Here is a 72,089-nt window from a genome sequence, read left to right on the forward strand (position 1 = left end):
TAAGGAGATGACTGAGGCAGAGCAGGTGACAGATTTTGATGACATGGATTTGGGTGGTGGAGGTGGACTGGCATGGATAGATTTGAGACATATTTTGCAAATGGAGATGGTAAGACTTGTTGATGGACTGGATGAGGGAGCTGAAGGAAAGGAAAAATAAGGAAAATTCTAAGTTGTTGGCTGGTGGAATGAGATCCTGGTGTTATTTATTGAGCTGTGGAAGACTCGGGGTGAAGAATAATTAGAAGAGGAGGCAGAGTCAAATAATTCTGGGGGACATGATACTTTTGAGATGTGTTTAGCCAATTCAAATGAAGATGGGAAGTAGAATGTTGGATATATGAGGGGAGAAGACACATTTGGGACTTAGAGAACATGAATGGTAATTTTATTCATGGACTAGGTGATGATAATCTAAGGAGAACAAAGAAGATAAATAACAGGAGTGGGGAGTCTTGGATAGAGCTGAGGACATACCAGCATTTTTGGTAGCAAGTGACAGAAGCCAAGTCAAAGCAATTGAAGCACACAGGGAAAAAAAAAATTTACTAGAAGGATTCTGGGGTGTTTTTTTTTTGTTTTCTTTTTTTATTTTATTGAGACCGAGTCTCACTCTGTTACCAGGCTTGAGTGCAATGGCACGATCTCAGCTTACTGCAACCTCTGCCTCCAGGGTTCAAGCGATTCTCCTGCCTCAGTCTCCTAAGTAGCCGGGACTACAAGTGCATGCCACCACGCCCAGCTAATTTTTTTGTATTTTTAGTAGAGACGGGGTTTCAACATGTTGGCCAGGATGGTCTTGATCTCCTGACCTCGTGATCTGCCTGCCTCGGCCTCCCAAAGTGCTGGGATTACAGGCGTGAGCCTCCGCACCCAGCCCGATTCTGGGGTATTTCAAGCAACTTATGCAAGAACTGGAAAGAAATTCCCATGAACTCTAGGCATCCCTGTCTTCTTTCCAGCTGCTGCTTTGCTGGGTTCATTTCCTTTATTCGTTACACCCTGAGAGCAGCTTTTTCTTGCTTCTCTCTGTGCATGACATCACATAGTTTTTACTTTTCATCTCTATTCAGGAGGACAGCCTAGACTGATTAGTATGTTTTCATACCAATTCCAGATTCACCAGAGAGGATCTGATTGGGCCAGCGTGGGTCACATGGGCACCATGGTCTGATAAACTATGCTCAGGAGAATCATGGGATAGAAAAATGGCTGCTGGGAGCTTAATTCTGCAGGTGAATACTGCTTCTTAGAAAAAGGGGGTTTTATGTGAGCTGGGCATTTACTGCCATCGTCACGTGGGCCACACCTTCTTCCCTGTCTCAGCTTTGCACACTTGTCAAATGCAGTTCTGATATCTCGGTCATACTCTGCTGATCCATGTTTCCATGCCTTTCCTTCACTGGTTTCCTCTGCCAGAAATGCTGGGTCCATCTTACTTTGCTTATATGTTTTAGTCCATTCGGGCTGCCATAGCAAAATGCCACAGATAGGGTGGCTTGAATAACAGACATCTATTTCTCACATTTCTGAATCCTGGAAGTTCAAGATCAGGGAAGTAGCATAGTTAATTTCTGGTAAGGGCCCTCTTTCTGGCTTGCAGATGGCCACCTTTCTGCTGTGGCCTCACATGGTAAAAGGAGAGAGGGAAAGCAAGCTCTCTCATATCTGTTTTTATTTATTTATTTATTTTTTTTTTCCATTTGTATTTTCTTTATGCTGCAGATTGACTTAACACGTTTTATTTTTAAAGGCACATGAAAATTCCTAAGGATTTGCCTTAGTGAACTTTCTTTTTTTTTAAATTTATTTATTTATTTTTATTATTGTACTTTAAGTTTTAGGGTACATGTGCACAACGTGCATGTTTGTTACATATGTATCCATGTGCCATGCTGGTGTGCTGCACCCATTAACTCGTCATTTAGCATTAGGTATATCTCCTAATGCTATCCCTCACCCCTCCCCCCATCCCACAACAGTCCCCGGTGTGTGATGTTCCCCTTCCTGTGTCCATGTGTTCTCATTGTTCAGTTCCCACCTATGAGTCAGAACATGCGGTGTTTGGTTTTTTGTCCTTGCGATAGTTTACTGAGAATAACGATTTCCAGTTTCATCCATGTCCCTACAAAGGACATGAACTCATTTTTTGTGGCTGCATAGTATTCCATGGTGTATATGTGCCACATTTTCTTAATCCAGTCTATCGTTGTTGGACATTTGGGTTGGTTCCAAGTCTTTGCTATTGTGAATAGTGCCGCAGTAAACATACGTGTGCATGTGTCTTTATAGCAGCATGATTTATAGTCCTTTGGGTATATATACCCAGTAATGGGATGGCTGGGTCAAATGGTATTTCTAGTTCTAGATCCCTGAGGAATTGCCACACTGACTTCCACAATGGTTGAACTAGTTTACAGACCCACCAACAGTGTAAAAGTGTTCCTATTTCTCCACATCCTCTCCAGCACCTGTTGTTTCCTGACTTTTTAATGATGGCCATTCTAACTGGTGTGAGATGGTATCTCACTGTGGTTTTGATTTCCATTTCTCTGATGGCCAGTGATGATGAGCATTTTATCATGTGTTTTTTGGCTGCATAAATGTCTTCTTTTGAGAAGTGTCTGTTCATGTCCTCTGCCCACTTTTTGATGGGGTTGTTTTTTTCTTGTAAATTTGTTTGAGTTCGTTGTAGATTCTGGATATTAGCCCTTTGTCAGATGAGTAGGTTGTGAAAATTTTCTCCCATTTTGTAGGTTGCCTGTTCACTCTGATGGTAGTTTCTTTTGCTGTGCAGAAGCACTTTAGTTTAATTAGATCCCATTTGTCAATTTTGGCTTTTGTTGCCATTGCTTTTGGTGTTTTAGACATGAAGTCCTTGCCCATGCCTATGTCCTGAATGGTAATGTCTAGGTTGTCTTCTAGGGTTTTTATGGTTTTAGGTCTAACATATAAGTCTTTAATCCATCTTGAATTAATTTTTGTATAAGGTGTCCAGTTTCAGCTTTCTACATATGGCTAGCCAGTTTTCCCAGCACCATTTATTAAATAGGGAATCATTTCCCCATTTCTTGTTTTTGTCAGGTTTGTCAAAGATCAGATAGTTGTAGATAGGTGGCATTATTTCTGAGGGCTCTGTTCTGTTCCATTGATCTATATCTCTGTTTTGGTACCAGTACCATGCTGTTTTGGTTACTGTAGCCTTGTAGTATAGTTTGAAGTCAGGTAGCATGATGCCTCCAGCTTTGTTCTTTTGGGTTCAGATTGGCTTGGCGATGCGGGCTCTTTTTTGGTTCCATATGAACTTTAATGTAGTTTTTTCCAATTCTGTGAAGAAAGTCATTGGTAGCTTGATGGGGATGGCATTGAATCTATAAATTACCTTGGGCAATATGGCCATTTTCACGATATTGATTCCTCTAACCCATGAGCATGGAATGTTCTTCCATTTGTTTTTATCCTCTTTTATTTCATTGAGCAGTGGTTTGTAGTTCTCCTTGAAGAGATCCTTCACATCCCTTGTAAGTTGGATTCCTAGGTATTTTATTCTCTTTGAAGCAATTGTGAATGGGAGTTCACTCATGATTTGGCTCTCTGTTTGTCTGTTATTGGTGTATAAGAATGCTTGTGATTTTTGTAGATTGATTTTGTATCCTGAGACTTTGCTGAAGTTGCTTATCAGCTTAAGGAGATTTTGGGCTGAGACAATAGGGTTTTCTAGATGTACAATCATGTCATCTGCAAACAGGGACAATTTGACTTCCTCTTTTCCTAATTGAATACCCTTTATTTCCTTCTCCTGCGTGATTGCCCTGGCCAGAACTTCCAACACTATGTTGAATAGGAGTGGCAAGAGAGGGCATCTCTGTCTTGTGCCAGTTTTCAAAGGGAATGCTTCCAGTTTTTGCCCATTCAGGATGATATTGGCTGTGGGTTTGTCATAGATAGCTCTTATTATTTTGAGATACGTCCCATCAATACCTAATCTATTGAGAGTTTTTAGCATGAAGGGTTGTGGAATTTTGTCAAAGGCCTTTTCTGTATCTATTGAGATAATCATGTGGTTTTTGTCTGTTTATATGCTGGATTACATTTATTGATTTGCGTATGTTGAACCAGCCTTGCATCCCAGGGATGAAGCCCACTTGATTATGGTGGATAAGCTTTTTGATGTGCTGCTGGATTCGGTTTGCCAGTAGTTTATTGAGGATTTTTGCATCAATGTTCATCGAGGATATTGGTCTAAAATTCTCTTTTTTGGTTGTGTCTCTGCCCAGCTTTGGTATCAGGATGATGCTGGCTTCATAAAATGAGTTAGGGAGGATTCCCTCTTTTTCCATTGATTGGAATAGTTTCAGAAGGAATGGTACCAGTTCCTCCTTGTACGTCTGGTAGAATTCGGCTGTGAATCCATCTGGTCCTGGACTCTTTTTGGTTGGTAAGCTATTGATTATTGCCATAATTTCAGAGCCTGTTATTGGTCTATTCAGAGATTCAACTTCTTCCTGGTTTAGTCTTTGGAGGGTGTATGTGTCGAGGAATTTATCCATTTCTTCTAGATTTTCTAGTTTATTTGCATAGAGGTGTTTGTAGTATTCTCTGATGGTAGTTTGTATTTCTGTGGGATCGGTGTTGATATCCCCTTTATCATTTTTTATTGCATCTATTTGATTCTTCTCTCTTTTCTTCTTTATTAGTCTTGCTAGTGGTCTATCAATTTTGTTGATCTTTTCAAAAAACCAGCTCCTGGATTCATTAATTTTTTGAAGGGTTTTTTATGTCTCTATTTCCTTCAGTCCTGCTCTGATTTTAGTTATTTCTTGCCTTCTGCTAGCTTTTGAATGTGTTTGCTCTTGCTTTTCTAATTCTTTTAATTGTGATGTTAGGGTGTCAATTTTGGATCTTTCCTGCTTTCTCTTGTGGGCATTTAGTGCTATAAATTTCCCTCTACACACTGCTTTGAATGTGTCCCAGAGATTCTGGTATGTTGTGTCTTTGTTCTCGTTGGTTTCAAAGAACATATTTATTTCCGCCTTCATTTCTTTATGTACCTTGTAGTCATTCAGGAGCAGGTTGTTCAGTTTCCATGTGGTTGAGCGGTTTTGAGTGAGTTTCTTAATCCTGAGTTCTAGTTTGATTGCACTGTGGTCTGAGAGACAGTTTGTTATAATTTCTGTTCTTTTACATTTGCTGAGGAGAGCTTTACTTCCAACTATGTGGTCAATTTTGGAATAGGTGTGGTGTGGTGCTGAAAAAAATGTATATTCTGTTGATTTGGGGTGGAGAGTTCTGTAGATGTCTATTAGGTCTGCTTGGTGCACAGCTGAGTTCAATTCCTGGGTATCCTTGTTAACTTTCTGTCTCGTTGATCTGTCTAATGTTGACAATGGGGTGTTAAAGTCTCCAATTATTATTGTGTGGGAGTCTAAGTCTCTTTGTAGGTCACTCAGGACTTGCTTTATGAATCTGGGTGCTTCTGTATTGGGTGCATATATATTTAGGAGAGTTAGGTCTTCTTGTTGAATTGATCCCTTTACCATTATGTAATGGCCTTCTTTGTCTCTTTTGATCTTTGTTGGTTTAAAGTCTATTTTATCAGAGACGAGGATTGCAACCCCTGCCTTTTTTTGTTTTCCATTTGCTTGGTAGATATTCCTCCATCCTTTTATTTTGAGTATATGTGTGTCTCTGCACATGAGATGGGTTTCCTGAATACAGCACACTGATGGGTCTTGACTCTTTATCCAATTTGCCAGTCTGTGTCTTTTAATTGGAGCATTTAGTCCATTTACATTTAAAGTTACTATTGTTAGGTGTGAATTTGATCCCGTCATTATGATGTTAGCTGGTTATTTTGCTCATTAGTTGATGCAGTTTCTTCCTAGCCTCGATGGTCTTTACAATTTGTCATGATTTTGCAGTGGCTGGTACCGGTTGTTCCTTTCCATGTTTAGTGCTTCCTTCAGGAGCTCTTTTAGGGCAGGCCTGGTGGTGACAAAATCTCTCAGCATTTGCTTGTCTGTAAAGTATTTTATTTCTCCTTCACTTATGAAGCTTAGTTTGGCTGGATTTGAAATTCTGGGTTGAAAATTCTTTTCTTTAAGAATGTTGAATATTGGCCCCTACTCTCTTCTGGCTTGTAGAGTTTCTGCTGAGAGATCCGCTGTTAGTCTGATGGGCTTCCCTTTGCGGGTAATCCGACCTTTCTCTCTGGCTGCTCTTAACATTTTTTCCTTCATTTCAACTTTGGTGAATCTGACAATTATGTGTCTTGGAGTTGCTCTTCTTGAGGAGTATCTTTGTGGCGTTCTCTGTATTTCCTGAATCTGAATGTTGGCCTGCCTTGCTAGATTGGGGAAGTTCTCCTGGATAATATCCTGCAGAGTGTTTTCCAACTTGTTTCCATTCTCCCTGTCACTTTCAGGTACACCAATCAGACGTAGATTTGGTCTTTTCACATAGTCCCATATTTCTTGGAGACTTTGCTCGTTTCTTTTTATTCTTTTTTCTCTAGACTTCCCTTCTCGCTTCATTTCATTCATTTCATCTTCTATCGCTGATACCCTTTCTTCCCGTTGATCGCGTTGGCTCTTGAGGCTTCTGCATTCTTCATGTAGTTCTTGAGCCTTGGCTTTCAGCTCCATCAGCTCCTTTAAGCACTTCTCTGTATTGGTTATTCTAGTTATACATTCCTCTAATTCTTTTTCAAAGTTTTTAACTTCTTTGCCTTTGGCTTGAATTTCCTTCTGTAGCTCAGAGTAGTTTGATTGTCTGAAGCCTTCTTCTCTCAACTCGTCAAAGTCTTTCTCTGTCCAGCTTTGTTCCGTTGCTGGTGAGGAACTGCGTTCCTTTGGAGGAGGAGAGGCACTCTGCTTTTTAGAGTTTCCAGTTTTTCTGCTCTGTTTTTTCCCCATCTTTGTGATTTTATCTACTTTTGGTCTTTGATGATGGTGATGTACAGATAGGTTTTTGGTGTGGATGTCCTTTCTGTTTGTTAGTTTTCCGTCTGACAGACAGGACCCTCAGCTGCAGGTCTGTTGGAGTTTGCTAGAGGTCCACTCCAGACCCTGTTTGCCTGGGTGTCAGCAGCGGTGGCTGCAGAACAGTGGATTTTCGTGAACTGCGAATGCTGCTGTCTGATCATTCCTCTGGAGGTTTTGTCTCAGAGGCATACCCGGCCGTGTGAGGTGTCAGTCTGCCCCTACTGTGGGGTGCCTCCCGGTTAGCCTGCTTGGGGGTCAGGGACCCACTTGAGGAGGTAGTCTGCCCGTTCTCAGATCTCCAGCTGCGTGCTGGGAGAACCACTACTCTCTTCAAAGCTGTCAGACAGGGACATTTAAGTCTGTAGAGGTTACTGCTGTCTGTTTGTCTATGCCCTGCCCCCAGAGGTGGAGCCTACAGAGGAGGCAGGCCTCCTTAAGCTGTGGTGGGCTCCAGCCAGTTCGAGCTTCCCGGCTGCTTTGTTTACCTAATCAAGCCTGGGCAATGGCGGGCGCCCCTCCCTCAGCCTGCTGCCGCCTTGCAGTTTAATCTCAGACTACTATGCTAGCAATCAGCAAGACTCCGTCGGCGTAGGACCCTCCGAGCTGGATGTGGGATATAATCTCCTGGTGTGCCATTTTTTAAGCCCGTTGGAAAAGCGCAGTATTAGGGTGGGAGTGACCCAACTTTCTAGGTGCCGTCTGTCACCCCTTTCTTTCACTAGGAAAGGGAACTCCCTGACCCCTTGTGCTTCCCGAGGGAGGCAATGCCTCGCCCTGCTTTGGCTCGCACACGGTGCACTGTACCCACTGTCCTGTGCCCACTGTCTGGCACTCCCTAGGGAGATGAACCCGGTACCTCAGATGGAAATGCAGAAATCACCCGTCTTCTGCGTTGCTCACACTGGGAGCTGTAGACCGGAGCTGTTCCTATTCGGCCATCTTGGCTCCATCCCCCGTATCTGTTTTTATAATGACGCTAATCTTATCATGAGGGCCTTACCCTCATGACGTCATCTAAACCTGATTACTTCCCAAAGGCCCCATTTCCAAATACCATCACATTGTCGATTAGGGATTCAACATACGGATCTGGGGAAACACAATTCACTCCATAACACCATCTAACTTTCCCATCTTTCAGGGTTCAGTCCTTTCTGTTGTTTTGGCCAGCAAGTCTTTCCAGATTCTCCAGGGGCCTAAGTGCTCAGCTACTGCCCTTTCACATTGAGAGCTACTGGGATACACATGGACGGGAGCATTTACCACATTAGTTCAAGCTACTTGTTTACAGCCTGCCTCTCCTCCAGGGCAGGGTCTGTGTTAAATTCATTGCTGTATTCCTAGCTTCATGCAGTATGCTCTCAAAATATGCTGGATGAGCTCAAGTAACTACTGGTCAAGATGACAATACCTGTGAATAGACTGTAATACAGTCTGATTAGTGCAATGATAGAAGCAATTTCAAGTTGCAGAGGGAAGTGATTATTAATTCCATCACCTAGGGAGAGGAAAGATACTTCCCCAGGGACTGAGGCTTCTGAGCTGAGTTTTGGAGGGTGTTTAGAAACTGGTTCATCAGACTGTGTGTGTGTGTGTGTGTGTGTGTGTGTGCACGCACGCATGTGTGTGGGGAAGGAAGAGGAGGTAAGGATGGGGTAACTATTGTAGTTTTTTGTATGGTATTGGGAACATAAAGAGGGATATGTCACAAGCTCTGCCTTTTGGAGGTGGATTTTATTTTATTTTTTATTTTTTTATTTGATTTATGTTTTTGAGATGGAGTCTCACTCTGTCACCCAGGCTGGAGTACAGTGGCACAATCTCGGCTTACTGCAACCTCCATCTCCCAGGTTCAAGCCATTCTTCCTCCTCAGCCTCCTGAGTAGCTGGGATTACAGGCACACACCACCACGCCTGGCTAATTTTTGTTTTTTTAGTAGACACAGGGTTTCACCATGTTGGCCAGACTGGTCTCAAACTCCTGACCTCAGGTGATCCACCTGCCTTGGCCTCTCAAAGTGCTGAAATTAAGGTGTGAGCCACTGTGCCTGGCCTGGGAGATGCATTTTAATTGGGTAGACAGGAGTCAGCTGAATGAGAAAGCAGGACTGCCTAAGCTAAGTACAGAATTATTTGCTATTGGCTGATAAGAGAGTCAGTCAGTAATGTGACAGTGGTTTGTAACAGAGAAATAAATCTATCTGCACAATGATTAGTAGGAGGGATTACACAACCTCTTCCCCTATCTGCATAAAGAAGCCTAGAAAGGCCTAGCCAGAGAAAGACATGGGCCAGCCAGAGAAGACTGAAAGGAATAGAATCTATGGACAGGAAGTGTCCATTCTTAGAACACATACTACGTTTTGCCATTGGGTGTCATTCAGTCCTAGTACTTTATTTGTAAAATACTGGTGGTAATAACATCCTCATCATCCATCATTGTAATCAGGCTTATTATTTGCATCATAGGTGATGTAAAGCACATTACAAATATTTTCTCACTTAATCCTCAAAGCAACTATATGCAGGAAATACCTAGGGAAAATTCTCATTTTCTATTTGAGGAAATTGAGGCTCCACTAAGGTTCAAAGACTTGGAATTCCCTTTCCCCACATTCCTGGTGGGCACCTGCTCATCACTCAGGACTCTGCTTAAATGTGATTCCTCAGAGAAGCCTGTGCTCACCACTTAGTCTCAAGCAGTCTTCCTCTGGGATCTCTCTTAGCAGCCTGTTCTTGGGCTTCCTATTAGTTATCTATTATAATGTAACAAATTGCCCACAAACTTGCTTAAAGCAACACATATTTATTACCTCATAGTTTCTGTGGGTTAGGAGGTTGAGCATGGCTTTTTGGGGTCCTCTACTCAGTCTCTCACAAGGTTATAATCAAGGTGTTGGCTGGGGTGAAGTCTTATCTGAAGGCTTGATAGGAGAAGGACCTGCTTCTGAGCTCCCATGCTTTTTGGTGGGCTTCAGTTAATTGTGGGTTGTTGGACTAAGAACTTCAGTTCCTTGCTAGATGTTGGCCAGAGACTGCCCTCAATTTCTTGTCATGTGGATCTCTCCAACATGGCAGCTTGATTCATCAAAGATTGCAAGGCACAGTCTTCCAGCAAGGTACAATCACAATCTTAGGTAACCTAATCATGGAAATAACACGCCATAACCTTTGCCATATTCTGTTGGTAGAAGCAAGTAGCTAGGTTCAGCTCACACTTAAGCAGAGAAGATTACACAAAAATGTGAATACCAAGAGGCAGGGTTGTTGGGGGCTGTCTTACAGTCTGTTGGCCACATGCTCACAGTATTTAACCCAAATTCCATTAGGTTTGCTTGACTCTCGTCTGGCTCCTTACATAGACAGCTCTGAGGACAGGGTTTGAGTACAGTTCTAGCCACAGGATGGAACATGGAGCCTGGTACTTAGCGGGTGCTCAGTAACCTTGTGTTGAATAAATGAAAGACTTGTTCAGGATCACACCGTGCCCAAGGCCTTGGGAGCCCCCCCCTTGCATCAGTGTGGCCTGGATGTGAGACATGGAGTCAAAGGAGATTAATTTGGAGCTTTAAGATTTAATGACTGCCCTGCTGGGTTTCGGACTTGCATGGGGCCTGTAACCCTTTGTTTTGGCTGATTTCTCCTTTTTGAAATGGATATATTTACCCAATGCCTGTATTCCCATTGTATGTTGGAAGTAATTAACTTGCTTTTGATTTTACAGGCTCATAGGTGGAAGGGACTTGCCTGTCTCAGATGAGACTTTGGACTACGGACATTTTTAGTTAATGCTGAAATGAATTAAGACTTAGGGGACTACTAGAAGGGACGATTGTATTTTGCAATGTGAGAAGGACATGAGATCTGGGAGGGGCCAGGGGCAGAATGATATGGTTTGGATTTGTGTCCCTGCCCAAATCTCATGTCAAATTGTAATCCCCAGTGTTGGAGGACGGGCGTGGTGGGAGGTGATTGGATCATGGGGGTGGATTTTCCGCTTGCTATTCTCGTGATTGTGAGTGTGTTCTCACAAGATCTGATCGTTTAAAAGTGTGTAGCATCTATTTCATCACTCTCTCTTCCTCCTTCTCTGGCCATGTAAGATGTGCTGGCTTCCCCTTTGCCTTCTGCCATGATTATAAGTTTCCTGAGGCCTCCCCAGCCATGCTTCATGTACAGCTTGTGGAATTGTGAGTCAATTAAGCCTCTTTTCTTTATAAATTACCCAGTCCCAAGTAGTTCTTGATAGCAGTGTGAGAATGGACTAATACACACTGCGTGGCGCCAGCAGCATTGCGATAAGTCAGGTCTGTCTGTCAGCAAAACTCTGATCTTTTTACTTGAGTCACTCCCTCCCATGAGCATAAGAGGGAAATGGGTAAAGTATCATTTTGGAAGAAACCATCATGCTGCCTGATGAATGCCATTGGAGGCCCTGTTCTTTCCAAGATTGTTAAGTTACAATGTGAGTTACTTGGTAGAACTTCACTTCCTGGATCATGGAAAATTGACTTTGATGTCCACTAATTGATGTAATAAATTCTCCTTAGTTTTATTTTCTATTTATTATGATAATAATTGAAAGGGCTCAAACATCTCCTACAATTTGAAAAAAACATAGGGAAAATTCTATTGTTTTTAACCTTTCATAACTTTTTAGCCTTGGAAGATACAAAGTCCAGTTAGGATTTAATAAGGAAAATACCTATCATGGTATAGTGGAAAATGTCAGATAGAATAAGTTTGAGCCCTAGTTTCAACTGTAGCTTTGTGACCCATAGAAAATTTCTTAACCTCTCTGGACCACAATCCCCATATAAAAATGCTTTTTACACTTCAGTGTTGTGGAGACTTTTAAGATACAAAGTCCAGTTAGGATTTAATAAGGAAAATACCTATCATGGTATAGTGGATAATATCAGAGGGAATACATTTGAATCCTAGTTCCAACTGTAGCTTTGTGACCTGTAGGAAATTTCGTAACCTCTCTGGACCATAATCCCCATTTAAAAATGCTTTTTACACCTCAGCGTTGTGGAGACTTTTAAGAGAGATTATGGGTGTGAAGCTACTGATGTTTACTAGGCTTTCAAAGAATGGCAGTTTCTTCATGCCTCATCAGAGACTATAGAAGGTAAAATAACTTTAAAATAATGAGAAAATGAAATGTGCAAAGAAGGAAGGATTTTTAACTACCACTTCCTAGTCCAAGATTAAGGAGAAATATACACTAGCACTCTAATTTGAGAAGGAAGACAGATTCCCGTAAGGATCAAACAATCTGGAAAACAACTTCCAAACACTGGGGAGTGGAGGTTGACCATCCTGTCTGTGCTGTGACTGAAGCAGTCCTCAACTTAGCTGAGTTTTATTCTGCTATTTTTTTTTTCTTCTGAGACAGAGTCTTGCTCTGTTGCCCAGGCTGGAGTGCATTGCCATGATCTCAGCTCACTGTAACCTCTGCCTCCTAGATTCAAGTGATTCTCCTGCCTCAGCCTCGCGAGTAGCTGGAATCACAGGTGCCCACCACCACACCCGGCTAATTTTTGTATTTTTAGTAGGGTTTTACCATGTTGGCCAGGCTGGTCCCTAACTCCTGACCTCAAATGATTGGCCTGCCTCAGCCTCCCAAAGTGCTGGGATTACAGGCATGAGCCACTGCACCTGGCCTTCATTTTGCTATTTTTTGAGGAATCCCAGAAACAAATGGGGAGAGTGCACTTTTTCAGAAACCATCAGATCACCGGAGATGGAAAGAGGATGCCACATTTTTACTATTTCTGCTGTATGTGGCAGGATAAAGTTTGAAACATGACTAGTGTTTTGTTCTCCTTGTTTTTCCTATTTCGAGAAGGTAATTGGGACTTCAGCTTCTATTGCTTCTAGGGAAATGTGTTTCAAAGTTGATCAAAGGCAGGCTGTTATTTTGGCCTTTGTCTTGGGTAGCCTGCCCTCCTAGTGTGAAACTGGAGCAAGAAATGAACACCTGTGGGAGCAGGGAGGTCAAAGCTCTAGTGGGGAGGGGAAACAGATCCAGGACTAGAAAGGGACAGAGGCTGGTGATTTTGTAAGTAGTAGGACCCATGTCCTCTCCTTCACAGTGCTTGAGACAGAAGGTGACAGGACCCTAGAGGGGAGAGGATGTGCAAGGCATAAGAGTTAGGTTTCAGGCTTCCAACTTGAGGCCCAGCTAAGGCTTGCACATCCAAGCCTGGTATGAAGTGGATTCTGTGGGTGTTCTGTCTACATCTCTAGATCCCACTCCTTCTGTGTGTTTCTGTGGACTTCTAACTGCCAGTAGGTGCATCTCATTGCCTTAGGTGTCTCTCTAAAGCTTTGGAAAGCTGCTCTGCTGGTTTTTAGTGCAGGCCAATAGAGCCACAGAATTAACACTGCTGGGAGCAACCCTCTACCAATGACTCCAGGGAGCTGGAGTATAAAGACCCCAGTTCCCTTGCCCTTTAGTTGGTATACTTCCAAAGAGGGGGCTTTGCAATGTTTCCCATAATTTTCCTATGAGATTAAGTTGTGGTTACTCAATCCTTTAATTACTGTCTTTCCATTTCTGCCTCACTTTCTTGAGAAACCTCCCCTACCAGTGGTGCCTTCACCTTCTAAATAAACTACCTCTCTGCTCTCAAATCCTTATCTCAGGGTCTGCTTTTGGGACCTAAAATAAAGCATCAGGAAAGCAACAGAGGACCTTTCCTTCCATAGAACCATGGCAAGGACGTGGAACAATTAGCAGTGACCAGTGTAGAACAATGACTGGAGGACCCTTCCTGAATTTTTGTTGTGACATAGATCTCTGTGCCTTCACGTATCTCAGGTGTGTGCAGAGTGTAGCAGACGGCATAAGGATTCCATCTAAGTGACTGTCAGAAACAACTGAGAGAGACCAAAGTGGACAAAGAAAAGATAATGAAGTGTTCTGTCTAAACACACCTTTTCTGCTTATCTCTGCCTTTTACTGTCTTTGAGCTATAGAAAACTGATGCTAGTGAAAAGGATTTTCATCTGTAGAAATGCAAATTAGCTATGTCAGGTGGGAGGTGATTGATTATTTGCCCTATGGACAGGCCAATTTGGCATCTATTTGCAAATTCACTTTGCATTTCTTACCAGAATAAATAGGTGTGGTTCTTTGAACTCCTCTTCAGACTGGTTCCAACTAGTCTGAACTCGAACTAATAAGGGAAGCCCTTATTAGTTCCCTCATTATTTAATGAGTTAAATACAATTTGGGGCCCATGTTCGTTTTATATTTGTGTGAAAGTCATGATTACACCTTTTAAAAATATGTATCCTTTAACATGACTTAAGATTAAATTCTCTCTAGCTTGGTACAATGGGCACAGAGTTAGATTTAAGGAGCCCTCTGGAGGGATACACAGCAATTTGGTAACTTTGATTGTTGCTTTCAGGAAGGGAAACTTGGTGGCTGGGGACAGAGGTGGAAGGAGCAATTTTTTTTTTTGAGACGAAGTTTCAGTCACCCTGGCTGGAGTGCAGTGGCGTGATCTCAGCTCACTGCAACCTCCGCCTCCCGGGTTCAGGCAATTATCCTACCTCAGCCTCCCAAGTAGCTGGGATTGCAGATGTGCGTGCCACCACACCTGCCTAATTTTCGTGTTTTTAGTAGAGACGGGGTTTCACCATGTTAGGCTGGTCTCGAACCCCTAACCTCGTGATCCGCCTGCCTCGACCTACCAAGGAAGGGGAAATTTTTATGTGTATTCTTTTTCTCTTGAATTTGGAATCATTATCCAACCAAATTATTAAAATTATCAAAGATTAAATAAATTAAAAGTAATTTAAAAGAAAATTAATAAAGAAAAATAGTAATTTTAAAATGTAGTAAAACATTTTAGTATCTTTAGTGACCCTTTTCCCATGAATATGGAGTAGAAAGAGGGTGGACAAATTTTTACTTAGACTATTAGGATTTTTTGGTGGAAACTTTTTGGAAATGTTACACACAGATTTGGAAGATTGAGAGAGATTAATACACATATTTTGGACAAGGATAATCTTTGCAGCTATACACATGTGTAGCAAATATGAATTCTCCACAAATTCAGATGTGCAAAACATAGTTGTTAGTTTCTCCTTATCATTTTTTCTGTCTTATGGCTTTTAAAAAGTTAATTTGTTCTAAAAGGTAATACATTAAAATGGTGCAAAATTCAAAAGCCATACAAATATAAAGTGGATAGGAAGGCATTTAAGTAGATGACAGTTTTTTGTTTCAAAATTTTATGCTATTTTATGTTATAGCATAACTATGCTTGTTTTAGAATAAACATGTTTATCTTCATCATTAGAAAAATTGATGCTCTAGGGGGTCAGTTGTATCTATCTCATCTGCTCATACCACCCAGCACAGAGCCAGGCAATTCAGGAGTCTCTCTGCACCTCTGTTTGATGAGGCATGGCCACTTCTTCATTGAGTGTTTATTATTTTACCTTTGTTAGACACTAAGTGAATTAGTGAAAGTCATGCCGGCCATGTTAGTTGATTGGAAGGGGAAAACAGTTGTTTAATTTTATTGCAGGGAGTTTAAACAATTAACAATAAATCTTTTTGGTCAAGGTTTAATAGTTGAATAACCTATTCAGTACTAGGTTTTCTTCCGCACTGTGACAATAAAAACAAATCTAATTCTAGGTTCCACTAATTACTTGTTGAGTGCTTTAAAAATGTAATGTGTTTATATAAATGCTTAACAACTATTATGTGCTGTTGTTTGGTTTTGTTTTCTTATAGGTAGGAATTCCAATTTTCCTTTTGGCTAGCTGGGTGAAATAAAGTAATAACTTTGATTTTTATTATAGGATGCTAACTACCTGACAAAAAGGCTTGATACTTAAACTGAAATGGTATATATAGGTTGAAATTTTCCCCAGTTGTTATTGATGTTTAAAGACAATTAAAGTGTTTAACAGATTCTGGGGCTGAGTTTTAATCTAGAATACCAATAATTCACCTTCATTTCAAGTTTTTATCCGAATAGCTTCACCTTAAATCACATAGGTCTCTTTAATTGCATCTTATAGTTCTTTCCTCTAGATAATAACATTAGTTTTAAGTGTGTTTGAAAAAGGATTTATTCATCAACACAGGTAACTAGGGTTTTATACTTCTAGCTAGAGCAAGCTGCACACATACACATATATGAATTTAGTTTAAGTTTGTAGAAGTACTCACATATTCATAAATCCTAACAAACTTCGAAGTTTCTAAATACAGTTTATCTGTAAAATTGAGGTATCAGTGATGACCTCATAGATTTGTTGAAAGAATGGAATGACATATCTATGTAACATACTTAGAATACTTCCTGGCAAATATATGTGTTTATTACTATTATTATTAGTAGTAGTATAATTTGCGTTGTATTGGTGAAGGATCATGATAATAGAAGACTTTCAGAAGGAGGTGATATTTAAGCTGAATTTTGAAGTTTGGAGAAAGAAGAGAAAGGATTAGTGAAGTGGAGAAAGACAGAGAGTGAGCACAGCCTAAGGCACCGACAGTATATGCAGGGAAGTTCTGGGGTGAGGGGGAGACTAAAGTGGGCTATGCTAATTCATTTGGAATTTATCCTAAATATCAAGCAGGAGCCAATAAAGACCTCTCCATTATAAATGAGATAATCAAATACTTGTTTATCTTAAATACACATTTATCCTAAAGAAATAGCTAAGCAGGTGCCCAAAGATGTATATTCAAGAATGCTCATAAAATATTGTCTCTAGTATCAAAAATTTGGAAACAGCCTAAATATTTAGCCATAGAAAATTCATTAAATAATTTATACTGAAGTCATTATGATGTTTACATGCTCTTATGTATTAACATGAAAAGTTGTGCAAGATTTCCTGTTGAGTGAAAAAAACACAACAGCCAGGTTTTAAAATAGTTATAGTATTGTTTTGCAAATATATATACATGTTTATATGCATTGGTGTGCTGGGAAAATTCTGGAAGGATTACATTAAGGAGTTAGCAGTAGTTATTTTTTGGTTGTGGAATTCACAGTGATTTTAATTTAATAATTTTTATTTTTGTTATCTATATTTACCAGTCATTTTATAATAAATATGAATTAGTGATTTGATTAAAATAACAAAATTAAATGAAAGTAGTTATATTCTGCGGCATTAATGTTCATCAATGAAGGGGGAAAACTCTTTTGTGCTGGAGGGAACAATCTTAGTAGAATGTGTGTGGAGCCATGGGTGGAGGTAGGATTTTGAGAAGGTGCGTAGGAGGAGGCCTTATAAGCCTAACTCCTACTGCATTTACCCCTCCCAAAAACCCCATTTATCTTCTCCCTTTCTTGGCACATCTTCCTATTGAGACAAAGATTCTCAGCTGGCTTGCTGCTAGCATCTTGTCAACCTTCTCAGGTACACTGCTAAATTTTGATCGAAGTGTAAAAATGCATTTTTGCATATACCACGGCAAGGTCTATAGTGTTGTGAGGGACATGATGTTCTATCTAAATGAATCCCAGTTCCATGTTACTTCTGAAATTTTTATACTTATGGAACAGCATTACACACACTAGCCTTGAATGATGGAGAGATGGGTTCTGTTTGTGTCATTTATTACTCTTGTTATAATTTTGGGCAAATCCTTGAACTGGTAGAAATACCAGTTTCACAAACTTTAAAATGAGTGACTATAAGTAAAAAATGCCTATTGCGAAGGATAATTTGAGGTTTAAAAACCGTATGTGTGTGAAGATGCTTAGGAAACTCCAACTGTAGCAAATGTTCATGGAGTGCCTCGTATGTGTTGGGTAGAGTTAGGTAATGTGCGAGGTGCTAAAATTGAAGTGACCCACAGATGCAATGATCCTACACAGTCCTCTGGGTACCTGGTAATAGTCCCAACTGGTGTCTCTCCATGTCACATTAGATGATAACCTTGTGCACTGTGGCTTGTGTCTATTTGTGTGTTTTGAAGTTGAAGTCATTGACTTGTTGAGACAGGTCACATTTATAGATTGATTAGACATTGAGTCCCAGGAACTGATTCAGTGAGGGTTTGGGGGTGAATTTCACAGTGATTTTTCAGAAATTGTGAGAGTTGTTATCATGAACATATGTTTGTTTGTTTTTTTTTTTTTGTGACCTGGACTTTTGTTTGTCTGCCTCCAAGAGGGGACAGTAGAGAAGGATGATCTGCGAATTGGTTGTGATGGTCGAAGGGTTTATGTTAAAAAAGTGCTTCGTATGCTTGAAAATGTTGTTCAGTTATTGCACGTGGTTCCAGTAATCATCACTATCCTCAGTGTATTGTCCATTCTCACACTGCTATGAAGAACTCCCTGAGACTGGGTTATTTATGAAGAAAAGAGGTTTAATTGACTCACAGTTCCACAGGCTTAACAGGAAGCATGACTGGGAGGCCTCAGAAAACTTACAATCATGGTGGAAGGTGAAGGGGAAGCAAGCACCTTCTCATGGCAGTGGGAGAAAGAGAGAGAGAAGGGGGAAGTGCCACACACTTCCAAACCATCAGATCTCATGAGAACTCACTCACTATCATGAGAACAGCAAGGGGCAAATCTGCCTTCATGATCCAATCACCTCCCACCAGGCCCCTCCAAATCCAAACCATATCATTCAGGAAATGACCATCTTCTCTAGTTGAATTAAAGTTGATGCTTTGGGATGGCAGAAAGCAGAGTGGGACCCTACAGGACTTCAACAACATTCCTTTAAGTTTCAGGAACTATAGATGCTGCAGTTCTGACTTGGTGATTGGGCAGGGGGTATTTTGAAGTAGTCAAAAGCAAACTTCCAGGCTCTCATTGTTTGAAAATTCACAGAAAGCTTTTGGGTGAGACTCATTCCACAGAGGCATCTTAGAGTGACAGTTCTGGCTTTTAAAATGCTTTCCCATAATGATGGCTACCACTTACATGAGCACTAACTCCTAACTCATAATGGCAAACACTTTTAAATGCTTTGCACATATTAGAGCACTTAATCCTCACAACAACCTTATGACATAGGATCTTTGCTTTTCCCTGCGTTACAAATAAGGAATCTGAAGCACAGATAAGTTAAATGAATGAATGCATAGCTTCCCAAAGTTATACAGCTAGTAGGTATTGGAGATGGGATTTGAACCCAGGCTGTCTAACTCTGGATCTGACCTCTTAACCATGAGGCTGATCTGCCTCCCAAATTTAATCTCCACAATGGCTCTTGAAAGAGTCAGGATAGATGTTATTATTGTCATGTTTTTGGATAGAAATTCGAGTCTTGGTGAACTTAAATGACTCAACTCAGCTAAGACCAGTGTTCCAGGGCCTGCCAAACCTAGTGCAAATCTTTCTTCTCTGCATTAGATCTTAATTATTTTGATGGCCATGGGACAGAGGCTGATCAAAGGGCTTTATGCAGACAACATTGGACGATATCTAGTTATTACCTCCTGCTTGAGGTGGGATATCATCTTCCCATCTCAATTGATCTGGAGCCTTAGTTTTTTCCATGGTTTAGGATTGGGGAGGGGGGCATCAGTGGGATCTTGACTAAAACTTATAGCCAGGACCTTGAAGTGTCCTACAAAGGGAAGGGATGTCTGTCCTACAAAGGAAGGGGATGTACAGCTGCCTTTCAAAAATTTCCCTAGGATCATGAATTTTGAACCCATGACCACTGATTGGAACTTAAAATTTGCTTTTCTGAGGATATATGTAAGCAAGCTGAATTTCCAAACAAAGGGGATTTTTAGGCAGGAAATTTGCAGATGTTATTTATTTTTCTCTCTCACCACAGATGTGTAGCCTATCTTTCAGGAAGGGACACAGGGACACTGGCATTCTTTGCTTTCTGTTTTTTTTTTTTTTTTGAGACAGGGTTTCACTATATTACCCAGAGTGGAGTGCAGTGGCACGATCTTGGCTCACTGCAACCTCTGCCTCCTGGGTTCAAGTGATTCTTGTGCCTCAGCCTCCCAAGTTGCTGTGATTATAGGTGTGTGCCACAACACCTGGTTCAATTTTTTTTTTTTTTTTTTTTTTAGTAGAGACAGGGTTTGATCTTACTGGCCAGACTGGTCTCCAACTCCTGACCTCAAATGGTCTGCCCACCTTGGCCTCCCAAAGTGCTGGGATTACAGGCATGAGCCACCACATCCGGCCTATTCTTTGCTTTCAAGATCAGTGGTAACTGTCTAGCAAACCCGTCTATTCCAAAGAGGAGGAAAACCATACAGTCTTATATGCTGTTTGGGCCTGTGGAGGGCACCCCACGACAATCACAAAACTAGGAATTGATGGAGATGGACAGGAGCCCAGGCTTTGGACTTCTCATCTATTGCTATTTTCATGACTTCACAGTATCTCTTAGGAACTTTTGAAAATGAGTTTACATGTAGTTGCTAAAAGTTGTCCCTTTGCAGTAGAGCCACCTCAGCCGTTTATCCAGCATGTAGCTTTTCAGTGTTTGGCTTTGCCATTTTTGACTTCATTTCCCCCTAAGTTTACTCTGTAAATTGAAACCTATTTCATGGGGTTGCTCCTAAGATTAAAGAGTTACCATATATAAAGCACAGACTAAGTGCTCAGTAAATACCAGCTCTTACTATCGTTAGAATAGGAAGGAAACCGGCATTGTTGTGGTTAATTGTACCAACTTGACTGAGCCAAAGGATGCCCAGATAGCTGATTAAACTTTATTCTGGGTGTGTCAGGTTGAGGGTATTTCTGGGAGAGATTACCATGTAAATTCATGGACTCAGTAAAGTAAATGGCCCACCCCAATGTGAGTGGGCAAGATCCAATCCATTGAGAGCATGAATAGAACAAAAAGGTAGAGGAAGGTTAAGTTTTTTCTCTGCCTGACTAGTTAAGTTTGGACATTGATTTTCTTCTGCCCTTGGTTCTCCTGGTTCTCAGGCCTTTGGACCTGGACTGGAATCTGCACCACGGACTCTCTGGCTCTCAGGTGTTTGAATGACACCACCAGCCTTCCTGAGTTTTCAGCTTACCAGTGGCAGGTTGTAAGACTTCTCAGCCTCCATAATCATGTGGGATAATAGCATCTAACCCATCTCTTTTTTTTCCTCTTCTTTTGTCTGATTGATTCTGTTTCTCTGGAGAACCGTGACTAATAATCTTTCCAGTACCTATTGCTGCATGCAGTAGATACTGTATTTATTACATTGTTTACTAAAGGCAGCCTTTTGAGTTTGGCACAATTGCTGTTATTTAATTAGAGCTGAAGGATCTCAAGTTTAGAGAGATGCTGGGTACTTAAAAAGGTCACATAGTCTCTGGTCTTTCCATTCCTCCATGCCATCCTTCAAGGTACTGGGTGGAGGTAGCAAGAAGAAGGGTTTAGTCTAATGCAGGAACAGAAAACCAAACACTGTATGTTCTCACTTATAAGTAGGAGCTGAACAATGAGAGCACATGGACACAGGGAGGGGAAAAACACACACTGGGGCCTGTCAGCGGTGGGAAGTGGGGGATGGGAGAGCATCAGAATAAATAGCTAATGCATGTGGGGCTTAATACCTAAGGTGATGGGTTGATAGTTGCCGCAAACCACCATGGGACACGTTTATCTGTTACAAACCTGCACGTCCTACACATGTATCCTGGAACTTAAAATTAAATTAAAAAATAAAAAAAGAAAGGCTTAGTAGGAATCTAGATGTTGACCCAGTTCCAAAAACCTTGCATTTAAAAAAATAGTGTAAGAGTTTGGAGTCAGATAATAATTCTGAAGAGATGGGAGATGATATACACATTAATATGCTGTATAATAAAAAAGGGTATTGTGGAATTTAGAAATGCTTTGTAAAGGCCAATTTAGGATTGAAAGTGTTTTGAATTACGATGTGTTGAGGTTCAACAACCAAGAAAGGATGTAATTAAAGGGCATAATAGGGGCAATAGGTTTAAAGATGGCGTGAAACAAAGTAGTTGAGTAGACGGTCCAAGGTGAGATGGCTATAAAATGCCCTCCCTTGGGCTTCACTGGATTGTCACACCTTCTTGCATTTCAGGGCTGCAAACATTCTTGGCCACAAAAGCCCTGTTCTTTGTCATGGATCTGCCGTAACATGTGGATGAAACTTTGGTGTGAGCCCCTGCAAATCTAGTGGATCCACAGAAAAGAAAAGACTAGAAGTCAGCTCCTCAAGGGATGCTTACTGAATTGCCTGGGATAGATTAGGCTGAAACCAGTACATCTGGACAAGTAAGACTGAGGATGGTCCCAGGGCTGGGGCCCCCAGGGATTTTCCACAGCCAGCAGCATCAGTACACCCCCCACCAAAGAAATACCATCTCCCCGGTCTCTGTTTCCTGGGATAGTTCTCTGGAAAAGCTCATTTAGTTGCTACACCCCATTTCTCTTACTCGCAGAGCCCTGAATTCTCAGGTTCTCTTAAGTGTGAGCTTTTGTGGGCCCAGTTTCAATTCATACTGCCTCATTTTTTCAAGTACCCTAGTGAATAAAAGAAGGCTGGGCATGGTGGCTCACGCCTGTAATTCCAGCACTTTGGGAGGCCAAGGCGGGAGGATCACCTGAGGTCAGGAGTTCGAGACCACCTGGCCAACATGGCAAAACCCTGTCTCTGCTAAAAATACAAAAATTAGCCAGGCATGGTGGCATGTGCCTGTAATCTCAGCTATCTGGGAGGCTGAGGCACGAGAATCGCTTGAACCCAGGAGGTGGAGGTTGCAGTGAGCCGAGATCGCACCACTGCACCCCAGCCTGGACAACAGAGTAAGACTCTGTTTCAAAAAAATATATATCATTCTGTATAAAATAGATGGCATGGTTTTACTCATTTCCTCACTGATTTCCTCTAGGACAACATATTTGAACACCTTTTGTATGCCTGGCCCTATCCTAGGCACTAGGAACTCTCACATTGCTCACGGGGAAGCTGACAGCAACCCGAAATGCAATATTAACATTGTAGGAATGAAGAGTATGGATGATAGAATATTACTGTAAAGGAGGGAAAGATTAGATTGGCTTGCAAAGAGCAAGTGAAAGATCATGGAGGTATTTGGACTGGGGCCTCTGAGATTTACCAAGGGATTCAGGCAGAGGGAGTGGAATAAGGAGGCAAGGGCGCTAAAAGTCATTGCTTCCCAAAGGCTGGCTCGTGCAGGATCAAATTGTTGAATGATAAGTTTACTTAAAATTCAATTCGCTTTCCCCATTCTCCCCAACTTTTTATTTTGAAAAATTTCCACATTGTCTCACTCTCTCACACTCACAGTTTTTCTTTTAGCTGAACATTTGTAAATTGCAGATGTGATGATACCTCAGCCCAATATTCCAGCAAAGGTCTCCTATGAACAAGGACAATCTACCCCATAACCACAATACCATCAGTACACCTTTGTGTGTGTGTGTGTGTGTTTGCACACTTTTCAGGGGCTTATTATTGTTTAGTCTTTTCAGGATTTTAAAAACAATAAAACAAATTAAACAAGTAGGTTACATTATAACAAAATGCAAAGGCAAAGTGACCGAAGTGTTCAAGAGTAAATAAAACAGATGGCTATAGGCATAATGAACAACAAGAAAACCCCTTCATTTATGAAATGCTGAAAATTGGCTCTGAGTGAAATGAGCCAGAAACACAAATTACTTTGATGTGGTTTGAGTTCAGGTGTCTCTTGCTGCCAGAGAGCGTGTGAGGCTGATGTGACTCAGAGAGACTGGGTCTCGGGGTTCAGATTTTATCCCCAAGGCAAAGGTGAGAGGAAAGTTGTAAACACGAGAGTGACATCATCAGCTATGTGAGAGGTGGCTCTGTATCTCTAGGCGGATGGACAGAGAGGCTGTGGGAAGTGGTAGGCTGGACAGGCGTGAGGCTTTGGCAGTCGCAGGAGGGAAGATAAAAATGGCCTGAACCGGGACTCGGGGCCTGGCCAGGAAGGACGTCACTGTGGTGAATCAGAGGAAGCCCACCATCTGCTTCAGGCCCTCTGACCTTCTGGAAAACTACTGAGTTGTGTCAAAATTACAAAAATAAACTATGGAGTTCTCAATGGTGCCTTTCCCTGCATCATGGAGAAAACTAATCATGTTGCTAATTGGCATGCCTCTTATTTTGCATAGACATATTCCTAATAATAAAAACACCTGCAGTGTCCCAGGAATGTGGAATGCCTTCATTTGGTTTGCTTTCACTGAAAAAATCTAATAATTTTTTTCGGGGTAGAGATGGGTGGTAGTTGACTTAAAGAGTAAGAATATTACCTACCTCAGCACAATTAGCAAATCAATTATGGTGGGATTAGATATTGACTTTTGCTTTAACTAGGTGTCAGGAAAGATACCATTCCTGGAGGCCACCCTATTTTCATTTTTATTCGGATAGCTCTCAAGTGTCTGATGAAGTAAGAAAATGTCTTGAGGAGCAATGGGTTTGTTAAAGATAACGTGTGATTTTGAACCTGCAAATGTGTGGTAGATAGTCAAGAAAAGGTCCTCCTTCTTTAATTACTACTTCTCGAAATTAACAACACCATCATTATCAGTGTATTGACTGTGCAGGAAAATGTGTTTACTCATGACACTCTCACAGATGCTCTGTGCTGGGAGTTGGGCTGTGATGAGGACCTACTTGGGAGGGCAGTGAGATCAGGACTGGGGCTGGGGGTATCCTGGAACTTGCAAGAGTTGCTCCTGGGGTTGGATGTGGAAGAAAGGAGGAACTTGCAGGTCGAGAGGACTGGGAGTGAAGGAACAGGTGTCACAGATGCAGAGGCTACACAAAGTCATGGAATCCAGCTGGACTCCACGCTGGGGAGTGGGATGTAACAGATAAGGGGAAAGTGGGAGAAACAGGGCAGCCAAGTCAAGAGCATGAGCTGGCTTAGTCCAGTAGAATGCTGACTAGACCACATTGGGTGATTTACCCCACTGGGGGTGAGGCTGGGAAGGGGGCACTTACATGGGGGGTGGTGGTGAAGCAGCTTAGACATTTAAGGGAATTTCCAAAAGGAAACCAAATCATAAACGCAAAATACTTTTACTCAAGTATATAGATATCATATGTGTGTTCATATCACACTTCACAGTGATCCCCTTATTTGTGTTTCCCAGAGCTGCTGTAACTGATTACCGCAAGCATGGTGGCTGAAAACAAGAGAAATTTATTATCTTACAATTCTGGGGATCAGAAATCTGAAAGCAAGAAGTCAGCAGGGGTGGTCCCCCAGGCGGTTCCGGGGAAGAGTCCGTCCTTGCCTCTCTCTTAGCTTCCGGCGGCTCTGACCATCCTTAGTGTTCCTTGGCTTGTGGACGAATCGCTCCAGTCTCAGCCTCTGTCTGCACAAGGCTTTATCCCTGTGTGTCTGTCTGTGTCTGTGTGTCTGAAAGATCCCTGTTCCTTTCTCTCACCATCCTTGAATTTAGAGCCTATTGTAAATCCAGCATGATCATATGCTGAGATCCTTAATTTAATTACATCTGCAAAGATCCTATTTCCAAATAAGGTCACATTCACAGATACTGAATGGGGGGTGGGGTGGGTGAAGGTGGGGAGGCTTAGGACTTGGACATAGCTTTTTGAGGCCTCTGTTCACCCCTGTTACCAAGTGTATTAGTCTGTTCTCACATTGCTATAAAGAACTATCTGAGACTGGGTAATTTATAAAGAAAAGAGGTTTAATTGACTCACAGTTACACAGGCTGTACAAGAAGCAAGGCCAGGGAGGCCTCAGGAAACTTATAATCATGGTGGAAAGCAAAGGGTAAGCCAGCACATCCTACATGGCTGGAGTGGGAGGAAGAGAAGAGAATGGGGAGGTACTACATACTTGCAACCAACCAGATCTCATGAGAACTTACTCACAAGACAGCACTGGGGGATGGTGCTAAACCACTAGAAACCACCCTTGTGATCCAGTCATCTCCCACCAGGCCCCACCTCCAATACTTGGGATCACAATTCAACATGAGATTTGGTTGGGAACACAGAACCAAGCCCTATTGCCAGGAGTAAGAATAAGATACTGTATTACTTATCCATCTTGTGCTCTAGACTCTGCAAGGAGAAAACTGAAAAGGATGAAAAAGACACAGAATGTGCCCACAAGTTGCTCATAGTCTAGTGGCAGGGAGGCAGGCAGGCCCTACAGTCCAGTGTGGCCAGGGGCAGGAAAAAATGAGTAAAATTGGAATGAGAGAGCTCAAGTCAGGAGGATACCAATCTTAGCCTGGGGTCAGGCTGGGCTGGGCTGGAAAGTGTTCCTGGAGGAGATGCAGGCAGTAAAGAAGGGCACAAGGTGTGAAAGGTGAGGAGAGGCTTTCCAGATGGAAGATACAGCCTGTGCACAGGTGCGGTCTGAATGGAAAGCAGAGTCTGAGGCAGGGTGGAGGGAAATGGGGCAATGAGGTAGGGAGGGCTCCAGGTACCAAGAACCCAGCATATCAAGGCAGGAATTGGGACCTTGCCTTTAGAGCAGTGAGAAATCATGGAAGTGCCTTGAAAACTACCAGTTGTTCTAGAAATGAGAATAAATGTGACTAACACTTTTTGCTGTATGCTGGACATTTGTACTTAGTAAAAGAAATTATTTGCAAGAAATATAATTTTGGCACTAGAAGTAAAATATGAACGCTTTGGTATTGCTGAAATTACTTTTTTGAGCCAGCCCGACATTAAATTTGGAAAGAAAAATATTTAAGAAGAATGACTGAAAATGAGCCCCATCTCCTGGTAGGAGAGAAAATGCAGGAAGGCTGACTAGCAGAATGGCAGTTGTGGTTCTGTTCAAATAGGACAGGGGCACCAGGACAGTGACTATCCCCAGGAGATCTCCAAGGAGATCAAAGCCAGGAGTAAGGTACGGCCCCAGCCTGGAGAAGCACAGGGCCCTAGACAGGGCAATTGGCCAGTTATGAAGAGAGATTCAAGCTCAAGCCTCATAGTTGGGCTGGATCAAGGTGCCAGGCTGGGGCTGCTGGTCCCCAGTGATTCCTTAGTCTCCTCTATGCAGATAGCAAGGCTTCCATTGTTTATGGACATGACTGTTCACCCACTTAGCCGGACTAGGGCAGTAGAAGTGAAGCGTTACTAAAACCTTCTCCCTTCTCTCTCACACCCTACCTCTTGTTGCTTGCTAAGTTTTGTTGATTTTACTTCTGTTCACTCATCCCCCTTCCCTACTGCACTGTGTGGTTCGGCACCTTTGGCTCTCATGTGGGCATAGTTCTCTTCTCCTAGCTGGACCTCACTCCCCCAGTCACTCTATGGCTCCAATACTTCCTCCATGTAGCAGCCAAAATGCCCTTTCTAAAACACCAGGAGTCTGTCTCTCCAGTTTATTCTTCACTCCATGGCTTCTGCCCTCTCTCTACTCCCAGCTCCCACCAGTACTCCCAGTATAGCCTGTGACACAGACACCACAGCCCACCTCATTCCCTGAGAGTCGTGCTCCTTTACACACCTGTGCCCATTACCCATTCTGTCACCTCCACCAAGACCCTCAACTCATCTTCAGGACTGGCTGTAATGTCTCCTTTTGCAAGAATTCTGTGCTCCATCAAAGCCACAGTCTATTTATGGGCCATTGCTCCCACTGGACAGTGGGTTACCAGGAGGGCAGGGGTCCCTTCATGACATTATCCTTAGCGTCCAGCCAAGCGCCTGACCTATGATGATGATGACTCAGTGAACAATGGATGAATAAAGGGTGTATATTTACTTTCTAACAGGGGCCTTTACAGTCCCAGCTTTAACATATGACTATGGTAGGATGTCAAGGTCTAAAGCACACTAGGGGGAGATCTCCCTCCACTCTCCTGGCATCATGCTTTCTAAATTGATTCTTCAGTGCTAGTGTACAGAACTGTGCTGTCCACTCTAGAAGCCACTGGCAGCATGTGGCTATGAAACCCTTGAAACATAGCCACTCTGAAATGTAGCTGATGCTTTAAGTGTAAGATGTACCTCACTTTTTTTTTTATTTTTTTTTTGAGATGGAGTCTTGCTGTGTCTCCCAGGCTGGAGTGTAATGGCCTGATCTCAGCTCACTGCAACTTCCACCTCCAGGGTTCCAGTGATTCTTGTGCCTCAGCCTTTTGAGTAGCTGGGATTACAGGCGTGCACCACCACGCCTGGCAAATTTTTGTATTTTTAGTAGAGACGGAGTTTCGCCACATTGGCCAGGCTAGTCTTGAACTTCTGACCTCAAGTGATCTGCCTGCCTCAACCTCCCAAAGTGCTGGGATTACAGGTGTGAGCTACCGCGCCCAGCCAGGATGTACCTCACATTTTAAAGACTTAGTACAAAAGAAACAATGAAAATATCTCATGAATAATTTTTATATTGAGCTCACATTCAAATGATAATATTTTGGTATATTGGGTTAAATAAAACACATTATTAAAATTAACTTCACCCGTTTCTTTAGACTTTAAAAAGTATGACTGCTAGACAATTTAAAATTACCTGCGTGGCTTGCATTCTTCTATTCCTGTGGGACATCACTGTTATAGAGACAAGAGCAAATATTTAAATGGTTACAGTAACATTTTTTCCCACTTGTTATAAATGTTTTTGTTCATTGTAAAGCATTTTGAAAGTGTAATGATCAAAAATAGAAATCTTCAGTGGTGACATCTCTCTGAGATAGGCAGATTCGCATTTTGGGGATATTTTCTTTCATTATCCTTTCATATAGAAAACAAAACTGAAATCGCACTACATAGCCTCTTGAGCACGAAGCTTTTTTCACTTGCAATTGTATTGTAAATATTTCACCATGTTATTAAATATTGTTAGACGAATGATTTTGATGGGTACAGAGCATTCTGGTAGCGGTTCAGTTTCAGGATACCAAATGTCGTTCCTCTTCTCTGAGTTTTTGACCAGTGGAGTATACACCTAGATATCAACAGCCAATGATGAATGAAGACTTGCTTTATTAAGTGATATTTGGGCAGGCTCCCAACAACCCATCTTTCATCACCCGGTGTAACATGCATTGGAGAACATAGCTTAGACCTGAATCTGAATCTTGAGACCTTCATGGTGTGTGTGTGTGTGTGTGTGTGTGTGAGAGAGAGAGAGAGAAAGAAAGCGAGAGATGGAGAGTGAGTGAGAGCACACTATTTCCTAACTGGCCACATTAATGGGCACCATAGTTAAGGCCCCAGTGGGAAAAACCAACGTGATAGATGAGCCTCTGCCTTCAGCAGCCATGTCTTCCCAGGTGTGTCTACCACATGGCAGCTGCAAAGCTCAAGCAAGTCTTTTGTATCCAAGGAAGGAAGTAAAAGAAGACGTGGAAAGAGAACAAGAGTGCGTGTCAAGAATATCCACTAACCATTATCACAGTGCAATGTGACCCAGTGAATGTCCACACTCTGGCCATGTTCAGCTGCTTCCATATTAGGGAAAAGTGAGTAGAAAGATGGAGGTGGAGAAAGGGCAGAAATGCCTTCCCCAGAACTTCCTTATACAAGGAGAGAAGGTAAAATGCTTTTCCCTGTGGGCTGCAGTGTGGGTAGAGGACATTATACTCTCCCAATGATTTCCAGATAGTATAAATTCAAGCTGAGCTGTTGCTTGCTGTCCTAGCCAATATGGTGGTTTGGAATTGTCATGTTGTCTTGGTGGATATTGATTGCCTCCAAAGATTAGAGGTAGATGAAAACCGTGGCTGCTTCTCTCCCCCGGGGTGTTGCTATCAGCTGATATGTTACCATGAAGTTTAATGAATTCTGCTGCCCAAGTGCCAACATTTATCAGCAAGCAGAACCCATAGCAGTCCTAGGTCTGATCTTGTATTAGTGAAGCCCTAGCTCTCTGCCTCTTGGCTCTCTTTTATTTTTATTTTTTTTGAGACAAGAGTCTCGCTCTGTTGCCTAGGCTGGAGTGCAGTGGCGTGATCTTGGCTCACTGCAACCTCTGCCTCCTGGGTTCAAGCAATTCTCCTGCCTCAGCCTCCCAACTAGCTAGGATTACAGGTGTCCACCTCCACGCCTGGCTAATTTTTGTATTTTTAGTAGTGACAGGGTTTCGCCATGTTGACCAGGCTGGTCTTGAACTCCTGACCTCAGGTAATCCACCCTCCTCAGGTTCCCAAAGTGCTGGGATTACAGACATGAGTCACCAGGCCCGGCCTGCCCTTTGGCACTCTTAAAAGCACCTTGCAGGAAAGGCTTACTGAAGGCAGGTGTCGCAATGTTCCATTTAGAGGTAGAATTAGTCAGCTTTCCAGTTGGATCAGGAAATAGAATCATCTGTCAAGTGGTGTAATATAGTATCAAAATGAGACCTAGGCTAGGGCGTCCCACTGAAGTAGACTATTGGGCTCCTGAGATTCTTATCCTCCATTTACACTCTAGTGGAGATAGATGCGTGTGTGATATTTCTAACCAACCCATGTGTTTGATCACTACTCCTTTCAACAGTGAGAAATTATTTCAAATATCCATAACATGAAATTAATAAATCCCATAGTATAGATTAAGAATTTGCTATTTGAAGTGATTGTCATAGAGTTTCTGGAGATGGAACTTCTGATAAGTATCATTCAAATGTTAACTAACACTCCTAAGGTGTATATTTTCTGATTAGCATTCTTCAAAGGCTAACTAACCTACCCTATAAGGTAGATTAAAACTAATTTAGACACACACACACACACACACACACACACACACTACACTTCCTATTCTGATGTACTTTAAAATAAATTACTGACATTTATTTTAAATGAAAAGTCTAAAAAAAATCTAGGGAATGGTACAATCCCAAACTTACTTTTCAAAGCCTTCAAAGTGAAAAAATTAGTCTAGAAACATTGTAAAAACGGATTTATTCATGAGTTTCTTGCTTCAAACTGTGGGTTTGTTAAAACAAAAGAAGTTGAGCCAGAATAGGTTTGATGCATGAAATATTTTCTAGTTCTTCTTTTCCCAGCCCATTTTAGTATTTCCTTTTTCAGTGTCAGATATTTGGGGGAGAGGGTGCAAACTGTTAAAAAATTACATTAGAAACACAAAATACGACAAAACATCCCCACAAACCAGAACTGAACCAGCAATAGTAGGAATATGAAAAATTAGGTCCGTAGTTTCTTTTTGGCGGTGAATTGACTTTGCTGTTTACAGCTGCTGTTGCTCAGATTTTATATGTCTTTTTGAGTCAGCAGAGCTGACTGCTGTTTGTTTTTGCTAACACAGCTCGATCTGGAGTTCCTAGGGTTAGAGTGGATGTATTCTTTTATGAGCTGAGTAATTAGTCCATCTGGTGATATTCTCAGAAAGGTGCTGGGACAGGAGAATTAACCTCAATCCTATTTCACATGGCTGTTATAGGAGTTAAGAGATAAAGTTTATGAAAGTGCTTTGTAAACTGTAAAGAGCTATTTATTTACCATTACTGTGATTACCAGTAACTTCATAAACCCTTTCTCTACACAACCTGGATGCTTGTGTGCATTTTATTAACAGGTAATATGTATATATAGAGACCCTTACATTTTCAGAGCTTATGTTTCAGTCAGTGAATAAATATGTACTGAACACCTACTAGCAGCAGTGTGCCTGGTACAAGCACAGGCTCTGGCTTTCGCCCTTGAGGTCCATCAATACCATGAGAGAAATGAAATAGACACAGACACAGCTAGAGAAGAAGGCACCTTTTCCTTAAGTACCACATTTGCTACTTGCTTCACAAAATTAGAGAAGGTAAATTCTGGGTGCCAGATTAGTGGAGGATATATCCCAATGGATTCATTTTCATTTTAAGTATTTTTTCCATTTGCATTCCCATTTCTTGGGAGTCAGAAGTGGACATCTGGGATGTATTTGGGGTGAGCTCAATTTTCATTTTCTTGAGTTCTCTCTCAAAATTTTCCACGGGCACAAGAGCAATTGGGTATTTGCTGTTTCCTTGATTTATGTCTCTTCCCTCCCTTCCCCCCAACACCACCTTAGGTCATTTGATTTCCTGTTCAAACAGCAATTCCTCAGGACAGAACCTTTTGCCTTAATTTTTTACAATCAACTTCCAACCATTTTCCTCTGTTGTTTGATGCTTGATGAATCTTTTGGTAGTTTAGTGTCTGCTTTCGGCCCAGTTGAAATTCCTATTTATGTCCGGAAAGAAGAACTCTAAGTTATAGAGGGGTTGGAAAATTTTCTGAATGGCTGCTCAGGCAATGCCATAGCTTATCTGGGAAGGAAAGATGAGTGTGAGTGAGTGACTCTGTGTGCCTGTGTGTGTGTGTGTCTGTGTGTGTTTTGCAGAGTGCTGTTGAGAAGACAGACTGAGTTGGAGGTTTTCTCTTCTCTTTGGATCTCCCCTGCCCTCTGTCTTAGGTTGTACTTTTCATTCTGCTTCCAGGACTTTCTGATCCTAAGGTATTTGCTGAGGAAAATTAACAAAGATAAAGTCATTATGGCTCCAAGTGATTTTAAATCTTTTATTATTCTTTTGAAAAAACAAAAACAAAACCTAACAGCAATCCACATAAGAGAGAAGCAACAGGGCCCCTACAACCCACTTAAGAGTCTAATTTTTAGAAGAGTTGTTTGAGTCTCAAAAATACCATGACAACCCTCCTTCAATCTCTCTCCTAACCAACATCACTGGACAGGGAGTGGAGGTAATGTTATGAGGAGAACGGGAGCCAGCTGGCCACGGCTTATGTGCACATGTCTGTGTTTAGAAGCCTCCTGCAACTGTCTTCTTGAGAGGTCTTGGCATCTTCTAGCATTCACCACCGGTGCACGAGACCTGAAGAAGTTGAGCTTTTCTAAACACCTTGGCATCAAGGTACCTCCTGGACGTTCCCTCGTGGTTTTACTGTCGCAGATCTGAAGAATAACTGTCTCAGGCAGCCACTGAGTCACTCTGAGAACAGCACTTAGCAGAGTTGATATTCTCCTCATTTGCGTGATTATTATTTTTTGCCCATGCCAGAATGCCAGTTCTCAGAGGGTGGTGGCCTTGTCTCATATATTCTTCCAGAAGAGGTCCTGGCACATGGTGGATGCTCAATCAATACTAGTTGAATGAAGTATGAATTCCATAGACCCTGCCTTTCAACCAAGGGGAGAAGAAAAATCTTCTAAGACATTTGAGGAATGTGGATTTTTCATGGGGTTGCTTTATTTAAGGGTAAATAATTCAGAAGAGGTACCAGCCTCCAGACAAATGTGACTCTGGAAGGTCCCTTGGAGGGCCACATCATTGGCTGTCACGAATGTGGATCTCTTGGATCCACAAGCAGAAAGGAGAAGCAGAGATGAGGTGGGCAGAGCAGGGGGCGTGGAGATGGAGCACGCTGGGGAGAGAGAGGAGGTAGGGAGATGTAGACTGAGAATATATGTCAGCCTCCTGGGCGACAGAGTTCTTGTCTTTAAAAAGTTAATATCTTCAAAGTTAATAAAATATTTTTAAAAGAGACCACCCCAATTTATTTTATTTTCAGATTATAAATTAATGCAAGCTCATCATAAAACTAAAGCAGAAGTCAAGTAGAGAAGAAAATCAGCATGAATCTCAGCACTCAGTTCACTTTGTGAACATTTTGCTAGGTTTCTTCTTTTTGTTTCTCTACACACTCATACTTCTCTTGTTTTGGTTTGAAATATTTGATTCTATAATGTGTACCAGTTTTGCACCATCTATTTTCACTAAATGCCATTAAAAGTTTTTTGTTCACTTAGTATTACCAAAAATGCTTTAAAATATCATTTTTAATGGCTATGTAATCTTCCATTTTATGGCTACATCATAAACCCTGTTGCACAGTTTGTTTTCAGGTTTTCTTTTTTTTTATATTATAGGCGAGTTAGTGACAAACATCTTTGTGAATGAATTACTGCCCTCGCTGTTTGATTATTTCATTCAGGTGAGTTGCCAGAAGTGAAATTACAGGGCCCAAGCATAGGAATTTTTTACAGACCTTGAAGCATGGTGCCGGATTGCTTTTCAGAGGCTTTGTACCAATTTACATGGAGTATTTCTATTTTGGGGACTCTCTCCTGGAACAGGGAAAGATTTTCTAGCTCTAGAGAGAGAATGACCTGTAATCAGAATTTCATGCTTTGTAAATCATTGATTTTAGGTTTCTCCCACTTTCTGTGTTTATTTACCTTCTATTCTCTTGCAGTAATTTTAGAAATGGCACTGGGAAAATTCCAGACTGTTTCCATGGTGCTCAGAGCAGACAGCAAAGGGAGTTTGGTCCATGCTTTGGACAGAGCTGCCAAGAGTGGGGGACTGTGTCCTGTGATGGGGTGGGGTGGGGAGGGGGTCCAACCTATGATGGCAAAAGGAGACCAAATGAGACGCTTCGTGGGAAAGGTGACACATGGGGTTGTAGTGATGGTGGTGAGGAGTGGAGATTTGAGCTGATCCTAAATTTTGGAGGTTCTCATTTTTGTTTTAGTAAGAGTAGAATTTCTTGATAGCAGGCTGGACTGGATCAGTGATTTTGAAATTTTCCTTCCTCCTCTCAGAACTTTTGGATTCTATGGCGGTGCTTGAGTTAAGCAAATGATTTTAAGGTCATCTGCACCTAATTTAAAACTGTGTTAGTAGTGGTAATAAATATCAACACATACACATATAAATGTATATAGAATGTCATATTTTAACACCACATGGACCTGAGGGTAGACACGCACTAACTGGTTTTAGAGCAGACTTTGAATGAAGCATTTCTCTCTTGAATTGAGGAGGGCTCTGAGGCTGGAAGGGCAGTGTGATTTGAACAGCTGCAGCGGCAGTAACATTGTCCATCAAACCAAGATAGACTTCTATCTTGGGGAAAGTGAACCAGAAACTCTATGTTACAGAGTAAACAAAACAGAATAGAGCCCGGATACTCAAGCAGATCGAAAACTGCAAATGCCCTGTTTAACTCTTAGCTTTAATCTGGTCACAACAGCACCCATGTTCTCTTTGCTAGACTTTATTATATATGCAGATAGACACCAATCATTTTTGACTGTTATATGTACAGCGGGTCCATTTTCATTTGAAAGAGAGTTCCTCTGAGGACCCTTTTTAACACTAACATTTTCTGATCAACAGGCCGACTTTATTATCCCATTTGATGGATGGATAAGTTGCGGCATTAAGTAAAGTCTGGCAGAGAGCTGGCTTTGCAGTTTAGTCTCTGTCAGATTTTGAGCAAGTTGGTTTAGTTCCCTGAGCCTCAGTATTCTCATTTCTAAAATGGGAATAATAGTGTCCACTCTGCAGTGCCGTTATGAGGGTGGAAATCAAACCCAATCTTTTCCTTTGCTCAGTGACTAGGCTTTGGTGAGCATCTAATTTACATTTGCCAAATGCCGACCCCTCCCTCTTGTCCATGCTGGCCTCATTCTTGCCGTGACTCTATTTAATGTACTCTGGTAAGTTTTAGGCGTAGAAGAGGTAAGAAATATATGTATTGCCTACATACCTATTGGAACTTGGGATCCTTTAAAACATGCAGTCTTATTACAGTGATTCTTCTGTAATAGCAGTATTTATTTTCTGGTCTGGGGAACAAAAGCCTTCTTTTCCTTTCTTCGATTAAGAAATTAAAATCCAGTAGCATATAATCTCTTAAAATCATTTCTTGTATTGCTTCCTAACTTGACCTGAACATTCTGTGTGACCTTTGGAGCCCCTTTTTACCTCTCTCAACCTCTGCTTCCTGTAAAATGAGGTGGTTGGGTCAGGTGACATTAACGGCCCTTAGAGCTTTTCAGTTTTTAAATTCTAAGAAGACTTAGGAGTAAAACCTTGAAGGGTTACGTTTCTTTTCTGCAGCGGGGAGAAAATTACTGTTCTTTTAAATTGGCCACGTGGGGTCGCTAGTGATCTAAGAGACTGGTTCGCGAAGGTGGTACTGTAAATGTGTGGTGCTTCAGCGAACAGATTCTGGGGGTGGTTTATGAAATTTTCTTTTTGTCCCTCCCTTCAGCTCCAAAATTCACTCGAAGACTTGATCGCATCATTAGTGTTGAGAGAACCATAAGCAGCTGCCAGAGACTGTTCAGAGCCAGACCATGGTATCTCATGTCTACCTCAAAAGAAAAGAAACAGGAAAAAAAGCATGGTAATCCTGGGGTGCAACTGGCTCTTCTTTTAGACTCTAACTCAAGCTGCTACATAATGTGGCCTTGCAATTCCTTGACTTGAGAAGTAGGTCCTGCAAAGTTAAACTGGGTGGCATAAAACATGCCTTAGTGATGGAGTCAACCTTTGTCTCGAAGAATCTGGAGTTACCAAAGGCAGAAGCATGGCAAAATTCTCACTGAAGAGCTGATGAGTGTCTCTCTTGGCAATTTTCCTGGTGGGCCTTGCTGATGGTTGAGGTGGGGTGGGGTGAGTGGCAGCAGGCTTGAATGACTGTAGAAATCAGGGAGGGTTCATTAAACAAAAGGTAAATAAAATAAAAATCTGGAAAGCTCAGTATCTTCCCACGCCAGGGACAGGGTACCCACAGCACGCTCGGCACAGACCAGACCCTTTATGGAAAGTCAGCTGAACCTTGCCCTCGGCATGCAAGGAAAAAAAAATGTCTTTTCTGCCAGAAGTGTTGTATAAACATCCTTTTCCTACGATCCTGGATCCTGGATCCAGATCCTGTAGCTCCAGGACCCAGAGGAGCGTGGGGAAAGTATCTTAATGGAGACAGATTTTGAACTCCCGCTGTCCGTTTTCAGATCATAAATTACTGTTAATGCTGTTTATACTCTTCCCCCTTCCTCTCTTAATAGTTTTAGAAACAGTAATTGACAACAAAATAGAGCCGCAAAGGGTGTAAGGGAGCCCTGCTTGGCTGGCTGAGAAGCAGCCAATTAAGTGTCTGTTCATCATGTACGTCTCTGTAACAAAAGTAAAAGATTTACCCATACAGGTGCCCTTCCTTGCTTTCCTTTCGTCCTTTTGCTGTGATGGAGCAGGGTACGTCTCAATTTCAATTAACTGGAAAGAGAAAAGTCGTGTGTGTTTGTTTGCTTGCTTTTTGTCCACCCTGCTCCCTGTATGGGAGGCTGCACAAAGCTGGTGTGAGCTGTGGAGCCTGGGGAGGAAGCTGCTCAGAAGTGAAACCCAGGATCTCTGTGGTTCTCTCTGCCCGGGTGTTGTGTTGTTTTGTGGTGCACGGTCCTCAGAAGCAGTTTCCTAAGACAATTCCAGCATGAGGAATATGCCCAGGCTTGAAGTTGGTGAGAGCTGGATTTAAATCCTAGATCAACCCACTTATTTAGCTGTCAACTTAACCTCTTAGAGTCTCAGTGTTCTCCTCTGTAAAATGGGGATAATACAGGTTGAATACCCCTCATCCAAAAATCCAAAACCCGAAATGCTCCAAAATGGAAAACTTTTGGATTTCTCATCCAAACTTTTGTCATTGAGTGCTGACACGATGTTCAAAGGAAATACTCATTGGAACATTTCAGATTTTGGATTCTTAGGGTAAAGATGCTGAACTCCTAAGTATAATGCAAGTATTCCAAAATTAGAAAAAAAAATCTGAAATCCAAAATACTTCTCGTCCCAAGCATTTTGGATAAGGGATACTCAACCTGTAACAATATTCCCCTAAGGGAGTGGTTTGGAAGATTAAATAAATAAAGCTGTGTTTATAGAAAAAGTGACTGAGGCCTAGCAAGACGTCCATGAATACCTGTTCTTTTTTCCCTCTTGACTTGTGCTGTCCAAGATGGTAGTCACATGGGACTATTGAGCACTTGAAGTCTGGCTACTTGGAACTGACAAGTTCTGTAAGTAGAGAATACACACCAGATATCAAAGACTTAGTACAGAAAAAAAAAAAGCAAAACGTCTCATTAATAATGTAATAATGTTTTATACTGATTACATACTGAAGTTTTAATATGTTGCAAATATTGGATAAAATATATTCTAAAAGTTAATTTTATCTTTTTTAACTTTAAAAAATGTGGCTACTAGAAAATTCAGAATTAGATATGTAGCTTGTATATGTGGCTCACGTTATGTTTCTCTTGGGCTGTGCTTCTGTAGTTTCTCTTTTACTCACCCTCTATTCAAATTCTTTCCTTCTCGTAAGGCCTAGCTCAAGCTTTGCTGTCTTTTTGGGTCCTTTGGGTTGATCGCTCCCTTCCCTAAAATCTTCTAGGGGTTTTGTCATGGAGACAGTCACATAATGTGTATTTGTGGGCTGAATTTAAGCAGGAAAAGCATATAAAGTGTTTAGCCCAGTGTCTGGCACATCACAAACAAAATATTATGTTTTTTTTTTTTTTTGAGATTAGTATCGGAGTCTGGCTACTTAGTTCAGAGCTGGTTTTTTGCTGCCTTGCACCCTTCTTATGTGTTTAGTCTCTCTTGCTTGTGTGTTTAGTCTTGTTGAATACGCCTGTGAGGATAGAGAACCTGTCTATTTTCCCTGGGTTTGTTCTTAACCCACGAGGCAGCTCTAGCACAATGGATTCTCCCCATGATTATTCACCGACAAAGCCAGCGCCTGTTGACTGAGCTGTCATCTTGGAGTCATTTGCCATTCTTGCATTCTTTCCTTCATTCCACAGGTACTTGTTCTTCTTTGGATGCTTTTTCACCACTCTTTCTTCATCGAGCTAACTCTTTTGCATCCTGAAAACAGTAATCGAGGTCAACATGTATAGCACTCACTATATATTCACCCTATTCTAAGTAGTTTATGTATATGAATAAGGTTCATCCTCACAACTGCCCTGTAGGGTGAGTATTATCATTTAACTCATCCTTCAGATGAGGAACCTGAAACACAGAAATTAAGTAACTCATTCAAGGCCACACAACTAGTGAGGGGTGGGGGCTGGATTCAAATCCAGTTCCACAGTCCCAGAAACCACAGTACTCTGGTTCACCAGGCTTCAAGTCATCATCACCAGAAGCCCTTCTGGAACACTGCTCCTAAATTTTCAACATACCACTTGGCCCTTCCATCACACCCAGCCCCATGTGAGTATCTGTCATAGGCCTTATCCCATATGATTGCAATCCCTGGTTTCCTCTTCAGTTCCCCTGATTGCCCTGTGATCTCCCTGAGGATCTCGGTGAATCCCGGTGAAAGAGGGAACATGGCTTTAGGCTGCAGGGTACAGATTCTCCCAGGATCCAAAGACATGAGACTTAAAGAAGGTCTTCCTCTTTCATGTCATCAAACTGTTCATTTTTTTCCATACCTCTTTTAGCCATCTGTAACCATCTTGTTTTCATTTAATTGATTAAAAAAAAAACAAAAAAAAAAAAAACCTTTCCTTCCCCCAAGAATGAAGGCAGAGAATTTATCTGTCTTGTTTGCTGCTTTACTTCAGTGCCCGGCACAGAATGTATATTCAGTAAATATGTGTCAGGTGAGTAAATGAATGAATGAATTTATTGTGTTTCTGTTATGGGCCAGGCACTGTGTAGACACCATGGTTCTTGCCTTCACAAGGTTAACAAGTTTATGGAGGGTGATGGGGAAGACAGGCCAAGAGGCAGTAACTATATAGAAATGGAGAAAGAACAGGGAACTTGGCTTCTCATTGAGCTCCTTTCTGTCCATTGGTGGCAGTTGATGGATTTGCATGAGAAGAAGAGAGAATTCACAGAACTAGCATTATTTTACTTTCTGTCTTTACAGAGGTATATTTGGCTGTTTTGTGAGACATTCTGGGAAGAAAAAACAAAAAGAACAGGGAGTTTGGAGACCCAAAGAGAAGAAGGATTTACCATTGGGTGAGGGGAAGTCCAGAAAGGGTTTCTGCAGAAAGTGACAACTAAGAGACCTGAAACATAGTTGGGAGATGACCAAGCAGAAGACAAAGGAAAGAGCTGAGTAAGGAAGGAGAAGAGAGATGTTTCAGGTAGTGGGAAGGAGAGGTAGGAAAGGCCTGGCAATCTGATTATTTTCAGGCCTGTTGGGTGCAAATGGTAGAAGGGAGGAGCTTCATGAATTTTGGGCACCTTGATGTCCAAGCCATGGCAGAATTGGACTTCCCTTCATGTATTCCTTTTTCCACCCCCCACCAGCTGTGTTTGTTGCCTTCATTGTTCCCAAAGCCTCCTTTTCATCCTTGTTTCTTCCTGGCTGGAATAGGTTCAGTGGAACCATATTCCTCCGACAGTTTGCATTGCTTCACTTGCTCAGGAGCCTGTAGCACTGCCAGCTGCCTCTGGGACCGGAATTTCTTACATTTATCTCGTGATCTATATTTTTCTGTCTTATTTTTGCGTGTTATCCTTTGATCCTCGCAGCAACTGTGTGAGTTCTCTCAATTCTTAGCCTAAACCTAAAACGTGTCTATTCTCAGCCTCTTACCCCCATTCCACTGCGATTCTCTTAAGTGTACTACTCTTCCTTCCTCTTCCCTACACAGATGCTTGAATCTGCCAAGAAATTTGCTTCCCTTTCTCTATGTATATCATTTAAGAACCCCTAAGCCAAAAACACACCATCTGATGAATACTTAGAGAGGCCAGTGGGGTACAGTATTTATACTCAGATCTATACTTTTGATCTGTTCTGGGAGGTCAAAGATATTTGGTCTTAGATTTCATACTTTGTGTGTTTCCTTTGTTTTTGAGACTGTCTAGGTCTATTCTGTCTTTGGACAGTTTGGACTACTTAGACTTTTCAGAGTGTGTTTTGATGTGTCTGCTCCTGGGGTCCAACTATTGGTCCTAGTTCTACAGTTAGGTCCAGGAGGGCAGAATAGCTGAGTAGCTACATGCATCTGAATCTTGGCTTGCCACTTCTTGCCAGCTTTGGGAGGCTATCAAGACACTCTGCCTTCTGTGTGTCAGCCACTCCTCTGTAAAATGAGGCAAATGGTAAATATGCAAACTCACTGAATGTTAGCTGTTATCATCGTCATTATTATTACTCCTTGTGGCTATAGTGAACAAGAGAAGAGTAGGCTTAGAATGGCCCGGTGTAGTGTACCTGGAGCTCACACTTTATGAAATGCTAATTTTACTCACCTCAGCAAAAGGGAAGAAATACTCTTAAGTCAAACGCATACTGTTCCAGGTTATTTCTCTTAAGAGATTTGATACTATCACTCTGATAGTGAAGCTTTAATTGGTGCAGCATACTTTCTTCAAGAAGCTACAATCTTTCCCCAAATTCTTAAGATTATATCACAATAGTGTTTGTAGATATAAGATATAACTGGTGGCAGCTCTCTTTTATATTAGTTTTAACCAGCACATAATAATTGTACATATTTATGGGGTACAGTGTGATATTTCAATACATGTATACAATGTGGAATATCCAAATTAGGATAATTAGCATATCCATCACCTCCAACATTTATCATTTCTTTGAGATGGGAACATTCAAAACCTGCTCTTCTAGCTATTTAAAAATATATGATAAAGTATTGCTTTTAATTATAGTCACCCTACAGTGCTCCAGTACGCTAGAAGTTGTTCATCTTATCTAGCTGCACTTTGGATCCATTAGCAAACCATTGGCCATTCCCTCTTCCCCCCATGGCAATGGCTGTCTTTTTGCCAGCAGGAGGGGATTCCAGCATGGGTGGCCTTATCCCCTGGGCATGTTCTCTCTGGATAATGGCTTTGAGTGGGAACTTGCGTCTCACCTGTGAGCTGCCATTGACATCCACTGGTGAGGCCAACAGCATATCCACCAGTAGCAAAGAATTATTCTTTGGGAAGCACACAGTGGGGAGGCAGAGGAAGCAGGACTATTGCCAGCAGGAGAATGGGTGAAGGGAATCCATCCAAGTAACCCTCCCCTCCACGTGCCACAACTGGGGATCTTTTGGAAAGACGATGAGTGAGCTGGTGTGTGGCAATCAGAAATGGGGGGTGTCGTGGAAGGGGAGCCCAGGAGCCCAAGAGACAGGCCACGTAGCTACCCATGTATGAGTTGGGCGCAGTATGAACATTTTATTGAGATCCGAACCTATCACTACTGTATCCTAGCCATTTTGGACTTTTTTTTTTTTTTAAAGGAGGAAATGAAGGAGAAAGAGAATGGATTTTCCTTTCTTTCCGGGCAGAGATCTCAAAGCACACAAATTGAAACAAATGAGTAAATTATATTTCCTTTAAACTACAGTATAGTTCGACTTGATGCATTCAGAATGTAAGCAATGTCATCTCCTGATTCTTTTGTTACAAAAGGAACCTGAATTCAAGATGACAACTGATCTGCGAGGCTTTAGCCAGAGGAAGTTAAGCTGGACAAACAAACCTGGATGCTGCCAGTCTACTTGTTAAAAAATTATTTTCTGATTCTGGTTTCTATTCAGCTGTTGGGCAAAACAAATGCGTAATTAAGAACTTCACCTTTGACAGTTTAGCTCTTCTTATATTTTTTAACACAAATAGGAATTTTCCATTTTCATATAGTAATATCAAGATACCCTGCTACATTGAATCCACCAGTAGGTTTTGAAAATAAGCATAACAAGCCATATAAAAATAAGAAAATCCACTTTTAGGGTTTTAGATGCATGCCGTTTAATTGTTCGTCTATTTCCATGATAAGGTGAGAGTGGTCTCGTGTCACCAGAGGGACTATATCCTGCTGTTTTTTTCCCATCCTCATTTACAATGATTATGTTATCAGGCTGGCCAGGCAAAAGGGTGGAGCAACTATAATTTCAAAGCAGGATTAGGTTGAAATAACGAGGTCACCAAGTTGTGGTTACCAAGGCAACGTCACATCTAAGAATATGGGATGCTTCTAGGAGATGAGGCAAAGCCTGGAGCATTTCTCTCCCCCTTGTGCAAAAATCACCCACTTCCTAGATAAAAATTGCTTATTAATTGCTTTTAAACATATTTTATTCTTTATTTTTAGGAACCAGTTTATAAATTATAACCTGATTTATAGTTCGGTTTTTAAACTAGTAATACATACCAGAATAATCGTTGTTTTCTCCTCCCCTTTTGGATTCACATGTACTTTTTTCAAGTTTCATTTTCTCCTTCATCCTTTCCTCCCTTTCTTCCTCCCTTCCTCCATTCCTTCCTTCCTTCCTTCCTTCCTTCCTTCCTTCCTTTCCCCTTCTTTCATTTCTATTTTAATATTGCAGGAAAAAGCCATGGAACAAAAAAGAGGAAGTTGAGAGTTGGGTGCCCTGTTCAGACCTTGAGATGACAAAATTGTGATAAGTGACAGAAGCTATAACCTACACCCACAATACTCATTTGACCCCTTAAAAACTACTGAGCACAAGAGAGAATAACCTTGGTCTTCATTGTTGTTTCTTAAAATTTCAACCCACCTTTACAATTGTGGACTATGGAGGTAAAGCAGGAAAGAGGGAGAAGACCCACAGTCTGTTTCTGATCAATATCAGCTATCAGTCTGAACAATTCCCACCAATTACCTCTTTTTTCCTCTGTATTCATTTCTGTATCTGAGTTTTTCAGATGATAGCTTCAAGTTTCTTCATTTTATAAAAAGCAGGCTTCTTTTAACATGGGCTTGTGTTTGTGAAGCACGGATTTTACATAGGTCTCTTTTTAAAAAGAATTATTTCTGACCTAGTGTTGAATCACTGGACATGGTACAGTGTGATTGGAACCGTCAGATTCCTTTGCATTACAACATGACTGCTCTTTAGGATATGTTAACTATTCACCTTTTGCCCTGGCTTTGCATAAAGAATATGAAGTGTGCTTGAAACCATGCCAGTTGTGCAGTATTTTCCATCTCCTGGAAATCCACGTCAAAGGAGTCTCATTGCCTGGAGAATGTGTTTAGTTTTCAGCCTCGGTGGATGGAAACCACGCAGGCTCTAGAGCCTACCAGATCTGGAGTTGAGGCACTGCTGTGTGACCAGGCACAGGTAAAGTCACATCTCTGACTGTCTTCACAGGGCAGTGTGAAGACAGAATGAAATATCATGGAAACAGCTCTTAGCTCAATGTCTGATGTGTAGCTCGGGCCTCAAAATGAATCTCCTAATTCAAAAATAATAAAGATGTATATGAAGTTTATCTTTCCAGTCTTGCTCCCTCCCTATCTTTTCCCTCTTTATCCATGGAATAGTTTTTATAAAATGCAAATCAGATTATATTGTGTCCTTGCTATACTGGGTTAAATTCTGTCCCCCCAAAATTCACTTCCATGTGGAACATGGGAATATGACTTTTTGGAAATAGGGTCTTTTTGGATGTAATCGACTTAATATAAAGTCATAGTGGATCATAGTGGCTCTTAAATTCACTATGACTGGTGGTTTTACAAGAGAGAGATTTGGACAGAGATACCTACAGAGAGAAGGCCATCTGATGACAGAGGGAGGGTTTCGAGTGATGTGTCTATAACTCAAGAACACCAAAGATTGCTGACAGCCAGCAGCAGCTAGGAAGAGGCTAGGAGGGATTCTCCCCTCGAACTTTCAGAGGGAGCACAGCCCTCATCACACCTTGGTTTCAGACTTCTGGCCTCCAGGACTGTTAGAAAATGCTTTTCTGTTGTTTTAAGCCACTTGGTTTGTGGTAATTTACAGTGGCCCTAGGAGACTAACACACCTGCTTAAAATCCTGCTGTGGTTCTTCCTGTCATTAAAGTGAGGTCCAGGGTCCTCAACCTTGCTCAGGTCCCCTAGGATCTGCTCTCTGGTGGTATCCCCATTCATTTATCTGAACCCGATGCTCCACTGGTCCCGATGGTTTCAATTCTGCCAGGTAGAGCTCTCTTTTACCCTTGAGGTGGCACCATCTGCCCATCTCCTCTTAGAACATGCTCTGTCACCAGTTACCTGGTTAACTAGAGGTATCAGCTAAATGTCCTTTCCTCAGAGGTCTTTCCAATACATAGATTGTGTAAGCACCCCTTCAAGTACTCTTACAATGCTCTTCAACATTTCTCCAGTTACTTAGTGGGAAGGTTGGTCTTTCCTGCTAGACTGTGAGCTCAAAGAGGTAACAACGAATTCCTTTTCTTGCTCATTGCTGTGTTCCTGTGTCCCAGCATGGCATGTGGCATTGTGCATGCCCACGGTTAGTATGAATTGAATGGTGCAATGAATGAATGGCCGAGGAAATAACTGTTTGGCATATGGTCATAACTCTTCGTAAGATTTGGTGAGATGTTGAAATGCTGCCAATAGATTCAGAGATAAATTAATTGCTAATTTGCAGTTTGAATTGATTACCATTAGCCAAAATGGATAGTGATTTTGACTGGTTTCATGAAATATAGAACCAAAGCCCTCACCCTTCCCATTTGATTGTCTATGTTTAACTAAAAATTAATATATGCTCATTGTAAAAAATGAAAATATTTCAGCCTAGGCAACCTTATCTCTACAAAAAATACAAAATTTAGCCAGATGTGGTGGTGTACCCCTGTAGTCCCAGCTACTAGGGAGGCTGAGGCAGGAGGATTGTTTGAACCCAGGAGGCTGAGGCTGCAGTGAGCCATAAGCATCCCACTGCACTCCAGCCTGAATGATAGAACAAGGCTCTGTCTAAAAAAAAAAAAAAAAAAAATTGAAGTTCAATGAACAGTAAATTTTCCTTACATCTCGGAACCGTGTCTCCCACTGCCTTCCTTAGAAGCAACAACTATGACTTTGTAGCCAAGTAGAGATATTTTACACATACAAAATGCGTATTATACACTATGTTTTGCAGTTTGCTTTGTTCACTTAAAATATACCATAGAGGCCGGGCGTGGTGGCTCATGCCTGTAATCCCAGCACTTTGGGAGGCCGAGGCGGGCAGATCACGAGGTCAGGAGATCGAGACCATCCTGGCTAACATGGTGAAACCCCATCTCTACTAAAAATACAAAAAATTAGCCGGGTGTGATGGCAGGCGCCTATAGTCCCAGCTACTCGGGAGGCTGGGGCAGGAGAATGGCGTGAACCCGGGAGGCGGAGCTTGCAGTGAGCCGAGATGGTGCCACTGCACTCCAGCCTGGGCAACAGAGTGAGACTCTGTCTTAAAATGTAACGTAGAATTTATTTTATATGGCATGCATAGATAGATCTCATTCTTTTTTATTGGCTGCGAGGTACTCTATTTTGTTCATGTTCCATAATTTATTTAAGCAGCCCAATAATGTTAGAGATTTACACAGTTTTCCGTCTTTTGATATTAGAAACAAAGCCACAATAAACTGTATTTCTGTGGGACTATAACTGTAGGATAACTTTTTAAAGGTGGCATTGCTATGCCCTTAAAAATGCTATATGGTCAGACTCTAACCCAACCATAAATATATTAGAAGTGACCAATTGCAGAAAGAGAATAACTTTGATAGAAAAAAATTAAAGGTATAAAGAGTACATGAAATAGCTATTTGGTGGATTATTACAGATTAATTTTTTGTCTTAGATCTGCCTATGTCTTTTTTTTGTGGGCCAACAGGGTGTAAAGAAAATGGCTGTTAAGCAAGAGAACAAATAACTCAGTTAAAAAATGGGCAAAGGACCTGAATAGACGTTTTTCAAAAGAAGACATACCAATGGCCAATAGGCATTTGAAAAAATGCTCAGCATCACTAATCATCAGGGAAATGCAAATTAAACCACAATGAGATATCATCTAATACCTGTTAGAAGTGCTATGATCAAAAAGACAAAAGATAACAAGTATTGCCAAGGATGTGGAGAAAAGGGAACCCTTGCATACTATCAGTGGGAATGTAAATTAGTACAGCCTCTATGGAAAAGAGCATTGAGGTTCCTCAAAAAATTAAAAATAAAACTACCATATGACCCAGCAATTTCACTACTGAATATATATTCAAAGGAAATGAAATTAGTATATTGATGAGATATCTGCACTCTTGTGTTCATTGCAGTATTATTCACAATGGAAAGACATGGAAACAATCTAAGTGTCCATTGATGGATGAATGGATAAAGGAAATGAAGTATAAATACACACTGGAATACTATTCAGCCTTAAAAACAAAGGACGTCCTGTCATTGTGACACCATGGATGAACTTGAGGACATTATACTAAATGAAACAAGCCAGGCACAGAAAGACAAATACTGCATGATCTCACAATGTGGAATCTAAAATGTCCAACTCATAGAAGCTGCCAGCAGAATGGTGGTTGCCAGGAGTTGGAGTGGGAGATAAGGAGATATTGGTGAAGAGTTATAAAGTTTCAGGTAGAGAGGATGAATAAGTTCTGGAGATCTATTGTACAGCATGGTGACTATACTTAATAATACGTTCTTGTATACTTGAAAATTGCTAAGAGAATAGCTCTAAAATGTTCTCAGGGCAAAAAATAAGTATGTGAGTTGATGCATATGTTAGTTAGCGTGATTTAAACATTTTAACAATGTACACGTATGTCAGAACATCACATTGTACACTGTAAATATGTACAATTTTTATTTTTCAATTATACCTTAATAAATCTGGAAAAAAGAGAAAGGAAAAGGGAGAAAAAGCCATGTAGACAAATTCTGAAATTATGATTCTAATTATTATTATGTTTTCTTTTATCAGCCATATGGCTAATTTTGATATTGGCTAGATTTTTAACATAGCATATTAAAGAGGAGAATCAAATTAGTTTAAAAAAGGAGTACTGGCTCAAAACAATTTTGCATTATTAAAAACTAAGCACAAGCAGTATCTTGCTCGAATTTCAGAAAGATTTAGTAATCATTTTGAGTTTACTATGCTAATCAGGAGTATGTGTGTCAAAATCCTTTAAAAAAACAGGACATTGGCCAGGCGCGGTGGCTCACGCCTGTAGTCCCAGCACTTTGGGAGGCCGAGGTGGGTGGATCACGAGGTCAGGAGATGGAGACCATCCTGGCCAACATGGTGAAATCCCGTCTTTACTAAAAATACAAAAATTAGCCAGGCATGGTGGGGTGTGCCTATAGTCCCAGCTACTCAGGAGGCTGAGGCAGGAGAATAGCTTGAACCCGGGAGGCAGAGGTTGCAGTGAGGTGAGATCATGCCATTGTACTCCAGCCTGGGGTCAGAGAGAGACTCCGTCTCAAAACAAACAGACAAACAAACAACAACAACAAAAAACAGGACATCAACAGAATTGGAAAATTCACACAACCAAGATTCAAAATACCCAACACGATTTTGAAGACTCAAGATATTTGTAAGTCAGAGGATGAAGGAACTGATCCCGAAAAATTAAGACATATTGCAGTGTTCTTGGAGATAGGGGGAATATGCCCATAGAAAAATGGCTAGTTTTCAGGACTAGGAGTGCTAGGAATTTATTTCAATAGTCATTGATTAAGCACTCATGGTATGTACAGTTTTAGAGTAGAAGAGAGATGACTTTCAACCAGAAGGAGCTGGAACTTGTAATTGAGGACAACTATTTGTAAGGACAAGGAATGTTTTGTTCTTTCAAATTCCTACTGAATAAAAAGAAATACAAATTGCTAAAAATCATTTTTACCTTAAATGTGTGGCTAACCTTTAACCCAGTAATTCCGTATTTATAAATTTATCCTAAAGGAGACAACCTTGAATATACCCTCGCTCCCCTCAGAAAGGAAAAAACAGACAAAGATAGACACACACGCACACGCGCATATTATATGTGTATATATATAGTATATGTACATATATACACCTATATATGTGTATGTGTGTGTGTGTATATATATATGTATATATATATAGAGAGAGAGAGAGAGAGAGAAAAACAGAAAAGGTGGATCCTCCTTGCCTTGCCTCTTGGAGATCTGAATAAACTCTTATGTCTTGTTGTTTGGTTGTTGCTTCCTGTTTCTTTTCATGCAGCTTCCGTTTTTTTAAAAATTTCAATTTCAACTTTTTAATTTTAGATTCAGGGGACTACATGTGCAGGTTTGTTGCCTGGGTATATTTTGTGATTCTGAGTTTTGGGGTATGATTGATCCCATCACCCAGGTAGTGAGCGTAGTACCCAATTGTTAGTTTTTCAACACTTGCCCCTCTTCCTCCCTTTCCCCTTTAGTAGTCCCCAGTGTCTATTGTTCCCATCTTTGTGTCTGTAAGTGCCCAAAGTTTAGCTCCCACTTATAAGTGAGACGTGATACTTGGTTTTCTGTTCCTGCATTAGTTCACTGAGGATAATGGCCTCCAGCTCCATCTAACTTGCTGCAAAAGACATTATTTCATTTCTTTTTATGGCTGAGTAGTATTCCATAGTGTATATAGACTGTTTTTTCTTTATCCAATCCACTGTTGATGGGCATCTGGGTTGATTCCATGTCTTTGCTATTGTGAACAGTATGGTGATAAACATATGAGTGTATGCATGTGTCTTTTTGTTAGAATGATTTATTTTTTTTTAAGTATCAATAGTTTTGGGGGGACAGATGGTGTTTGGTTACATGGATAAGTTCTTTAGTGGTGATTTTGAAGATTTTGGTGCACCCATCACCCAAGCAGTGTACACTCTACCCAATGTGTAATCTTTTATCCTTCACCCCCCTCCTGCCCTTCCCCTTGAGTCCCCAAACTCCACTGTATCATTCTTATGCCTTTGTGTCCTCATAGCTTAGGTCTCATTTATAAGTGAGAACATATGATATTTGGTTTTCCGTTCCTGAGTTACTTCATTTAGAATAATGGTCTCCAGCTCCAACCTAGATAGGTTGCTGCAAATGCCATTATTTCATTCCTTTTTGTGGCTAAGTAGTATTTCATTATATATATAATATATTATATATAATATATTATATTTCCATTATATTATATATTATATATCCCATATATATAACATATATATAATATATATATATCAATCACATGGTTTATTTTCTTTTGGATATATACATATATCCAGTAATGGGATTGCTGGGTCAAATGTCCTCTTTTTAGTTCTTTAAATAATCTCCAAACTGCTTTTCACAGTGGCTGAGCTACTTTACATTTTCACCAACAATGTATAAGCATTCCCCTTTCCTTGCAGCCTCACCAGCATCTGTTGTTTTCTGACTTTTTAATAATAGCCATTTTGAGTGGCATGAGATGGTAGGTATCTCATTGTGGTTTTGATTTGCATTTCTCTGATGACTAATGATGCTGAGCATTTTTTCATGTGTTTGTTGGCTACTTGTATGTCTTCTTTTGAGAAGTATCTGTTCTTTGGTCCACTTTTTAATAAGGTTATTTGTTTTTTTTACTTGTGGAGTTGTTTACATTCCTTATAGATTCTGGATATTAGACCATTGTGAGCTGCACAGTTTGCATCTATTTTCTCCCATTCTGTAGGTTGTCCATTTACTCTGTTTGTAGTTTCTTTTGATGTTCAGAAGCCCTTTAGTTTAATTAGGTCTCACTTGTCATTTTTTGTTTTTGTTGCAATTGCTTTTGAGGACTCAGTCAGAATTTTTTTTCTCAAGTCTGATTGTTCAGATTGGTGTTTCCTGTTTTTTTTTTTCTAAAATTTTCAGTCTGAGGTTTTACATTTAAATCTTTAATCTATCTTGAGTTAATTCAGTTTCTTACGTGTCTTTCAGATATGGAATCTAGCCTCTTCATCTATTCTGGGGTAAAAAAAACCCACAAAAAACAAAAAACAACTCAACAAAAGTATTATTTAAGAGACAAGATTTGTGGGGACATGTTCCCTACACTGTTCTGTTCTCCTGGATTTGTTTAGTCACCATGTCACTAGGGAACCTCTCCTGACCTGTCCCCACTCAGCACCTACCACCACATCCTGCCCTTGCCTGTCTCTCTCTCTTTCTCTCTCTCCCTCTCATCTCTCCTCCATTCTATGTCTTTCACTCTGCCTCTCTAGAACAATGAGAAAATTCATCTTATGGTTTCAGTAAGTGCAGTAAACTCTTTCTTGAAGTTTTGGGGGCCAGTTGCCATATACCCCTTGGAATCTCAGTGTAACCCCAAGCTCTTAATAAGGGATTTCCCCTTAAAGAAAGTTTTTCTCCTAAGAGAAATTTTGACACTATGTGTTTGAATAATATCTTATTTTATATTTTATGCCTCTCTATTTTTAGTAAATATTTGAAGACAATCTAAATGGTCATGAACAGAAGAATGGCTAGATAAATTTTTATCATAACCTAGATTGACTACTATGCAGTCCTAAAATTATATTTACAAAGATACTCATTCATTCTTCAATTCATTTATTCATTTTTTAAGTATGTACTGAGGGCCTATTATGTTTTGAGAGCTATGTTGGTCATGTGAACAAGAGGGACAAAATCAATGTTACAATCTAACGGAGAACAAATATAAAACTAATATTTTTACATTAACTGATGAAGTGTGGTTTTGATAAGTGCCATAATGAGCAGTAGCAGGTGCTAGGAAATTGTAAAAGGGAACCAGAATTGAACTGGAGAAAGTAAACTTTTAAGGTGGTGTCTGAAGCTCAGTTATCTAGGCAAAGAGGCAGTAAGTGGTAGTGAGGGCGAATTCCAGCAGAGGGAACAGCGTTTGTGAAGACCCTGGTGTGGAAACAAATAGACTGAGTTCAAGGAACAGAAAGAGGGTCAATGAGGCTGGAGTGTGCAGAGCAAAGCAGGGATGACATTAAATGCACCTGGAGAAGGTGCCAGGGTCAGAACATGCAGAGCCTTATGGACACATTACCAAATTTGGACTTTTGTCTTAAAAATAGAGGAAAGACATTGATGGTTTTAAGCAACAGGATTACATGAGATTTGAGTGTTTTTTTTTTTTTTTTTTTTTTTTCCTAACACAGTCTTGCTCTGTCACCCAGGCTGGAATGCAGTGGTGAGATCCTGGCTCACTGCAACCTCTGCCTCCCGGGTTCAAACAATTCTTGTGCCTCAGCCTCTCAAGTAGTTGGGATTACAGGCATGCGCCACCATGCCGGGCTAATTTTTGTATTTTTAGTGAAGATAGGATTTTGTCATGTTGGCCAGGCTGGTCTCGAACTCCTGGCCCCAAGTGATCTGCCCATCACTGCCTCCCAAAGTGCTGGGATTACAGGTGTGAGCCACCGTGCCCAGATGAGATTTGAATTTTAAAAGATCATTCTTGCTGCAGTGTAGAATGAATTGTGAAAGACCAAGAGTGCACATAACAGAACCGATTAAAGAGTTACTGAAGGTGTTCTGGCAAGAGATGCTGGTGGATTAAGCTGGTGCCTCTCAGCCAGAGGTAGTTTTAACCCTCAGTATGCAACCCACACTTTTGACAATGGATGGAGACTTTTTTTTTCTGAAATTAATCTAATGACTCCAGCTTTCTTTGACTAGTGTTAACAGGGTATATTTTTCTCTACCACTTTTCTTTTAACCTATCTGTGCCTTTGTGTTTAAAATGAGTTTCTTGTAGGCAATAAGGTCTTTTTAATCTTTTTTTTTTAAAAAAACAAATTACAATCTCTGTCCTTTAATTGGAATGTTTAAGCCAATTTATATGTAAAGTGATAATTAATATAGTTGAATTACTGCCATGTTTATCGTCATTTTCTTTTTGTTGTACTTATTTTTTGTTTCTTTTTTCTTCTCTTTTTCTGCCTTCTCTGGTTTTAATTGAACATTTTATACCATTCCATTTTGTCTCCACTCATAACTTATCAATTATACTTGAATTGTACTAAAACTTTTTTTAGTAGCTGGCCTAGAGTTTGCAGTACACATTTACAACTCACCTAAGTCTGTTTTAAATAACACTATATTGCTTCATAGGTAATATAGGTATCATATAACAGCACACTCTCAATTTCTCTCTCCCATCCTATAGCATTGCTTTCACTCATTTCACTTATGCATATCCTATAATCACACAACACATTGTTACCACTTTGAACAGTTTTCTATTTGATCAGTTAAGAATAAGAAAAAATAGTTCCAGGTCTTACATTTCAGTCTTTAATCCATCTTGAATTAAGTTTTGTATATGGTGAGAGATAAGGCTCCAATTTCATTCTTTTGCATATGGCTATCCAATTTTCCCAGTACCATTTATTGAGTAGTATGTCCTTTCCTCATTGTATAGTTTTGTCAGCTTTGTTGAGGATCAGTTGGTGGTAAGTATGTGGCTTTATTTTTGGATTCTATATTCTGTTCCATTGATCTATGTGTCTATTTTTATACCACTACCATGCTGTTTTGGTTACTATAGCCTTGAGGTATAATTTGAAGTTAGGTAATGTGATCTCTCTAGCTTTTTTCTTTTTGCTTAAGATTGCATTGGCTATTTGGGCTCTTTTTTGGTTCTGTACGAATTTTAGAATGATATTTTCTAATTCTGTGAATAATACAGTGGCTGTTTGATAGATGTTGCATTGAATCTGTATACTGCTTTGGGAAATGTGGTTGTTTTTAATAATATTGATTCTTCCACTCCATGAGCATGATATATTTTTCCATTTGCTTCTGTCATCTATGATTTCCTTCATCAGTTTTTTTTGTAGTTCTCTTTATAGAGATCTCTTACCTCTGTGGTTAAATATATTCCTAGTTATTTTTTTTTGTGGTTATTGTAAATGAGATTGAAATCCTGATTTGGTTCTCAGCTTGAACATTATTGACGTATAGAAATGCTACTGATTTTTGTATCCTGTTGATTTTCTATCCTGAAACTTTACTTTAGTAATTTATCAAGTCTAGTAGTCTTTTGGAGGGGTCTTTATGTTTGTTTGTGTATAAGATCATGTCATCAGTGACCAGAGATAATTTGACTTTCTCTTTTCCAATTCTGATGCCTTTTATTTCTTTCTGTTGCCTGATTGCTCTGGCTGGACTGGAAACTATAAAAATCCTATAAGAAAATCTAGGAAAAACTCTTCAGGACATTGGCCTAGGCGAAGAATTTATGACTAAGACCTCAAAAGCGAATGCAGTGAAAACAAAAATAGACAAATGAGACTTCATTAAAAAGCTACTGCACAGCAAAGGAAATAATCAACAGAGTAAACACACAAGCTACAGAATGGGAGAAAATACTTCCAAACTATGTATCTGATAAAGGACAAACATCCAGAATATACAAGAAACTCAACTCGATGAGAAAAAAACAAATAACTCCATTAAAAAGTGGGCAAAGGACATGACAAACATTTATCAGAAGAAGGCATAACAAGTTGTCAAAAATATATAAAAACAGCATCACCAATTATCAGATAAATGCAAATCAAGACCACAATGAGATGCCATCTCATACCAACCAGATTTGGCTATTATTATAATTTATTTTAAGTCCCTGGATACATGTGCAGGATGTGCAGGTTTGCTATATAGTTAATTGTGGGCCATGGTGGTTTGCTGCACCTATCAACCCATCAGCTAGGTATTAAGCCCTGCATGTGTTAGCTGTTTATCCTGATGCTCTCCATCCTCCTGCATCTTACCCCCTACAGGCCCCAGTATGTGTTTCCCTCTCTGTGCTCATGTCTTCTCATTGTTCAGCTCCAACTTATAAGTGAGAACATGCAGTGTTTGGTTTTCTGTTCCTGCATTAGTTGCTGAGGATAATGGCTTCCAGCTCCATCCATGTCCCTGCAAAAGACATGGTCTCATTCCTTTTTGTGGCTGCATAGTATTCCATGGTGTATATGTAGCACATTTTCTTTATCCAGTCTATCATTGATGGGAATTTGGGTTGACTCCATGTCTTTGCTATTGTGAATAGTGCTGCAGTGAACATACCCATGCATGTATCTTTATAATAGAATGATTTATATTTCTTTGGGTATATATTCAGTAATGGAATTGCTAGGCCAAATGGTATTTCTGGCTTTAGGTCTTTGAGGAATTGCCACACTGACTTCCACAATGATTGAACTAATTTACATTCCCACTAAGAGTGTAAGAGCATTGCTTTTCTCCACAGCCTCGCCAGCATCTGTTGTTTCTTGACTCTTTAATAATGGCCACCGAGTCAAAAAACAACAGATGCTGGTGAAGATGCAGAGGAAAGGGAATGCTTATATCCTGTTGGTGGGAATGTAAATTAGTACAACCTCTATGGAAAGCAGTATGGAGATTTTTCAATGAACTAAAAATAGAGTTAACATTTGATCCAGCAACTCTACTATTGAATATCTACCTAAAGGAAAAATATTATGTATATATGTTTATTGCAGCACTATCACAATAACAAAGTCATAGAATCCACCTAAGTGTCCACCAATGGTGGATTAGATAAAGAAAATTTAATATATATAGATAATGGAATGCTATGCAATCACAAAAAAGAATGAAATCATGTCTTTTGCAGCAACGTGGAGGAAGTCGGAGTTCATTATTCTAGATGAAATAACTCGGAAACAGAAAATCAAGTACTGCATGTTCTCTTTCATAAGTAGGAGCTAAACAGTGGGTACACATGGACATACAAAAGGAAATAATAGATACTGGAGACTCCAAAAGGGGAGAGGTGGGGGTGGTTGAGGGTTGAGAAATTACCTACTGGGTACAATGTTTACTATTCAGGTGATGGGTACACTAGAAGCCCAAACTCCACCACTATGCAATATATCCATGTAACAAACCACCATGTGCATGCCCTGATTCTATTTAAAAAAAGAATAAGAAAAAAAATCAAAGAGTTTATATTACCTTCATTTATTCCTTTTCTAGCTCCTTTCCTTTCTTTATGTAGAGCTGAGGTTTTGATTATTATAATTTTCCTTCTCCCTAAGAACTTCTTTTAATATTTCATGGAGGACCAGTTTGCTGGCAATGAATTTCCCAAGTTTTTGCTTGCCTGAGAAAATATTTATTTCTTCTTCACTTTGGAAGGATAATTTTGCTGGGTGTAGTATTCTAGGGTTTTTTGGTTTTTTTTTTTAACATTTTAAAATGTATTTCAATCCACTCTCTTTTTGCTTGCATGGTTTCTGACAAGAAACATGTTGTAATTCTTGTCCTTTTTTTTAACTCTCTGTATTCTTTCAAAATGTTCTGTTTGTCTTTGGTTTTCTTCAATGTTACTATCATATGCCCAAGTGTAGACATTTAGTATTTATCCTACTTTGTGTTCTCTGAGCTTTCTGGATCTGTGGTTTACTGTCTGTCGTTAATTTTGGAATGTACTTGGCCATTATTATTTTAACTATTTCTCTCTTTTCTTTCTGGTATACAATTGTATGCATGTTACACCTTTAGAAATTGCCAACAATTCCTGGATATTCTGTTCTGTTTTCAGATTCTATTTTTTTTTTTTTTTTTTTTTTGTAATTTCAGTTTGGGAAGAAGTTTCTATTGACATATCTTGAAGGTCACTGATTTGTTCCTTGGCTGTGTCTAGTCTATTGATGAGCCATCAAAAAGCCATTCTTCATTTATGTTCCAACGTTTTTGATTTCTAGCCTTTCTGTTTGATAATTTCTTAGAGATTCTATCGTTGTGTTTATATTACCCATTTGTTCTTGTGTGCTGCCTACCTTTTCCATTAGATACCTTAACATATTAATTACAGTTATTTTAAATTTCCTGTCTGACAATTCCAAAATCTGTGTCATATCTGAGTCTGTTTCTCATGCTTGCTTTGTCTCTTCAGATGGTGTTTTTTCTTGTGTTTCGTCATGCTTTGCAATTTTTTATTGGAAGCTGCATATAATATATCAGGTAATAGGCACCGAGGCAAACAGGCCCTTAGTATTAGGTTTTATATTTATCTGGCTAGGATCTTGGCTGTACATAATGTTTGCTGTAGCTGAAGGCAAAAGGGCTTCAAATTCCTCTAGTGTCCTTGTTTTAATCTTTCCTGTTTTCTTTGGCGTTCTCTAAATGTTATTCTTAAATAGAGTTTGTACCTGCGTCTGCTTTAATCTTGTACCTGTATGAGTTTTAATCCACTGTTATTATACTGAAGTCCTGTTGATGGGCTAGTAAGAAGTGAGGGAGGGGAGGCATTCTATAATTCAAATAAAATCTCATTATTTTTCTGGGCTTGTGTCTCTGGACTGTGACCTTCGTTAAGTGTTTCTTATCTCCCTCTGCTGCCCACCTGCCTTAGGTGAGACAGGAAGGTTAGAAGGGGCTGGGGTTAGGTAATTTTGTCCCCCTGGATGAGATAAGGCTCTGACAAAGTTTTTTACTTGGGAGAGAAGGTTTTTGTTATGTAGAATGCACTGCATGTATTTCAAAATGATTATAATATCTAGGACAGCCCCCTCCAAGGAAGAATTTTCTAGCCTCAAATATCAATGGTGCCAATGTTGAGAAACGCTTGTCTAGGGTGACAAAAATAGAACAGGAGAAAAGCAAATGTGTTTGAGATATATTTAGAAGGTAGAATTGATTAAGACTTACTGATACACCGAATGTTGGAGGAGGGGGAATGAATGACAAAGATGACTCCCAGGTGTCTGGCTGAACTCGCTGGCAGATACCATTATGAAGAAAGGAATGCTAGCGGAAGAGCATGTTTGGAGTGGGGAAGTACAGGTAAGCTTTCCAATAACACAGAGAAAGGTCTAAATGAAAACATTTGGATAAAAGTTTTCTATGTATTATCATGTTAAACATAAAGAAAACAAAGTCTTATGAATAGAGAAGAGACTGCTTAGGTTAAAATACTCTCTCCTCTGTGTGTGTGTCCACACGTGCGTGTGCGCACACATGTACATGTGTTTTAATGTTTAGGTCTGAGTAAACTTAATTTTATTTATGTGAAACTATTACTGGTACTAATACTAATACTGAAGGGACTCTACAATATTAAATGTGTTTGTTTTTGAGTAGTGGAACTGATAATTTTTTTTTTTTTTTTTTTTTTTTTTGAGATGGAGTCTCACTCTGTTGCCCAGACTGGAGTGCAGTGGCATGTTCTCGGCTCACTGCAAACTCTGCCTCCCAGATTCAAGTGATTCTCCTGCCTCAGCCTCCTGAGTAGCTGGGATTATAGGTGCCCGCCATCACACCTGGCTAATTTTTGTAATTTTAGTAGAGATGGGGTTTCACCATGTTGGCCAGGCTGGTCTCGAACTCCTGACCTCAAGAGTTCCCCCAGCCTTGGCCTCCCAAAGTGCTGGGACTACAGACATGAGCCACCGTGCCTGGCCAACTTTTTAAAAGCCTGACTTTTATTTTTTAATATTAAGTATGTATTTGGTATTATATATCCCAACTTGACTTGCAGTATACAGATTAGGTTAATACAATCTCATCTCTGTGTGTGTGTGTGTTTCCATACGTGCGTGTGCGTACATGTGTACATGTGTTTTAATGTTTAGGTCTGAGTAAACTTAAAAGAATTTTATTTATGTGAAACTATTACTAGTACTAATACTGTTAATAGCTAACACCGAGTCTTTAGTATGAGCCCAACCTTATGCTAAGTACTTTATATGGAATCATTTATTGTGGCAACAACAAAATGACCATAGTACAACTAATATTTTGATAGTCATTAGAGATATTCCACTGAGATCTGCTTCTTCTTCCCCTCTGGGCACATGGTAGGATTGTACTTTCTTAGCCCCAGTGGTTGGATGAGGTCATGTCACTACTGTGGCCAATGAGTTTTGAGTGAATGAGACACTTTCATTCTGGATATTTAATTGCTGGTGCAAGACCTTCCAGGCTCTCTTTCCCTCTGACATGACAACCAACAGCATTCAAGATAGTGGCTGCTGTGACCCTGGGTCCTTGAGTGACTTGATGAGCAGAAATCCCTTGTTGATCTATTCAGTCTGTCGTATGAAGAAAAAATAATTTCAATTGTTTTAAGCCACTGAAACACTGAGGTTGTTTGTTAACATAGCACATCCTGACTTATCCTGACTAATACAAATATCGATTGGACTCTTGCTATGCCCTAGGAACTTAGAAAGTGCTTTGCATTTATTATCTCACTGAGTCTTCATAGCACCTCTGTGAAGTAGGTATTATTATTGTTTTCATTTTTAGATAAGGAAACTAGACATAGAATAAATAACTTGCCAGTGTAACAAGTTAGTGTCAAAGCTGGGATTCAAGCCCAGGCAATCTGGCTCAACTAAGCCGCCCCTTTCTATTGGACATTGTGCAAAATATTTAAGGCTGAAAAAAAAAAAATAAAGAATGAACTATGGCTCTGCCTTTGAGAATATTCTTAATTCATCTTGGAAAAACAAGATACATATTTATAAAGACTTAACTGACAATTAGGCACAAGGCATCATATAAATGCCAAAGGAAAGACATTGTCAGCATGTATGTTGACAGCAGAATTCAGAAGAAGGAGAGATGACTTAAAGTTTTGGGAATAGAAGAAAGCTTCCTGCATGTGGGAACTGCGCTTTGGAGAGAATTTAAGTGAGCAGAAATTTTAGCTGAAAATCTTAAGAAATATAAGTTCTAAAAGGATATGGAGTATTCTTTCTACTCTCTCTGCATACTTGTCAACATTTCTGAACATTACAGGAATTAAATAAGTCATAAGAATCCACTACAAATAAAATTTTCTAAGCAGGTTAATATTTCCCACTGTCTGTTGAGCATCAGTGCCTGACTTCCCTTTGGCATTTCAAAATCATTCTGTCCAGACCTGATTTTTCTTTATTAATGATGTTAGTTTCCACCCGACTATACAAGATAAAAAATCTTGACATTATTTATTTCTCCTTTCCTCCTTTATTTTCCCTATTTGATCATGCAATATCTTTGAGATGGAGTTTCACTCTTGTTGCCTAGGCTGGAGTGCAGTGGTGCAATCTCGGCTCACTGCAACCTCTACCTTCTGGGTTCAAGTGATTCTCCTGCCTCAGCCTCCCAAGTAGGTGGGATTACAGGTGCTCGCCACCATGCCCAGCTAATTTTTGTATGTTTAGTAGAGACGGGGTTTCACCATGTTGGCCAGGCTGGTCTTAAACTCCTGACCTCAGGTGATCCACCTGCCTCGGCCTCCCAAAGTGTTGGGATTACAGGGGCGAGCCACCATGCCCAGCCAATATCTTCTACAATTCTAAATCAGGGTCATTTTTCTGATTTAGTCCTTTCTACTTATTCCTGATGCTACTCTTTTAGTTCAGACCAGCATTGTATCTTACCTAGACAACTACAAAAGCTCCCATAAATGTTTTTCTCTCCTTTCCCTCATCTTCACATAATTCCTAAAGATCCAATCTTACTTTATGGCTCCCCTGATTTAATATTTCTGCTGGCTTTCCACTTTATCCCTAGGATAAATCCATATGCCTTCCCCTGGTGTCTGAGTCTGTTTGTGTGCTATAATAAAATACTAAAGACTAGGTGATTTATAAAGAACAGTTCTGGAGGTGGGAAGTCCAAGATCAAGGTGCAGGCAGATTTGGTGTCTGGTGAGGGCACAGTCCCTGCTTCTGAGATGGTGCCTTGAACACTGTGTCCTTACATGATGGAAGATGGAAGGGCAAGAAAAGCCTAAGCTACTTCCCTCCAGCCCTTTTATAAGGCACTAGTTCATTCATGAGGGTGAAACTCTTATGACTTAATTGTTTCCTAAAAGACTTCATCTCTTTGCCAGGCACGGTGGCTCATGCCTGTAATCCCAGCACTTTAGGAGGCCGAGGCAGGCAGATCATGAGGTCAGGAGATCAAGACTGTCCTGGCTAACATGGTGAAACCCTGTCTCTACTAAAAATATAAAAAAATTAGCCGGGCCTGGTGGCAGGCACCTGTAGTCCTAGCTACACGGGAGGCTGAGGCAGGAGAATGGTGTGAACCCAGGAGGCAGAGCTTGCAGTGAGCTGAGATTGCACCGCTGCACTCCAGCCTGGGGTGACAGAGCGAGACTGAGTCTCAAAAAAAAAAAAAAAAAAGACTTCATCTCTTAATACCACCACAATAGGAATTAAGTTTCAATAAGTGAATTTTGGGGGACATTCAGACCTTAGCCCTTGCTTAAATAAGCCCTTGAGAATCTGTCCTTCTTTCTTCCTGGTTTCATCTTCTGTTTGCACGCCCACAGTACAAACCATTCAGAGGCATGGAGAGCGGACCCTGAACTCGGATAGCTCAATGTCTCTGCACTGCTGTTTCTTTATTTCACGATGCCCTTCCTCTCCTTCTCCAATTTACCAGTTTCTGCATATCCTTGATAAACCAGGTCAAACGACACCTTTCCATTAAGGTTTCCATGACTTCTGTACAGGGGTTTAAATCTCTTCTTCATGTTTCATAGTATTTTTTGTTTATCTGAGTTCAACACTTAACCTAGTATATTTAATTACTTGCTTCCAGATTGTCTTTCCCCATTAAGCTGTGCAAGTCTTCTTATTCTTATAAGAAGGCGCTTATTCCAATACCTTATGTAGGACCTAAATGTAATTCCTCATTGTCATTACTGGTGAGGAATTAAGCTATTAGTTTGGTTTGATCTTATTGGTTAGAAGAAAGGAAGACACTGGCTCCGTAGATTTCTCTTAGGTCTTTCTGGTTACTGGGGACTATTTCAGGGCCATGGACAAAGGTAATTCAGCACTTAAATGTTTGCTCTGCTCTTAGTAGCAGAATCAGACCTTGTGTGCTTCATCAATAAGCATGAGACCAATCAAGGGTTGACCAGTGTCCCAGCCAGCAACCCCCCTAGAATTCCAGGGGCACCCGGGTGAAGGCTGCAGAAAGGCAGTCAGAAATCTCTGGCTTGCAGTTACTTTCCACTTATTGAAGACTTCTTTAGTACAAAAATTGAGGTGGTCACACAAAGGAAATAATGAATTCTGGAATTCTGTTTCCGCCTTGTTTTTGAGGTTTTTTTTTTTTTTTTTTACCGCAATCTCCGCCTCCTGGGTTCAAGCGATTCTCCTGCCTCAGCCTCCTGAGTAGCTGGGATTACAGGCATGCGCCACCATGCCTGGCTAATTTTGTATTTTTAGTAGAGATGGTGTTTCTCCATGTTTGTCAGGCTGGTCTCGAACTCCTGACCTCAGGTGATCCGCCTGCGGCAGCCTCCCAAAGTGCTGGGATTATAGGCGTGAGCCACCATGCTTGGCGGAGTTCTTTCCTAAATAAGGATGTCCTGTAGTCATTTGGCCATTTTACCCCTTAGCAAAAAGGTCTATTTTAATATAACATTTCTTGAATGTTTACTATGTGTGTACTAGGCATAGCTTGGATAATGAAGACATGGAACAATTCTTCAATTGAAAAAGAATGCAGACAGACAGACACATGCACACACACGTAGGCCATGAAAATACTTCTCCTAGATGTGTCTACTCTAGAACTTTCTGGGCTGTTAGGTGAGCACAATTTACTACCAAGACTAATGACTAGACTTCAGTGTTGGTTCAGTACAATTTTCCTGTCAAATCAGTGTATGCATGAATATAATACAGATGATCCAGTTTAACTTGCATCCAAATTCCATTGCTCAAATCAGTAGTGTAGACATGGCCTATGGTTTCAGCCTATCTCCCCACCTGGGAATTTATTGGGAAACGTTGCTTTTCCCTTTCTGTATGCATTACCTTTCTTTGCTTTTCCAATAAAATTGATTTTTGCTCAGGATGAATCCCTTCCTATGATTACTCACAGTCTCGTTGATGGAATAAAGTTCTGAGGAAAAAGCACATTTTATATTCCATGTGGGAAAAACCTCACTGGGTATGATTATTTTTAACCATGTGAAGTTCCACGTGAATTTTCATTAGATGTACAACCATTTTCAACAGAGCTTGGAGACAGAAAGGTGCTGTACTTTGTACCTGAGTCTCTGAAAGCATTCAGTCGGCTTCAGCAGTTATCTGACCTAAAGGAAACCAAGTTCTCTTTCCTCATTGCAGTCTGCCAGCTTTCCCTTCTTCCTCGCCTAAGCTTTCCAAGCGTTTGTGTCTCAGCTCAGGGGGGAAGCAGGGAGAATGGGCCCTGACTAAATCCAGATAACATAAACATTCATTTAAAATCATGTGGAAGAAATAAACCGGACAGCTATTGGAACAACTAAGTTCAGCAGAAGGCCACAAAGATATAGAAATATCAATAGCTTTTTAAATATACCAACTATGTGCTATATAAATAAACATTCTTTATAGTTGTGTCTGTAGTGAAAAAAACACAAAGTCTTGCTTATTTGGAAGGCATTTTCAGCGGTTGGGCTATGCCTATTATTTGTGGCTTTTTAAAAACAGTATTATCTGAGAAAAAATTAATAATTCTGCCTCAATGGCTAGTCACTGGGTATTTTAAATAATTCTGCAAATAAGTATAGAACCCTTCTTTATGAACTTGTGTGACATGACGTTATTATGTTACTGCAGAATAGATGAAAAACAGCACCTAATTTCTGTTCAGCCACAATGAGAGGTGAGGTTACATCCTACTTCATTAATCTTACAGATAAGAAATAAACTTGTTTTTCCTAAACTGTTATGAGATTGATACCCCCGCTACTGTTGTGCTTTGTTTATTTGTGTAAACTGTCTGGGCTTGTGGGCACTGTACTTGATTTGTCACTTCTGGATAAGATAATTTGGGATCTTTCACATTTCCAAATTATGTCGTGCCTAAGGAGTTGAACCAGCTGACAAATGTGATGTGCCTGTGCTGTGGCTCTGAAGGGGGGACGCCGCAAGGGGGCTGATGGTGTGAGCGGCATATTGGTTTATTAACAGACACATTTGATTCCAGAGGTTAATGCTTTTGTGCACAAGACAGATTACACAGCACACACTCCGCATCCTGAAAGGAGACTCAGAGGTGCAGTGAGGTGCGTTGGGGACTTGGTTCCTTGGAGCTGCTGTTGCTGTCAGCCTGCTTTAGGGGAAGTACTGTGGCCCCAGTTCTTGGAAGACCGTGTTTCTGGGTTTCTGGAATTGGACCCTTTCCTGCAGTTGTGGATTTTTAATTTTAATTTCACCATTGCCTGTGTAAGCCACCTTTAAAAAAAAGTTTGGGATAGGAATTTGGGAATGCTGCAGGCATAGGCAACTTGTTGCATCGTCAGGAATGCAGCCTTGAGTGAAGTCATTGTGTCAATCTATAAAAAAAAGTCAGATAATAGTAAATATGTAATGCTTATTGAGTGATTGGTGTATGCAAGACACTGTTCAAAATATTCTCATGTATTATTTAATTCTCATTTCAAGATGACGTGGATACTACTCATCCATTTTATAGATAATAAAACTAAGGCTCAAAGTCATTAAATAACTGCCCAAGGTCATTAACTTGAGGAGAGAATCTCCGCAAGTGTCTTTTCAACCCAAGTAAAGGCAGCTGCAGAGCTGCACTCCGAGCTGTGGTGACAGTAGCTCCCATGGGTAGGAAAAAACCTCACTTGGAGGTAATTCTAATTTGTTTATTTTTCTCAGTGGGTCTAGAGTCCAGCATTGAGTTTGATCTCCTCTTGAGAGAGCATAAAAGTGGTTCCTCGGCTCACATTCATTCATAGCAGAAAGATGTCTCCCTTGATCCAAGACTTTAATACCAGAGACAGTGATATGGTTTGGCTGTGTCCCCACCCAAATCTCATCTTGAATTGTAGTTCCCATAATCCACATGTGTCATGGGAGGGACCCGATCGGCAGTAATTGAATCATGGGGGCAGTTACCTCCATGTTGTTCTCATGATAGTGAGTAAGTTCTCACGAGATCTGATGGTTTTATAAGGAGCTTTCCCCGCTTTTGCTCAGCACTTCTCCTTGCTGCCAGTATGTGAAGAAGGATGTGTTTGCTTCCCCTTCTGCTATGATTGTAAGTTTCCTGAGGCCTCCCCAACACGGAGGAACTGTGAGTCAATTAAACCTCTTTTCATTATAAATGATCCAGTCTTGTGTATGTCTTCATTAGCAACATGAAAATGGACTAATATAGGCAGAGAATTAGTCTCTTTCTAGACAACTGCTCCAAGCATCCACACTCACTGAATTTCTATAGCTCTGGGTTCCCCTAATAGCTGCTATACAGATTTGTATAAGTTGAGATAATAACGACACTCCTGCTTCCCCCTGCCTTTTTCTTCCGTATGCTTTCTGTTAGAGGACTATTAGCCTTGGAATAATGTCTCATGGATTCTGCTACTGACCTGGTCTTTAAAGGCAGGAGTCCACTGATGCTTTTCCTGAGAAAATCTGTCTGCCATTTTGACCACAATCTGAGAAAGATCCCCACTTGCCTCCAAGTTACTGAATCTGTGACACATTCTATGTTATAAAGAAATAAAGAAACATGTCCTTTTCTTTAAGAACTAAAAGTAGAGCTACCATTCAATCCAGCAGTCCCACTACTGAGTATCTACCCAAAGGAAAAGGAGTCATTATATGAAAAAGATACATGCACATATGTGTTTATAGCGCACAATTCATAATTGCCAAGTTATGGAACCAACCTAAGTGCCCATCAACCAATGAGTAGATAAAGAAAATGGTATATATACACCATGGAATACTATTAAAAAGGAATGAAATAATGTCTTTTGCAGCAACTTGGATGGAGCTGGGAGCCATTAATCTAAGTGAAGTAACTCAGGAATGGAAAACCAAATATTTTATGTTCTCACTTATAAGTGGGAGCTAAGCTATGAGGATGCAAAGGCATAAGTATGATATAATGGACTCTGGGGACTCACAGGGGCGGGGAAGGCTCGGAGGGGAGTGAGGGATAAAAGACTACACTACACATTGGGTACAATGTATACTGCTCAGGTGATGGGTGCACTAAATCTCAGAAATCACCACTAAAGAACTTATCCATGTAACCAAAAATCACCTGTACCCCAAGAACTATTGAACTAAAAAAAATTAAAAAAGAAATATCTCCCTGTCCCTATCTGTCTCCTTGCTTACCTATGGTATCGTCAGCAACCCTAATGTATGGCTGTTTTGTTATTTCATGTCTGCTCTCAGTGAGTGACTCCATAGTGGAGCCCAACAGCTGCAGTTTCTCAGTTTTAAGAGTCACATTTCTGCCCACATTTTAACATCTCTGAAATTGGGATATATCTTACAGTCAATGGTACACAAGATTTAAATGGGGGCATTTTTTTCTTTCTTAGAGATACATAAAATAGTGTATCACATTATTGATGATTACTTAGATTCAATGAAATGGGATGATATGTATTTGAGGAACTGGGGAAAAAAATCTCTTTTCGACTCAATGTTTGTCAAATGTCTGCTAGATACTAAATGTTTGCCAAATGTTAGAAATACAGATATGAACAGGGTAGGTCCCTAACCTCAAGGAGCTCACAATCTCCTATTTAATAAGAGTGATAAAAGGTTTAAGAAGTGAGAACTGGGATGTATTAATGCATGCAAAGGGATTTGCAATGTTTAAAACAATTTCTAAGTATACATTATTATTATGTCCTGAGTTCTATAATATTAAAACTGCCTTCAGAAATACAGTTGGGACCACCATTCTTCAAGGCTGTCATTATATTCCCTTGATGCAATATTTTTCTGACAGAAATCTGACAGAAATCAACCGGTCCTCAGAGTTTTTACTCTTAGCCTTTCTCTCAACTTAACGAGGGATCCTTTATCTTAATTAGGTTTAAATATATCTTCGTTTGACCCTAATCAACCCCTACTGTAGAGCTGTGAATTTCTTATACTTTTTTCCTTGTCATTTTTTGATTGACTTTCCTTAGTGAGTTCTTTCAGCTAACAGACCCCTTTAGAAAATGAAGTGGTGGAAAGTAGTAGAGAGTGAAGCAAACTTACATGGAATCTGCTCTGGTTTAGCCATTTTTGTCTGTGCCTTCAGCCTTCAGTCCATGGTACTCTGAGTATGGTCCATAGACCATCACTTGGAAGCTTTTTTAAAAATGCTGAATCTCAGGCCCCACCCCAGATCTACAGAAACAGAATCTGCCCAAAGTTGTTTGCGTGCACCTGAAAGTTTGAAAATTGCAGTTTAACATCACATAGCTGAAAAGTAGAGGAGTGAGGATTCAAATCTAGTTTTTTACTGATGTAAGTTATACTCTTCCACACTGATTCCTCTATGTTCTAAAATGCCAGTGCACTGAAAGTGAAATATTATCTTTACCTATTTATATTTTTCTTACAACCCTAGACATAATAAAGAGCTTATTAAAATCAAACAGTAAAAATAAATGTTTACATCATGATGATCTCCTCAAAACATTACACTCCATGTGCTCAAAGGTCCAGAGGGCTCAGGATTATTGTAAGGATGGGGAAGAATGAGTGGGATGAAGCCAAATGGATAAAACCAAATTATGGCCATGGTTGTCAGAACAGCCATGTTCAGAGGTTGAAATTTCACATCCTACTCTTCCAATTGCAGGAAGTGATAAGAAGGAATGGAAAGGCCTCTACTTAGGAAGAAGGAGGAGGAGGAGGCAAGAAGAGGGTTACTGGTTGGCCACCAGCTGATGAAATATTGCCAAGTGTTGTGATAAATAAAGAGAAATGAAGGACATTCTTGGATACAGAATGGTATCAAATGGCTCCATTTGGATTCAGTGCTATTCTTTTTGTTGTTGTTGTTGTTGTTGTTGTTGTTTTAGAGAGAAGGGGTCTTGCTTTATCTCCCAGGCTGAAGTGCAGTGGTACAATCATGCCTCGCTGCAGCCTCAACCTCCCAGGCTCAAGCAATCCTCCTGCCTCAACCTTCTGAGTAACTCAGGTGCGTGCCACCACACCCAGCTAATTTTTGTATTTTTTTGTAGAGATCGGTTTTTGCCATGTTGCCCAGGGTGATCTTGAATTCCCAGGCTCGAGATACTCCCACGTCAGCCTCCTGAGTAGCTGGGGTGACAGGTGTGCACCACTGCACCCAGTTAATTATTTATTTTTTTGTAGGAACTCATTATATTGTCCATGCTGGTCTCACTGGGTTCATGTGATCCACCCGTCTTGGCCTCCCAAAGTGCTAGGATTACAGGTGTGAGCCACCATCCCTGGCCACGGATTTGGTGTTATTCTCTTCTTTCTTTCTTTCTTTTTTTTTTTTTTTTTGAGACAGAGTCTCGTTCTGTCACCCAGGCTGGAGTGGCACGATCGCAAGTCACTGCAACCTCCACCTCCTGGGTTTAAGCAGTTCTCCTGTTTCAGCCTCCCCAGTAGCTGAAACTACAGGCGCACACTACCATGCCCAGCTAATTTTTTGTATTTTTAGTAGAGACAGGGTTTCACTATATTGGTCAGGCTGGTCTTGAACTCCTGACCTCAGTTAATCCACCTGCCTCAGCCTCCTAAAGTGCTGGGATTACAGGCATGAGCCACCACACCAGGCCTGGTGATATTCTTTATAGAATAACAACCCTTTTCCTAGTAATACCTTTGGTAATCATTATAGAAAATGGTATGGACAAATATTCTTATCTGCGTTTTATGGACAAAGAGTAGGAGATTTACTCAAGGTATTAAATATGAAGCCATAGCTAGAGAAGCACAGGACCCCTGATGTAAGTGCTTTCTTCAACAAACCCCTGTTCCGTAAACTTCATTCTTGTTCAATACTTAACAATTTTTCCTGCATTTGCACAACACCTCTGCTGTTATTTACTGAATATTTTTCTTTACATTGATTCCTTTAAATTTAGCCTCTACTAAGTACTAATATCTGTGAGACTATGGGTTACATGTGCTTGTTATATATATTTAAAAACATATTAAAATAGATTAATAATTATCTGAACATTTACCTGCGTAAGTAAATTGCCATTCATTCATAATTTGCCTTAATGCCACATTGCCAATCTTTTAAAACTTTATATTTGGAAATAAATTTAAATGGACAAAAAAGTTTCAAGAAGAGCACAAAGAATTCTCTACACCTTTCATCATGTCACTGTGTTTGCTGTATCATATTCCCCTTCGAAATCTGAAAATTTAGTGATAGTACAATACTATCATCTAATCTACGGTCCTTATTCAAATTTTGCCTGTTGTTCCAAACATGCCCTTCATATAGCATTTTATCTGCTAGTTCTCACCAATTCTGCCAAATTCTGATTAAGATCCAAACGAGTTTCAGGCACCACCATTGGTTTTCATGTCTCTTGGCTCTCTTTTCATCTGGAACACTTTTTTAGCTTTTCTTTGCCTTTCAGGACATTGACATTTTTGAAGAGTACAGGTTTCTTGTTTGGTAGAACACCCTTAGATTTTAGTTTGTCTGATGTTTGCTCATAGTTAGATTTAGGACATGCATTTTTTGGCAGGACTATCATAGAAATGATATTGGGTCTTTCTTAGTTCAGAAATTTACTTTTAAACCTCAGTCCCTGCTAAAAGGATCAGGGCAGGGCAGGGAAAATATAAGATAAGCCTAGAACATCTTGTTGCCCAGAAAGTGAGGGTTTACTTAGAAGGTTGTGGAAGCCAGCTTGAAGGGGCTATCTGTGGTCAAATATGGGCTAATACAGATATTAAAAATGAATGACAGTAATGGATCAGTTACCCATCAAATAACATAATACTCATAATCAATGAGAGAACACTTCCTTATAATAGAATTCTGGCTAATGTAGAAAAGAATAGGAAGAAATAATATATCCTAACTAATAACCATAGAAGAAAGAAATAATAAATGCCGGCCGAGTGTGGTGGCTCATGCCTATAATCCCAGCACTTCGGGAGGCCAAGGTGGGTGGATCACCTGAGGTTAGGAGTTCGAGACCAGCCTGGTCAACATCATAGTGAAACCCCATGTCTATTAAAAATACAAAAATTAGCTGGGCATGGTGCATGCCCATAATCCCAGCTTCTTGGGAGGCTGAGGCAGCAGAATTGCTTGAACTCGGGAGGCAGAGGCTGCAGTGAGCCAAGATCGTGCCACTGCACTCCAGCCTGGGTCACTGAGTGAGACTCTGTCTCAAGAAAACAAACAAAAAAATAATAAATGCCAACTAATAAATGGGAGTTAGAAAAATCACCATTTTGCAACTGTGATAGTTATAATTGGCTCAGGTAAGTCTCATCTATGGGTAATAAAACTAGAGACTAAAAGTTTAATGAAGAGCAAGTTATTTACATAATCTCAAAGTATCTTCCCTCATTGTCTATGGTAACCAAATATTTTTTGACCATAAGTCACTTTAAAGCTGAAGGCCGGGCGCGGTGGCTCACGCTTGTAATCCCAGCACTTTGGGAGGCCGAGGCGGGCGGATCACGAGGTCAGGAGATCGAGACCACGGTGAAACCCCATCTCTACTAAAAATACAAAAAATTAGCCGGGCGTAGTGGCGGGCGCCTGTAGTCCCAGCTACTCGGAGAGGCTGAGGCAGGAGAATGGCGTGAACCTGGGAGGCAGAGCTTGCAGTGAGCCGAGATGGCGCCACTGCACTCCAGCCTGGGCGACAGAGCGAGACTCCGTCTCAAAAAAAAAAAAAAAAAAAAAAAGCTGAAATATGCTGGCTAAAAATAAAGATTTCAGGCCTGCCAGGCTGGGCTCATCAAATCAGAATGTCTGAGATTGGATCCCAAGAATCAGCTTTTTAATAAATGTCCCAAGATGATTCTTAAGCATGCTAAAATGTGGTAACTACTGACGTCACGCCTCCAGTCTTTGAGCTGATGAGAACTCCACTTTTGTCATTTTACCATGACCCAAGGCGGGACAGGGTGGGTGCTGACATGTATCAGAATCACCAATTTCATTTCCTCTTGATTCTGATTTAGATCCGATTATTTTAGACCAGGGATTAATTGGGGACCTTGTGCTTTCTACAAAGCATATTTTTTTTTTTTTTTTGTCAAACCAGGAGCAAAGATTTCAAGATACTAAACATACAGTGTTCTACTTGTTTGTTATCCATGTGGTTTTAATTAAGTTTTAACTAATTCCCTTTATCTTGTTATAGTTATTAATGATTCTCCAAGTCATGTCACATTAATATGTAAAAACAGCTCCGTGGCCTGTATGGCCAAGGAACAAAGCCATTATGACCTGTCATGTTAAATTAAAGTGGGGAAACTGATCAACTTGCAGTTTGCTACCTTCTTTGATAAATTTATGCTAAAGTTGAGCAAAAGTGCAAAGGAGACAAACGTCACAGCCTATCACCCCTGCTGCAAATGCAGTGTATAGAAAGAAGTATTGCAGATTGTTAAAATTTACATATATCACTAGAGGGATGGAAAACAAGGTGGTTCACTGCAGGGAAGCTATTGGTAGCAATTGAATCAATCTATTCCAACTCAAACTTTCAGAATGTTACAGTCTTTATAATGATCATATGTTCTCTAATGTCAAATTGGCACATGTCATGGACAGTGATCTTTTTTTAAATAAAGGTTTTGTAAAGGTGAACAAATTAAGTCACTTATCTTCTTGCTATTGGGAAAAAAAAAAAGAAATAGGAGTTCACCTTGGACAATCTGGGAATAGATAGAGTCACTGCAAGTGGGAATCATACTTTGGGTAAAGCAAGACAAGTTAGTTTGGAAGGGACAGCATGTGTTCTCACTGCTGCTAGAAACAAATGCTGACTATTCTGGATGTGTTTAATGCAAGCACGTTCAAAGCCTCTTGCTGTGCAAACTCTCAAGTTATCTTACAGGACAGGACCACTAAGCCTCATTAAATGTTTCTACTGATAAGTAAGGTGATCAACATGTCCAGTTTAAGAGATCTTTAATTTTTAAAATAAAATTTTTGTTAATCTTCATATATAGCTATCATTTAATGAGCACCTGCTGTAAGTCATGCGCTATGCTGAGACCTATTCTCCACACTAATTTAATTCAAAGAATAAAACTGGAAGATGATAAGTATTATTACTGTCCCTGTATATGATGATGGTACTGAGCTAACTGAGGTTAGGTAACTTGCTCAGCTTCTCAGTGGTAGAGCCAGGATTTGAACACAGGTCTCTGGCTTCCAAATCTATAGTGTCTGGCTCACTCTAGTGCTCTTAAAAGAGAGAAAAGTCCAGCCATGCTGTCATCCTGTGACACTCTAGTCACTTTGTCCTTTCACTCTGTGAGCAGGGCCTTATGGGGAGACTTTACTCTCTGGCCCCTGGACTAGGTCAGCCACAACTCCTCCCTGTTACGTTTCTATGGTTCCTTTATTTTCTTTACCATAACAAACAATAAAACTTCATTAGTACTACACATTTAATGTTTCTATTCTCCACTAGACTGTAAGCTTCATGAGGGCAGGCGCTATGTCTCTGTTGTTCACAACTATATCTAGTATTTCTCATGGCACACAGTAGGTGCCCAATGAATACTGAATATACAAGGAATGTGCCAAATCATCACTGAGTTGCTGTCGTGGTGAAGTCTTTTCTTCAGCCCTGACGTCTCTTCCTCATCACACCTTTCATTACACCTCCTTGTCTTTTCCCACTTTTTTGTCCCAGCAGA

General features: G+C 40.5%; 1 non-coding gene across 1 annotated transcript; it reads left to right on the plus strand.

Annotated features, from left to right (window-relative positions):
* Positions 1 to 39,498: 39,498 nt before the first annotated feature.
* On the plus strand, positions 39,499 to 39,635 carry LOC116457152 (small nucleolar RNA SNORA75). Its single transcript, XR_004244924.1, has one exon. It is a non-coding gene; the product is annotated as a small nucleolar RNA SNORA75 (small nucleolar RNA).
* Positions 39,636 to 72,089: the final 32,454 nt, after the last annotated feature.

Source organism: Hylobates moloch, unplaced genomic scaffold (genome assembly GCF_009828535.3).
Source record: "Hylobates moloch isolate HMO894 unplaced genomic scaffold, HMol_V3 SCAFFOLD_17, whole genome shotgun sequence".
Classification (NCBI taxonomy): domain Eukaryota; kingdom Metazoa; phylum Chordata; class Mammalia; order Primates; family Hylobatidae; genus Hylobates; species Hylobates moloch.